This window comes from Pagrus major, chromosome 18 (assembly GCF_040436345.1).
Source record: "Pagrus major chromosome 18, Pma_NU_1.0".
Taxonomy (NCBI): Eukaryota; Metazoa; Chordata; class Actinopteri; order Spariformes; family Sparidae; genus Pagrus; species Pagrus major.
Genome location: NC_133232.1, coordinates 20357275 through 20429363, shown reverse-complemented (window position 1 = coordinate 20429363; position 72089 = coordinate 20357275). Strand labels below are relative to the sequence as shown.

At 39.1% G+C, this 72089-nt stretch overlaps 1 protein-coding gene across 3 annotated transcripts; it reads right to left on the bottom strand.

Annotated features, from left to right (window-relative positions):
• Positions 1 to 49958: 49958 nt before the first annotated feature.
• On the bottom strand, positions 49959 to 70642 carry sh3tc2 (SH3 domain and tetratricopeptide repeats 2). Of its 3 annotated transcripts, none has more exons than XM_073486711.1 (22): positions 70570 to 70642; positions 64559 to 64657; positions 62762 to 62893; positions 61945 to 62072; positions 61671 to 61776; positions 61094 to 61237; positions 59914 to 60115; positions 59667 to 59740; positions 58365 to 58560; positions 58018 to 58154; positions 57747 to 57797; positions 57352 to 57656; positions 56006 to 56200; positions 54991 to 55851; positions 54669 to 54889; positions 54396 to 54562; positions 53591 to 53768; positions 53324 to 53474; positions 53005 to 53127; positions 52703 to 52853; positions 52364 to 52560; positions 49959 to 51046 (listed from the first exon to the last, which is right to left on the bottom strand). In XM_073486711.1, exons 1-22 carry the CDS (start codon positions 70589 to 70591, stop codon positions 50234 to 50236), a joined length of 4653 nt encoding a protein of 1550 aa, XP_073342812.1. In that variant the 5' UTR covers positions 70592 to 70642; the 3' UTR covers positions 49959 to 50233. The 3 variants fall into 3 exon arrangements, with proteins under 3 accessions (XP_073342812.1, XP_073342811.1, XP_073342810.1); XM_073486710.1 differs by lacking the exon at positions 70570 to 70642 and adding an exon at positions 70015 to 70251; XM_073486709.1 differs by lacking the exon at positions 70570 to 70642 and adding an exon at positions 66159 to 66506.
• Between the last annotated feature and the right edge of the window lie 1447 nt (positions 70643 to 72089).

Below are 72089 nucleotides of genomic sequence, written 5' to 3'. Positions count from 1 at the left end.
CACCAAAAATAGAAATTCCACTAAAATCCAATAAAAACTGCTGTGTCTCATTCTACCAGTATAACAAGACATGTCGGCATTGATTTTGAGTGGATGGCTCAAATGACCTGGGAGCTATTGAAAAAAATTGGGCGGTGTATTTGCCAAAAATGGGGATTTTTCATTCAAATATTCATGAAAAATAGAAATTCCACTAAAATCCGATAAAAACTGCTGTGTCTCATTCTACCAGTATAACAAGACATGTCGGCATTGATTTCGAGTGGATGGCTCAAATGACCTGGGAGCTATTGAAAAAATCGGGCGGTGTATTCGCCAAAAATGGTGATTTTTCATTCAAATATTCATGAAAAATAGAAATTCCACTAAAATCCAATAAAAACTGCTGTGTCTCATTCTACCAGTATAACAAGACATGTCGGCATTGATTTTGAGTGGATGGCTCAAATGACCTGGGAGCTATTGAAAAAATCGGGCGGTGTATTCACCAAAAATGGTGATTTTTCATTAAAATATTCACCAAAAATAGAAATTCCACTAAAATCCAATAAAAACTGCTGTGTCTCATTCTACCAGTATAACAAGACATGTCGGCATTGATTTCGAGTGGACGGCTGAAATGACCTGGGAGCTATTGAAAAAATCGGGCGGTGTATTCGCCAAAAATGGTGATTTTTCATTCAAATATTCACCAAAAATAGAAATTCCACTAAAATCCAATAAAAACTGCTGTGTCTCATTCTACCAGTATAACAAGACATGTCGGCATTGATTTCGAGTGGATGGCTCAAATGACCTGGGAGCTATTGAAAAAATCGGGCGGTGTATTCGCCAAAAATGGTGATTTTTCATTCAAATATTCACCAAAAATAGAAATTCCACTAAAATCCAATAAAAACTGCTGTGTCTCATTCTACCAGTATAACAAGACATGTCGGCATTGATTTCGAGTGGATGGCTCAAATGACCTGGGAGCTATTGAAAAAATCGGGCGGTGTATTCGCCAAAAATGGTGATTTTTCATTCAAATATTCACCAAAAATAGAAATTCCACTAAAATCCAATAAAAACTGCTGTGTCTCATTCTACCAGTATAACAAGACATGTCGGCATTGATTTCGAGTGGATGGCTCAAATGACCTGGGAGCTATTGAAAAAATCGGGCGGTGTATTCACCAAAAATGGTGATTTTTCATTCAAATATTCACCAAAAATAGAAATTCCACTAAAATCCAATAAAAACTGCTGTGTCTCATTCTACCAGTATAACAAGACATGTCGGCATTGATTTTGAGTGGATGGCTCAAATGACCTGGGAGCTATTGAAAAAATCGGGCGGTGTATTCGCCAAAAATGGTGATTTTTCATTCAAATATTCACCAAAAATAGAAATTCCACTAAAATCCAATAAAAACTGCTGTGTCTCATTCTACCAGTATAACAAGACATGTCGGCATTGATTTCGAGTGGATGGCTCAAATGACCTGGGAGCTATTGAAAAAATCGGGCGGTGTATTCGCCAAAAATGGTGATTTTTCATTCAAATATTCACCAAAAATAGAAATTCCACTAAAATCCAATAAAAACTGCTGTGTCTCATTCTACCAGTATAACAAGACATGTCGGCATTGATTTCGAGTGGATGGCTCAAATGACCTGGGAGCTATTGAAAAAATCGGGCGGTGTATTCGCCAAAAATGGTGATTTTTCATGAAAATATTCATGAAAAATAGAAATTCCACTAAAATCCAATAAAAACTGCTGTGTCTCATTCTACCAGTATAACAAGACATGTCGGCATTGATTTCGAGTGGATGGCTCAAATGACCTGGGAGCTATTGAAAAAATCGGGCGGTGTATTCGCCAAAAATGGTGATTTTTCATGAAAATATTCACCAAAAATAGAAATTCCACTAAAATCCAATAAAAACTGCTGTGTCTCATTCTACCAGTATAACAAGACATGTCGGCATTGATTTCGAGTGGATGGCTCAAATGACCTGGGAGCTATTGAAAAAATCGGGCGGTGTATTCGCCAAAAATGGTGATTTTTCATTAAAATATTCACCAAAAATAGAAATTCCACTAAAATCCAATGAAAACTGCTGTGTCTCATTCTACCAGTATAACAAGACATGTCGGCATTGATTTCGAGTGGATGGCTCAAATGACCTGGGAGCTATTGAAAAAATCGGGCGGTGTATTCGCCAAAAATGGTGATTTTTCATTCAAATATTCACCAAAAATAGAAATTCCACTAAAATCCAATAAAAACTGCTGTGTCTCATTCTACCAGTATAACAAGACATGTCGGCATTGATTTCGAGTGGATGGCTCAAATGACCTGGGAGCTATTGAAAAAATCGGGCGGTGTATTCGCCAAAAATGGCGATTTTTCATTAAAATATTCATGAAAAATAGAAATTCCACTAAAATCCAATAAAAACTGCTGTGTCTCATTCTACCAGTATAACAAGACATGTCGGCATTGATTTCGAGTGGATGGCTCAAATGACCTGGGAGCTATTGAAAAAATCGGGCAGTGTATTCGCCAAAAATGGTGATTTTTCATTAAATTATTCACCAAAAATAGAAATTCCACTAAAATCCAATAAAAACTGCTGTGTCTCATTCTACCAGTATAACAAGACATGTCGGCATTGATTTCGAGTGGATGGCTCAAATGACCTGGGAGCTATTGAAAAAATCGGGCGGTGTATTCGCCAAAAATGGTGATTTTTCATTCAAATATTCACCAAAAATAGAAATTCCACTAAAATCCAATGAAAACTGCTGTGTCTCATTCTACCAGTATAACAAGACATGTCGGCATTGATTTTGAGTGGATGGCTCAAATGACCTGGGAGCTATTGAAAAAATCGGGCGGTGTATTCGCCAAAAATGGTGATTTTTCATTCAAATATTCACCAAAAATAGAAATTCCACTAAAATCCAATGAAAACTGCTGTGTCTCATTCTACCAGTATAACAAGACATGTCGGCATTGATTTCGAGTGGATGGCTCAAATGACCTGGGAGCTATTGAAAAAATCGGGCGGTGTATTTGCCAAAAATGGTGATTTTTCATTCAAATATTCACCAAAAATAGAAATTCCACTAAAATCCAATAAAAACTGCTGTGTCTCATTCTACCAGTATAACAAGACATGTCGGCATTGATTTCGAGTGGATGGCTCAAATGACCTGGGAGCTATTGAAAAAATCGGGCGGTGTATTTGCCAAAAATGGTGATTTTTCATTCAAATATTCACCAAAAATAGAAATTCCACTAAAATCCAATAAAAACTGCTGTGTCTCATTCTACCAGTATAACAAGACATGTCGGCATTGATTTCGAGTGGATGGCTCAAATGACCTAGAAGCTATTGAAAAAATCGGGCGGTGTATTCGCCAAAAATGGTGATTTTTCATGAAAATATTCACCAAAAATAGAAATTCCACTAAAATCCAATAAAAACTGCTGTGTCTCATTCTACCAGTATAACAAGACATGTCGGCATTGATTTCGAGTGGATGGCTCAAATGACCTGGGAGCTATTGAAAAAATCGGGCGGTGTATTCGCCAAAAATGGTGATTTTTCATTCAAATATTCACCAAAAATAGAAATTCCACTAAAATCCAATAAAAACTGCTGTGTCTCATTCTACAAGTATAACAAGACATGTCGGCATTGATTTTGAGTGGATGGCTCAAATGACCTGGGAGCTATTGAAAAAATCGGGCGGTGTATTTGCCAAAAATGGTGATTTTTCATTCAAATATTCACCAAAAATAGAAATTCCACTAAAATCCAATAAAAACTGCTGTGTCTCATTCTACCAGTATAACAAGACATGTCGGCATTGATTTCGAGTGGATGGCTCAAATGACCTGGGAGCTATTGAAAAAATCGGGCAGTGTATTCGCCAAAAATGGTGATTTTTCATTAAATTATTCACCAAAAATAGAAATTCCACTAAAATCCAATAAAAACTGCTGTGTCTCATTCTACCAGTATAACAAGACATGTCGGCATTGATTTCGAGTGGATGGCTCAAATGACCTGGGAGCTATTGAAAAAATCGGGCGGTGTATTCGCCAAAAATGGTGATTTTTCATTAAAATATTCATGAAAAATAGAAATTCCACTAAAATCCAATAAAAACTGCTGTGTCTCATTCTACCAGTATAACAAGACATGTCGGCATTGATTTCGAGTGGATGGCTCAAATGACCTGGGAGCTATTGAAAAAATCGGGCGGTGTATTCGCCAAAAATGGTGATTTTTCATTAAAATATTCATGAAAAATAGAAATTCCACTAAAATCCAATAAAAACTGCTGTGTCTCATTCTACCAGTATAACAAGACATGTCGGCATTGATTTTGAGTGGATGGCTCAAATGACCTGGGAGCTATTGAAAAAATCGGGCGGTGTATTCGCCAAAAATGGTGATTTTTCATTCAAATATTCACCAAAAATAGAAATTCCACTAAAATCCAATAAAAACTGCTGTGTCTCATTCTACCAGTATAACAAGACATGTCGGCATTGATTTCGAGTGGATGGCTCAAATGACCTGGGAGCTATTGAAAAAATCGGGCGGTGTATTCGCCAAAAATGGCGATTTTTCATTAAAATATTCATGAAAAATAGAAATTCCACTAAAATCCAATAAAAACTGCTGTGTCTCATTCTACCAGTATAACAAGACATGTCGGCATTGATTTCGAGTGGATGGCTCAAATGACCTGGGAGCTATTGAAAAAATCGGGCAGTGTATTCGCCAAAAATGGTGATTTTTCATTAAATTATTCACCAAAAATAGAAATTCCACTAAAATCCAATAAAAACTGCTGTGTCTCATTCTACCAGTATAACAAGACATGTCGGCATTGATTTCGAGTGGATGGCTCAAATGACCTGGGAGCTATTGAAAAAATCGGGCGGTGTATTCGCCAAAAATGGTGATTTTTCATTCAAATATTCACCAAAAATAGAAATTCCACTAAAATCCAATGAAAACTGCTGTGCCTCATTCTACCAGTATAACAAGACATGTCGGCATTGATTTCGAGTGGATGGCTCAAATGACCTGGGAGCTATTGAAAAAATCGGGCGGTGTATTTGCCAAAAATGGTGATTTTTCATTCAAATATTCACCAATGATAGAAATTCCACTAAAATCCAATAAAAACTGCTGTGTCTCATTCTACCAGTATAACAAGACATGTCGGCATTGATTTCGAGTGGATGGCTCAAATGACCTAGGAGCTATTGAAAAAATCGGGCGGTGTATTCGCCAAAAATGGTGATTTTTCATTCAAATATTCACGAAAAATAGAAATTCCACTAAAATCCAATAAAAACTGCTGTGTCTCATTCTACCAGTATAACAAGACATGTCGGCATTGATTTCGAGTGGATGGCTCAAATGACCTGGGAGCTATTGAAAAAATCGGGCGGTGTATTCGCCAAAAATGGTGATTTTTCATTCAAATATTCATGAAAAATAGAAATTCCACTAAAATTCAATAAAAACTGCTGTGTCTCATTCTACCAGTATAACAAGACATGTCGGCATTGATTTCGAGTGGATGGCTCAAATGACCTGGGAGCTATTGAAAAAATCGGGCGGTGTATTCGCCGAAAATGGCGATTTTTCATTAAAATATTCATGAAAAATAGAAATTCCACTAAAATCCAATAAAAACTGCTGTGTCTCATTCTACCAGTATAACAAGACATGTCGGCATTGATTTCGAGTGGATGGCTCAAATGACCTGGGAGCTATTGAAAAAATCGGGCGGTGTATTCGCCAAAAATGGTGATTTTTCATGAAAATATTCACCAAAAATAGAAATTCCACTAAAATCCAATAAAAACTGCTGTGTCTCATTCTACCAGTATAACAAGACATGTCGGCATTGATTTCGAGTGGATGGCTCAAATGACCTGGGAGCTATTGAAAAAATCGGGCGGTGTATTCGCCAAAAATGGTGATTTTTCATTCAAATATTCACCAAAAATAGAAATTCCACTAAAATCCAATAAAAACTGCTGTGTCTCATTCTACCAGTATAACAAGACATGTCGGCATTGATTTCGAGTGGATGGCTCAAATGACCTGGGAGCTATTGAAAAAATCGGGCGGTGTATTCGCCAAAAATGGCGATTTTTCATGAAAATATTCATGAAAAATAGAAATTCCACTAAAATCCAATAAAAACTGCTGTGTCTCATTCTACCAGTATAACAAGACATGTCGGCATTGATTTCGAGTGGATGGCTCAAATGACCTGGGAGCTATTGAAAAAATCGGGCGGTGTATTCGCCAAAAATGGTGATTTTTCATGAAAATATTCACCAAAAATAGAAATTCCACTAAAATCCAATAAAAACTGCTGTGTCTCATTCTACCAGTATAACAAGACATGTCGGCATTGATTTCGAGTGGATGGCTCAAATGACCTGGGAGCTATTGAAAAAATCGGGCGGTGTATTCGCCAAAAATGGCGATTTTTCATTAAAATATTCATGAAAAATAGAAATTCCACTAAAATCCAATAAAAACTGCTGTGTCTCATTCTACCAGTATAACAAGACATGTCGGCATTGATTTCGAGTGGATGGCTCAAATGACCTGGGAGCTATTGAAAAAATCGGGCGGTGTATTCGCCAAAAATGGTGATTTTTCATTCAAATATTCACCAAAAATAGAAATTCCACTAAAATCCAATGAAAACTGCTGTGTCTCATTCTACCAGTATAACAAGACATGTCGGCATTGATTTTGAGTGGATGGCTCAAATGACCTGGGAGCTATTGAAAAAATCGGGCGGTGTATTCGCCAAAAATGGTGATTTTTCATTCAAATATTCACCAAAAATAGAAATTCCACTAAAATCCAATAAAAACTGCTGTGTCTCATTCTACCAGTATAACAAGACATGTCGGCATTGATTTCGAGTGGATGGCTCAAATGACCTGGGAGCTATTGAAAAAATCGGGCGGTGTATTCGCCAAAAATGGTGATTTTTCATTAAAATATTCACCAAAAATAGAAATTCCACTAAAATCCAATGAAAACTGCTGTGTCTCATTCTACCAGTATAACAAGACATGTCGGCATTGATTTCGAGTGGATGGCTCAAATGACCTGGGAGCTATTGAAAAAATCGGGCGGTGTATTTGCCAAAAATGGTGATTTTTCATTCAAATATTCACCAATGATAGAAATTCCGCTAAAATCCAATAAAAACTGCTGTGTCTCATTCTACCAGTATAACAAGACATGTCGGCATTGATTTCGAGTGGATGGCTCAAATGACCTAGGAGCTATTGAAAAAATCGGGCGGTGTATTCGCCAAAAATGGTGATTTTTCATTCAAATATTCACGAAAAATAGAAATTCCACTAAAATCCAATAAAAACTGCTGTGTCTCATTCTACCAGTATAACAAGACATGTCGGCATTGATTTCGAGTGGATGGCTCAAATGACCTGGGAGCTATTGAAAAAATCGGGCGGTGTATTCGCCAAAAATGGTGATTTTTCATTCAAATATTCATGAAAAATAGAAATTCCACTAAAATTCAATAAAAACTGCTGTGTCTCATTCTACCAGTATAACAAGACATGTCGGCATTGATTTCGAGTGGATGGCTCAAATGACCTGGGAGCTATTGAAAAAATCGGGCGGTGTATTCGCCGAAAATGGCGATTTTTCATTAAAATATTCATGAAAAATAGAAATTCCACTAAAATCCAATAAAAACTGCTGTGTCTCATTCTACCAGTATAACAAGACATGTCGGCATTGATTTCGAGTGGATGGCTCAAATGACCTGGGAGCTATTGAAAAAATCGGGCGGTGTATTCGCCAAAAATGGTGATTTTTCATGAAAATATTCACCAAAAATAGAAATTCCACTAAAATCCAATAAAAACTGCTGTGTCTCATTCTACCAGTATAACAAGACATGTCGGCATTGATTTCGAGTGGATGGCTCAAATGACCTGGGAGCTATTGAAAAAATCGGGCGGTGTATTCGCCAAAAATGGTGATTTTTCATTCAAATATTCACCAAAAATAGAAATTCCACTAAAATCCAATAAAAACTGCTGTGTCTCATTCTACCAGTATAACAAGACATGTCGGCATTGATTTCGAGTGGATGGCTCAAATGACCTGGGAGCTATTGAAAAAATCGGGCGGTGTATTCGCCCAAAATGGTGATTTTTCATGAAAATATTCACCAAAAATAGAAATTCCACTAAAATCCAATAGAAACTGCTGTGTCTCATTCTACCAGTATAACAAGACATGTCGGCATTGATTTCGAGTGGATGGCTCAAATGACCTGGGAGCTATTGAAAAAATCGGGCGGTGTATTCGCCAAAAATGGTGATTTTTCATTCAAATATTCATGAAAAATAGAAATTCCACTAAAATCCAATAAAAACTGCTGTGTCTCATTCTACCAGTATAACAAGACATGTCGGCATTGATTTCGAGTGGATGGCTCAAATGACCTGGGAGCTATTGAAAAAATCGGGCGGTGTATTCGCCAAAAATGGTGATTTTTCATTCAAATATTCACCAAAAATAGAAATTCCACTAAAATCCAATAAAAACTGCTGTGTCTCATTCTACCAGTATAACAAGACATGTCGGCATTGATTTCGAGTGGATGGCTCAAATGACCTGGGAGCTATTGAAAAAATCGGGCGGTGTATTTGCCAAAAATGGTGATTTTTCATTCAAATATCCACCAAAAATAGAAATTCCACTAAAATCCAATAAAAACTGCTGTGTCTCATTCTACCAGTATAACAAGACATGTCGGCATTGATTTCGAGTGGATGGCTCAAATGACCTGGGAGCTATTGAAAAAATCGGGCGGTGTATTCGCCAAAAATGGTGATTTTTCATGAAAATATTCATGAAAAATAGAAATTCCACTAAAATCCAATAAAAACTGCTGTGTCTCATTCTACCAGTATAACAAGACATGTCGGCATTGATTTCGAGTGGATGGCTCAAATGACCTGGGAGCTATTGAAAAAATCGGGCGGTGTATTCGCCAAAAATGGTGATTTTTCATTCAAATATTCACCAAAAATAGAAATTCCACTAAAATCCAATAAAAACTGCTGTGTCTCATTCTACCAGTATAACAAGACATGTCGGCATTGATTTCGAGTGGATGGCTCAAATGACCTGGGAGCTATTGAAAAAATCGGGTGGTGTATTTGCCAAAAATGGTGATTTTTCATTCAAATATTCACCAAAAATAGAAATTCCACAAAAATCCAATAAAAACTGCTGTGTCTCATTCTACCAGTATAACAAGACATGTCGGCATTGATTTCGAGTGGATGGCTCAAATGACCTGGGAGCTATTGAAAAAATCGGGCGGTGTATTCGCCAAAAATGGTGATTTTTCATTAAAATATTCATGAAAAATAGAAATTCCACTAAAATCCAATAAAAACTGCTGTGTCTCATTCTACCAGTATAACAAGACATGTCGGCATTGATTTCGAGTGGATGGCTCAAATGACCTGGGAGCTATTGAAAAAATCGGGCGGTGTATTCGCCAAAAATGGTGATTTTTCATGAAAATATTCACCAAAAATAGAAATTCCACTAAAATCCAATAAAAACTGCTGTGTCTCATTCTACCAGTATAACAAGACATGTCGGCATTGATTTCGAGTGGATGGCTCAAATGACCTGGGAGCTATTGAAAAAATCGGGCGGTGTATTCGCCAAAAATGGTGATTTTTCATTCAAATATTCACCAAAAATAGAAATTCCACTAAAATCCAATAAAAACTGCTGTGTCTCATTCTACCAGTATAACAAGACATGTCGGCATTGATTTCGAGTGGATGGCTCAAATGACCTGGGAGCTATTGAAAAAATCGGGCGGTGTATTCGCCAAAAATGGCGATTTTTCATGAAAATATTCATGAAAAATAGAAATTCCACTAAAATCCAATAAAAACTGCTGTGTCTCATTCTACCAGTATAACAAGACATGTCGGCATTGATTTCGAGTGGATGGCTCAAATGACCTGGGAGCTATTGAAAAAATCGGGCGGTGTATTCGCCAAAAATGGTGATTTTTCATGAAAATATTCACCAAAAATAGAAATTCCACTAAAATCCAATAAAAACTGCTGTGTCTCATTCTACCAGTATAACAAGACATGTCGGCATTGATTTCGAGTGGATGGCTCAAATGACCTGGGAGCTATTGAAAAAATCGGGCGGTGTATTCGCCAAAAATGGCGATTTTTCATTAAAATATTCATGAAAAATAGAAATTCCACTAAAATCCAATAAAAACTGCTGTGTCTCATTCTACCAGTATAACAAGACATGTCGGCATTGATTTCGAGTGGATGGCTCAAATGACCTGGGAGCTATTGAAAAAATCGGGCGGTGTATTCGCCAAAAATGGTGATTTTTCATTCAAATATTCACCAAAAATAGAAATTCCACTAAAATCCAATGAAAACTGCTGTGTCTCATTCTACCAGTATAACAAGACATGTCGGCATTGATTTTGAGTGGATGGCTCAAATGACCTGGGAGCTATTGAAAAAATCGGGCGGTGTATTCGCCAAAAATGGTGATTTTTCATTCAAATATTCACCAAAAATAGAAATTCCACTAAAATCCAATAAAAACTGCTGTGTCTCATTCTACCAGTATAACAAGACATGTCGGCATTGATTTCGAGTGGATGGCTCAAATGACCTGGGAGCTATTGAAAAAATCGGGCGGTGTATTCGCCAAAAATGGTGATTTTTCATTAAAATATTCACCAAAAATAGAAATTCCACTAAAATCCAATGAAAACTGCTGTGTCTCATTCTACCAGTATAACAAGACATGTCGGCATTGATTTCGAGTGGATGGCTCAAATGACCTGGGAGCTATTGAAAAAATCGGGCGGTGTATTTGCCAAAAATGGTGATTTTTCATTCAAATATTCACCAATGATAGAAATTCCGCTAAAATCCAATAAAAACTGCTGTGTCTCATTCTACCAGTATAACAAGACATGTCGGCATTGATTTCGAGTGGATGGCTCAAATGACCTAGGAGCTATTGAAAAAATCGGGCGGTGTATTCGCCAAAAATGGTGATTTTTCATTCAAATATTCACGAAAAATAGAAATTCCACTAAAATCCAATAAAAACTGCTGTGTCTCATTCTACCAGTATAACAAGACATGTCGGCATTGATTTCGAGTGGATGGCTCAAATGACCTGGGAGCTATTGAAAAAATCGGGCGGTGTATTCGCCAAAAATGGTGATTTTTCATTCAAATATTCATGAAAAATAGAAATTCCACTAAAATTCAATAAAAACTGCTGTGTCTCATTCTACCAGTATAACAAGACATGTCGGCATTGATTTCGAGTGGATGGCTCAAATGACCTGGGAGCTATTGAAAAAATCGGGCGGTGTATTCGCCGAAAATGGCGATTTTTCATTAAAATATTCATGAAAAATAGAAATTCCACTAAAATCCAATAAAAACTGCTGTGTCTCATTCTACCAGTATAACAAGACATGTCGGCATTGATTTCGAGTGGATGGCTCAAATGACCTGGGAGCTATTGAAAAAATCGGGCGGTGTATTCGCCAAAAATGGTGATTTTTCATGAAAATATTCACCAAAAATAGAAATTCCACTAAAATCCAATAAAAACTGCTGTGTCTCATTCTACCAGTATAACAAGACATGTCGGCATTGATTTCGAGTGGATGGCTCAAATGACCTGGGAGCTATTGAAAAAATCGGGCGGTGTATTCGCCAAAAATGGTGATTTTTCATTCAAATATTCACCAAAAATAGAAATTCCACTAAAATCCAATAAAAACTGCTGTGTCTCATTCTACCAGTATAACAAGACATGTCGGCATTGATTTCGAGTGGATGGCTCAAATGACCTGGGAGCTATTGAAAAAATCGGGCGGTGTATTCGCCCAAAATGGTGATTTTTCATGAAAATATTCACCAAAAATAGAAATTCCACTAAAATCCAATAGAAACTGCTGTGTCTCATTCTACCAGTATAACAAGACATGTCGGCATTGATTTCGAGTGGATGGCTCAAATGACCTGGGAGCTATTGAAAAAATCGGGCGGTGTATTCGCCAAAAATGGTGATTTTTCATTCAAATATTCATGAAAAATAGAAATTCCACTAAAATCCAATAAAAACTGCTGTGTCTCATTCTACCAGTATAACAAGACATGTCGGCATTGATTTCGAGTGGATGGCTCAAATGACCTGGGAGCTATTGAAAAAATCGGGCGGTGTATTCGCCAAAAATGGTGATTTTTCATTCAAATATTCACCAAAAATAGAAATTCCACTAAAATCCAATAAAAACTGCTGTGTCTCATTCTACCAGTATAACAAGACATGTCGGCATTGATTTCGAGTGGATGGCTCAAATGACCTGGGAGCTATTGAAAAAATCGGGCGGTGTATTTGCCAAAAATGGTGATTTTTCATTCAAATATCCACCAAAAATAGAAATTCCACTAAAATCCAATAAAAACTGCTGTGTCTCATTCTACCAGTATAACAAGACATGTCGGCATTGATTTCGAGTGGATGGCTCAAATGACCTGGGAGCTATTGAAAAAATCGGGCGGTGTATTCGCCAAAAATGGTGATTTTTCATTCAAATATTCACCAAAAATAGAAATTCCACTAAAATCCAATAAAAACTGCTGTGTCTCATTCTACCAGTATAACAAGACATGTCGGCATTGATTTCGAGTGGATGGCTCAAATGACCTGGGAGCTATTGAAAAAATCGGGCGGTGTATTCGCCAAAAATGGCGATTTTTCATTAAAATATTCATGAAAAATAGAAATTCCACTAAAATCCAATAAAAACTGCTGTGTCTCATTCTACCAGTATAACAAGACATGTCGGCATTGATTTCGAGTGGATGGCTCAAATGACCTGGGAGCTATTGAAAAAATCGGGCGGTGTATTCGCCAAAAATGGTGATTTTTCATTCAAATATTCACCAAAAATAGAAATTCCACTAAAATCCAATAAAAACTGCTGTGTCTCATTCTACCAGTATAACAAGACATGTCGGCATTGATTTCGAGTGGATGGCTCAAATGACCTGGGAGCTATTGAAAAAATCGGGCGGTGTATTTGCCAAAAATGGTGATTTTTCATTCAAATATCCACCAAAAATAGAAATTCCACTAAAATCCAATAAAAACTGCTGTGTCTCATTCTACCAGTATAACAAGACATGTCGGCATTGATTTCGAGTGGATGGCTCAAATGACCTGGGAGCTATTGAAAAAATCGGGCGGTGTATTCGCCAAAAATGGTGATTTTTCATGAAAATATTCATGAAAAATAGAAATTCCACTAAAATCCAATAAAAACTGCTGTGTCTCATTCTACCAGTATAACAAGACATGTCGGCATTGATTTCGAGTGGATGGCTCAAATGACCTGGGAGCTATTGAAAAAATCGGGCGGTGTATTCGCCAAAAATGGTGATTTTTCATTCAAATATTCACCAAAAATAGAAATTCCACTAAAATCCAATAAAAACTGCTGTGTCTCATTCTACCAGTATAACAAGACATGTCGGCATTGATTTCGAGTGGATGGCTCAAATGACCTGGGAGCTATTGAAAAAATCGGGTGGTGTATTTGCCAAAAATGGTGATTTTTCATTCAAATATTCACCAAAAATAGAAATTCCACAAAAATCCAATAAAAACTGCTGTGTCTCATTCTACCAGTATAACAAGACATGTCGGCATTGATTTCGAGTGGATGGCTCAAATGACCTGGGAGCTATTGAAAAAATCGGGCGGTGTATTCGCCAAAAATGGTGATTTTTCATTAAAATATTCACCAAAAATAGAAATTCCACTAAAATCCAATAAAAACTGCTGTGTCTCATTCTACCAGTATAACAAGACATGTCGGCATTGATTTCGAGTGGATGGCTCAAATGACCTGGGAGCTATTGAAAAAATCGGGCGGTGTATTCGCCAAAAATGGTGATTTTTCATTCAAATATTCACCAAAAATAGAAATTCCACTAAAATCCAATAAAAACTGCTGTGTCTCATTCTACCAGTATAACAAGACATGTCGGCATTGATTTCGAGTGGATGGCTCAAATGACCTGGGAGCTATTGAAAAAATCGGGCGGTGTATTTGCCAAAAATGGTGATTTTTCATTCAAATATTCACCAAAAATAGAAATTCCACTAAAATCCAATAAAAACTGCTGTGTCTCATTCTACCAGTATAACAAGACATGTCGGCATTGATTTCGAGTGGATGGCTCAAATGACCTGGGAGCTATTGAAAAAATCGGGCGGTGTATTCGCCAAAAATGGTGATTTTTCATTCAAATATTCACCAAAAATAGAAATTCCACTAAAATCCAATAAAAACTGCTGTGTCTCATTCTACCAGTATAACAAGACATGTCGGCATTGATTTCGAGTGGATGGCTCAAATGACCTGGGAGCTATTGAAAAAATCGGGCGGTGTATTCGCCGAAAATGGCGATTTTTCATTAAAATATTCATGAAAAATAGAAATTCCACTAAAATCCAATAAAAACTGCTGTGTCTCATTCTACCAGTATAACAAGACATGTCGGCATTGATTTCGAGTGGATGGCTCAAATGACCTGGGAGCTATTGAAAAAATCGGGCGGTGTATTCGCCAAAAATGGTGATTTTTCATGAAAATATTCACCAAAAATAGAAATTCCACTAAAATCCAATAAAAACTGCTGTGTCTCATTCTACCAGTATAACAAGACATGTCGGCATTGATTTCGAGTGGATGGCTCAAATGACCTGGGAGCTATTGAAAAAATCGGGCGGTGTATTCGCCAAAAATGGTGATTTTTCATTCAAATATTCATGAAAAATAGAAATTCCACTAAAATCCAATAAAAACTGCTGTGTCTCATTCTACCAGTATAACAAGACATGTCGGCATTGATTTCGAGTGGATGGCTCAAATGACCTGGGAGCTATTGAAAAAATCGGGCGGTGTATTCGCCAAAAATGGTGATTTTTCATTCAAATATTCACCAAAAATAGAAATTCCACTAAAATCCAATAAAAACTGCTGTGTCTCATTCTACCAGTATAACAAGACATGTCGGCATTGATTTCGAGTGGATGGCTCAAATGACCTGGGAGCTATTGAAAAAATCGGGCGGTGTATTCGCCAAAAATGGTGATTTTTCATTCAAATATTCACCAAAAATAGAAATTCCACTAAAATCCAATAAAAACTGCTGTGTCTCATTCTACCAGTATAACAAGACATGTCGGCATTGATTTCGAGTGGATGGCTCAAATGACCTGGGAGCTATTGAAAAAATCGGGCGGTGTATTTGCCAAAAATGGTGATTTTTCATTCAAATATTCACCAAAAATAGAAATTCCACTAAAATCCAATAAAAACTGCTGTGTCTCATTCTACCAGTATAACAAGACATGTCGGCATTGATTTCGAGTGGATGGCTCAAATGACCTGGGAGCTATTGAAAAAATCGGGCGGTGTATTTGCCAAAAATGGTGATTTTTCATTCAAATATCCACCAAAAATAGAAATTCCACTAAAATCCAATAAAAACTGCTGTGTCTCATTCTACCAGTATAACAAGACATGTCGGCATTGATTTCGAGTGGATGGCTCAAATGACCTGGGAGCTATTGAAAAAATCGGGCGGTGTATTCGCCAAAAATGGTGATTTTTCATTCAAATATTCATGAAAAATAGAAATTCCACTAAAATCCAATAAAAACTGCTGTGTCTCATTCTACCAGTATAACAAGACATGTCGGCATTGATTTCGAGTGGATGGCTCAAATGACCTGGGAGCTATTGAAAAAATCGGGCGGTGTATTCGCCAAAAATGGTGATTTTTCATTCAAATATTCACCAAAAATAGAAATTCCACTAAAATCCAATAAAAACTGCTGTGTCTCATTCTACCAGTATAACAAGACATGTCGGCATTGATTTCGAGTGGATGGCTCAAATGACCTGGGAGCTATTGAAAAAATCGGGCGGTGTATTTGCCAAAAATGGTGATTTTTCATTCAAATATCCACCAAAAATAGAAATTCCACTAAAATCCAATAAAAACTGCTGTGTCTCATTCTACCAGTATAACAAGACATGTCGGCATTGATTTCGAGTGGATGGCTCAAATGACCTGGGAGCTATTGAAAAAATCGGGCGGTGTAGTTGCCAAAAATGGTGATTTTTCATTCAAATATTCACCAAAAATAGAAATTCCACTAAAATCCAATAAAAACTGCTGTGTCTCATTCTACCAGTATAACAAGACATGTCGGCATTGATTTCGAGTGGATGGCTCAAATGACCTCGGAGCTATTGAAAAAATCGGGCGGTGTATTTGCCAAAAATGGTGATTTTTCATGAAAATATTCACCAAAAATAGAAATTCCACTAAAATCCAATAAAAACTGCTGTGTCTCATTCTACCAGTATAACAAGACATGTCGGCATTGATTTCGAGTGGATGGCTCAAATGACCTGGGAGCTATTGAAAAAATCGGGCGGTGTATTCGCCAAAAATGGTGATTTTTCATTCAAATATTCACCAAAAATAGAAATTCCACTAAAATCCAATAAAAACTGCTGTGTCTCATTCTACCAGTATAACAAGACATGTCGGCATTGATTTCGAGTGGATGGCTCAAATGACCTGGGAGCTATTGAAAAAATCGGGCGGTGTATTCGCCAAAAATGGTGATTTTTCATTCAAATATTCATGAAAAATAGAAATTCCACTAAAATCCAATAAAAACTGCTGTGTCTCATTCTACCAGTATAACAAGACATGTCGGCATTGATTTCGAGTGGATGGCTCAAATGACCTGGGAGCTATTGAAAAAATCGGGCGGTGTATTCGCCAAAAATGGTGATTTTTCATTCAAATATTCACCAAAAATAGAAATTCCACTAAAATCCAATAAAAACTGCTGTGTCTCATTCTACCAGTATAACAAGACATGTCGGCATTGATTTCGAGTGGATGGCTCAAATGACCTGGGAGCTATTGAAAAAATCGGGCGGTGTAGTTGCCAAAAATGGTGATTTTTCATTCAAATATTCACCAAAAATAGAAATTCCACTAAAATCCAATAAAAACTGCTGTGTCTCATTCTACCAGTATAACAAGACATGTCGGCATTGATTTCGAGTGGATGGCTCAAATGACCTGGGAGCTATTGAAAAAATCGGGCGGTGTATTTGCCAAAAATGGTGATTTTTCATGAAAATATTCACCAAAAATAGAAATTCCACTAAAATCCAATAAAAACTGCTGTGTCTCATTCTACCAGTATAACAAGACATGTCGGCATTGATTTCGAGTGGATGGCTCAAATGACCTGGGAGCTATTGAAAAAATCGGGCGGTGTATTCGCCAAAAATGGTGATTTTTCATTAAAATATTCATGAAAAATAGAAATTCCACTAAAATCCAATAAAAACTGCTGTGTCTCATTCTACCAGTATAACAAGACATGTCGGCATTGATTTCGAGTGGATGGCTCAAATGACCTGGGAGCTATTGAAAAAATCGGGCGGTGTATTCGCCAAAAATGGTGATTTTTCATGAAAATATTCACCAAAAATAGAAATTCCACTAAAATCCAATAAAAACTGCTGTGTCTCATTCTACCAGTATAACAAGACATGTCGGCATTGATTTCGAGTGGATGGCTCAAATGACCTGGGAGCTATTGAAAAAATCGGGCGGTGTATTCGCCAAAAATGGTGATTTTTCATTCAAATATTCACCAAAAATAGAAATTCCACTAAAATCCAATAAAAACTGCTGTGTCTCATTCTACCAGTATAACAAGACATGTCGGCATTGATTTCGAGTGGATGGCTCAAATGACCTGGGAGCTATTGAAAAAATCGGGCGGTGTATTTGCCAAAAATGGTGATTTTTCATTCAAATATTCACCAAAAATAGAAATTCCACTAAAATCCAATAAAAACTGCTGTGTCTCATTCTACCAGTATAACAAGACATGTCGGCATTGATTTCGAGTGGATGGCTCAAATGACCTGGGAGCTATTGAAAAAATCGGGCGGTGTATTTGCCAAAAATGGTGATTTTTCATTCAAATATTCACCAAAAATAGAAATTCCACTAAAATCCAATAAAAACTGCTGTGTCTCATTCTACCAGTAGAACAAGACATGTCGGCATTGATTTCGAGTGGATGGCTCAAATGACCTGGGAGCTATTGAAAAAATCGGGCGGTGTATTTGCCAAAAATGGTGATTTTTCATGAAAATATTCACCAAAAATAGAAATTCCACTAAAATCCAATAAAAACTGCTGTGTCTCATTCTACCAGTATAACAAGACATGTCGGCATTGATTTCGAGTGGATGGCTCAAATGACCTGGGAGCTATTGAAAAAATCGGGCGGTGTATTCGCCAAAAATGGTGATTTTTCATTCAAATATTCACCAAAAATAGAAATTCCACTAAAATCCAATAAAAACTGCTGTGTCTCATTCTACCAGTATAACAAGACATGTTGGCATTGATTTCGAGTGGATGGCTCAAATGACCTGGGAGCTATTGAAAAAATCGGGCGGTGTATTTGCCAAAAATGGTGATTTTTCATGAAAATATTCACCAAAAATAGAAATTCCACTAAAATCCAATAAAAACTGCTGTGTCTCATTCTACCAGTATAACAAGACATGTCGGCATTGATTTCGAGTGGATGGCTCAAATGACCTGGGAGCTATTGAAAAAATCGGGCGGTGTATTCGCCAAAAATGGTGATTTTTCATTAAAATATTCATGAAAAATAGAAATTCCACTAAAATCCAATAAAAACTGCTGTGTCTCATTCTACCAGTATAACAAGACATGTCGGCATTGATTTCGAGTGGATGGCTCAAATGACCTGGGAGCTATTGAAAAAATCGGGCGGTGTATTCGCCAAAAATGGTGATTTTTCATTCAAATATTCACCAAAAATAGAAATTCCACTAAAATCCAATAAAAACTGCTGTGTCTCATTCTACCAGTATAACAAGACATGTCGGCATTGATTTCGAGTGGATGGCTCAAATGACCTGGGAGCTATTGAAAAAATCGGGCGGTGTATTTGCCAAAAATGGTGATTTTTCATGAAAATATTCACCAAAAATAGAAATTCCACTAAAATCCAATAAAAACTGCTGTGTCTCATTCTACCAGTATAACAAGACATGTCGGCATTGATTTCGAGTGGATGGCTCAAATGACCTGGGAGCTATTGAAAAAATCGGGCAGTGTATTCGCCAAAAATGGCGATTTTTCATTAAAATATTCATGAAAAATAGAAATTCCACTAAAATCCAATAAAAACTGCTGTGTCTCATTCTACCAGTATAACAAGACATGTCGGCATTGATTTCGAGTGGATGGCTCAAATGACCTGGGAGCTATTGAAAAAATCGGGCGGTGTATTCGCCAAAAATGGTGATTTTTCATTCAAATATTCACCAAAAATAGAAATTCCACTAAAATCCAATAAAAACTGCTGTGTCTCATTCTACCAGTATAACAAGACATGTCGGCATTGATTTCGAGTGGATGGCTCAAATGACCTGGGAGCTATTGAAAAAATCGGGCGGTGTATTTGCCAAAAATGGTGATTTTTCATGAAAATATTCACCAAAAATAGAAATTCCACTAAAATCCAATAAAAACTGCTGTGTCTCATTCTACCAGTATAACAAGACATGTCGGCATTGATTTCGAGTGGATGGCTCAAATGACCTGGGAGCTATTGAAAAAATCGGGCGGTGTATTCGCCAAAAATGGTGATTTTTCATTCAAATATTCATGAAAAATAGAAATTCCACTAAAATCCAATAAAAACTGCTGTGTCTCATTCTACCAGTATAACAAGACATGTCGGCATTGATTTCGAGTGGATGGCTCAAATGACCTGGGAGCTATTGAAAAAATCTGGCGGTGTATTCGCCAAAAATGGTGATTTTTCATTCAAATATTCACCAAAAATAGAAATTCCACTAAAATCCAATAAAAACTGCTGTGTCTCATTCTACCAGTATAACAAGACATGTCGGCGTTGATTTCGAGTGGATGGCTCAAATGACCTGGGAGCTATTGAAAAAATCGGGCGGTGTATTTGCCAAAAATGGTGATTTTTCATTCAAATATTCACCAAAAATAGAAATTCCACTAAAATCCAATAAAAACTGCTGTGTCTCATTCTACCAGTATAACAAGACATGTCGGCATTGATTTCGAGTGGATGGCTCAAATGACCTGGGAGCTATTGAAAAAATCGGGCGGTGTATTTGCCAAAAATGGTGATTTTTCATGAAAATATTCACCAAAAATAGAAATTCCACTAAAATCCAATAAAAACTGCTGTGTCTCATTCTACCAGTATAACAAGACATGTCGGCATTGATTTTGAGTGGATGGCTCAAATGACCTGGGAGCTATTGAAAAAATCGGGCGGTGTATTCGCCAAAAATGGTGATTTTTCATTCAAATATTCACCAAAAATAGAAATTCCACTAAAATCCAATAAAAACTGCTGTGTCTCATTCTACCAGTATAACAAGACATGTCGGCATTGATTTCGAGTGGATGGCTCAAATGACCTGGGAGCTATTGAAAAAATCGGGCGGTGTATTCGCCAAAAATGTTGATTTTTCATTAAAGTATTCACCAAAAATAGAAATTCCACTAAAATCCAATAAAAACTGCTGTGTCTCATTCTACCAGTATAACAAGACATGTCGGCATTGATTTTGAGTGGATGGCTCAAATGACCTGGGAGCTATTGAAAAAATCGGGCGGTGTATTCGCCAAAAATGGTGATTTTTCATTAAATTATTCACCAAAAATAGAAATTCCACTAAAATCCAATAAAAACTGCTGTGTCTCATTCTACCAGTATAACAAGACATGTCGGCATTGATTTCGAGTGGATGGCTCAAATGACCTGGGAGCTATTGAAAAAATCGGGCGGTGTATTCGCCAAAAATGGTGATTTTTCATTCAAATATTCACCAAAAATAGAAATTCCACTAAAATCCAATAAAAACTGCTGTGTCTCATTCTACCAGTATAACAAGACATGTCGGCATTGATTTCGAGTGGATGGCTCAAATGACCTGGGAGCTATTGAAAAAATCGGGCGGTGTATTTGCCAAAAATGGTGATTTTTCATTCAAATATCCACCAAAAATAGAAATTCCACTAAAATCCAATAAAAACTGCTGTGTCTCATTCTACCAGTATAACAAGACATGTCGGCATTGATTTCGAGTGGATGGCTCAAATGACCTGGGAGCTATTGAAAAAATCGGGTGGTGTATTTGCCAAAAATGGTGATTTTTCATTCAAATATTCACCAAAAATAGAAATTCCACTAAAATCCAATAAAAACTGCTGTGTCTCATTCTACCAGTATAACAAGACATGTCGGCATTGATTTCGAGTGGATGGCTCAAATGACCTGGGAGCTATTGAAAAAATCGGGCGGTGTATTCGCCAAAAATGGTGATTTTTCATTCAAATATTCACCAAAAATAGAAATTCCACTAAAATCCAATAAAAACTGCTGTGTCTCATTCTACCAGTATAACAAGACATGTCGGCATTGATTTCGAGTGGATGGCTCAAATGACCTGGGAGCTATTGAAAAAATCGGGCGGTGTATTCGCCAAAAATGGTGATTCTTCATTCAAATATTCATGAAAAATAGAAATTCCACTAAAATCCAATAAAAACTGCTGTGTCTCATTCTACCAGTATAACAAGACATGTCGGCATTGATTTCGAGTGGATGGCTCAAATGACCTGGGAGCTATTGAAAAAATCGGGCGGTGTATTCGCCAAAAATGGTGATTTTTCATTCAAATATTCACCAAAAATAGAAATTCCACTAAAATCCAATAAAAACTGCTGTGTCTCATTCTACCAGTATAACAAGACATGTCGGCATTGATTTCGAGTGGATGGCTCAAATGACCTGGGAGCTATTGAAAAAATCGGGCGGTGTATTCGCCAAAAATGGTGATTTTTCATTCAAATATTCATGAAAAATAGAAATTCCACTAAAATCCAATAAAAACTGCTGTGTCTCATTCTACCAGTATAACAAGACATGTCGGCATTGATTTCGAGTGGATGGCTCAAATGACCTGGGAGCTATTGAAAAAATCGGGCGGTGTATTTGCCAAAAATGGTGATTTTTCATTCAAATATCCACCAAAAATAGAAATTCCACTAAAATCCAATAAAAACTGCTGTGTCTCATTCTACCAGTATAACAAGACATGTCGGCATTGATTTCGAGTGGATGGCTCAAATGACCTGGGAGCTATTGAAAAAATCGGGCGGTGTATTTGCCAAAAATGGTGATTTTTCATGAAAATATTCACCAAAAATAGAAATTCCACTAAAATCCAATAAAAACTGCTGTGTCTCATTCTACCAGTATAACAAGACATGTCGGCATTGATTTCGAGTGGATGGCTCAAATGACCTGGGAGCTATTGAAAAAATCGGGCGGTGTATTCGCCAAAAATGGTGATTTTTCATTCAAATATTCACCAAAAATAGAAATTCCACTAAAATCCAATAAAAACTGCTGTGTCTCATTCTACCAGTATAACAAGACATGTCGGCATTGATTTCGAGTGGATGGCTCAAATGACCTGGGAGCTATTGAAAAAATCGGGCGGTGTATTCGCCAAAAATGGTGATTTTTCATTCAAATATTCATGAAAAATAGAAATTCCACTAAAATCCAATAAAAACTGCTGTGTCTCATTCTACCAGTATAACAAGACATGTCGGCATTGATTTCGAGTGGATGGCTCAAATGACCTGGGAGCTATTGAAAAAATCGGGCGGTGTATTTGCCAAAAATGGTGATTTTTCATTCAAATATCCACCAAAAATAGAAATTCCACTAAAATCCAATAAAAACTGCTGTGTCTCATTCTACCAGTATAACAAGACATGTCGGCATTGATTTCGAGTGGATGGCTCAAATGACCTGGGAGCTATTGAAAAAATCGGGCGGTGTATTTGCCAAAAATGGTGATTTTTCATGAAAATATTCACCAAAAATAGAAATTCCACTAAAATCCAATAAAAACTGCTGTGTCTCATTCTACCAGTATAACAAGACATGTCGGCATTGATTTCGAGTGGATGGCTCAAATGACCTGGGAGCTATTGAAAAAATCGGGCGGTGTATTCGCCAAAAATGGTGATTTTTCATTCAAATATTCACCAAAAATAGAAATTCCACTAAAATCCAATAAAAACTGCTGTGTCTCATTCTACCAGTATAACAAGACATGTCGGCATTGATTTCGAGTGGATGGCTCAAATGACCTGGGAGCTATTGAAAAAATCGGGCGGTGTATTTGCCAAAAATGGTGATTTTTCATTCAAATATTCACCAAAAATAGAAATTCCACTAAAATCCAATAAAAACTGCTGTGTCTCATTCTACCAGTATAACAAGACATGTCGGCATTGATTTCGAGTGGATGGCTCAAATGACCTGGGAGCTATTGAAAAAATCGGGCGGTGTATTTGCCAAAAATGGTGATTTTTCATGAAAATATTCACCAAAAATAGAAATTCCACTAAAATCCAATAAAAACTGCTGTGTCTCATTCTACCAGTATAACAAGACATGTCGGCATTGATTTCGAGTGGATGGCTCAAATGACCTGGGAGCTATTGAAAAAATCGGGCGGTGTATTCGCCAAAAATGGTGATTTTTCATTCAAATATTCACCAAAAATAGAAATTCCACTAAAATCCAATAAAAACTGCTGTGTCTCATTCTACCAGTATAACAAGACATGTCGGCATTGATTTCGAGTGGATGGCTCAAATGACCTGGGAGCTATTGAAAAAATCGGGCGGTGTATTCGCCAAAAATGGTGATTTTTCATTCAAATATTCACCAAAAATAGAAATTCCACTAAAATCCAATAAAAACTGCTGTGTCTCATTCTACCAGTATAACAAGACATGTCGGCATTGATTTCGAGTGGATGGCTCAAATGACCTGGGAGCTATTGAAAAAATCGGGCGGTGTATTCGCCAAAAATGGTGATTTTTCATTCAAATATTCACCAAAAATAGAAATTCCACTAAAATCCAATAAAAACTGCTGTGTCTCATTCTACCAGTATAACAAGACATGTCGGCATTGATTTCGAGTGGATGGCTCAAATGACCTGGGAGCTATTGAAAAAATTGGGCGGTGTATTCGCCAAAAATGGTGATTTTTCATTCAAATATTCACCAAAAATAGAAATTCCACTAAAATCCAATAAAAACTGCTGTGTCTCATTCTACCAGTATAACAAGACATGTCGGCATTGATTTCGAGTGGATGGCTCAAATGACCTGGGAGCTATTGAAAAAATCGGGCGGTGTATTCGCCAAAAATGGTGATTTTTCATGAAAATATTCACCAAAAATAGAAATTCCACTAAAATCCAATAAAAACTGCTGTGTCTCATTCTACCAGTATAACAAGACATGTCGGCATTGATTTCGAGTGGATGGCTCAAATGACCTGGGAGCTATTGAAAAAATCGGGCGGTGTATTTGCCAAAAATGGTGATTTTTCATTAAAATATTCACCAAAAATAGAAATTCCACTAAAATCCAATAAAAACTGCTGTGTCTCATTCTACCAGTATAACAAGACATGTCGGCATTGATTTCGAGTGGATGGCTCAAATGACCTGGGAGCTATTGAAAAAATCGGGCGGTGTATTTGCCAAAAATGGTGATTTTTCATTCAAATATTCACCAAAAATAGAAATTCCACTAAAATCCAATAAAAACTGCTGTGTCTCATTCTACCAGTATAACAAGACATGTCGGCATTGATTTCGAGTGGATGGCTCAAATGACCTGGGAGCTATTGAAAAAATCGGGCGGTGTATTCGCCAAAAATGGTGATTTTTCATTCAAATATTCACCAAAAATAGAAATTCCACTAAAATCCAATAAAAACTGCTGTGTCTCATTCTACCAGTATAACAAGACATGTCGGCATTGATTTCGAGTGGATGGCTCAAATGACCTGGGAGCTATTGAAAAAATCGGGCGGTGTATTCGCCAAAAATGGTGATTTTTCATTCAAATATTCACCAAAAATAGAAATTCCACTAAAATCCAATAAAAACTGCTGTGTCTCATTCTACCAGTATAACAAGACATGTCGGCATTGATTTCGAGTGGATGGCTCAAATGACCTGGGAGCTATTGAAAAAATCGGGCGGTGTATTCGCCAAAAATGGTGATTTTTCATTCAAATATTCACCAAAAATAGAAATTCCACTAAAATCCAATAAAAACTGCTGTGTCTCATTCTACCAGTATAACAAGACATGTCGGCATTGATTTCGAGTGGATGGCTCAAATGACCTGGGAGCTATTGAAAAAATTGGGCGGTGTATTCGCCAAAAATGGTGATTTTTCATTCAAATATTCACCAAAAATAGAAATTCCACTAAAATCCAATAAAAACTGCTGTGTCTCATTCTACCAGTATAACAAGACATGTCGGCATTGATTTCGAGTGGATGGCTCAAATGACCTGGGAGCTATTGAAAAAATCGGGCGGTGTATTCGCCAAAAATGGTGATTTTTCATGAAAATATTCACCAAAAATAGAAATTCCACTAAAATCCAATAAAAACTGCTGTGTCTCATTCTACCAGTATAACAAGACATGTCGGCATTGATTTCGAGTGGATGGCTCAAATGACCTGGGAGCTATTGAAAAAATCGGGCGGTGTATTCGCCAAAAATGGTGATTTTTCATTAAAATATTCACCAAAAATAGAAATTCCACTAAAATCCAATAAAAACTGCTGTGTCTCATTCTACCAGTATAACAAGACATGTCGGCATTGATTTCGAGTGGATGGCTCAAATGACCTGGGAGCTATTGAAAAAATCGGGCGGTGTATTTGCCAAAAATGGTGATTTTTCATGAAAATATTCACCAAAAATAGAAATTCCACTAAAATCCAATAAAAACTGCTGTGTCTCATTCTACCAGTATAACAAGACATGTCGGCATTGATTTCGAGTGGATGGCTCAAATGACCTGGGAGCTATTGAAAAAATCGGGCGGTGTATTCGCCAAAAATGGTGATTTTTCATTCAAATATTCACCAAAAATAGAAATTCCACTAAAATCCAATAAAAACTGCTGTGTCTCATTCTACCAGTATAACAAGACATGTCGGCATTGATTTCGAGTGGATGGCTCAAATGACCTGGGAGCTATTGAAAAAATCGGGCGGTGTATTTGCCAAAAATGGTGATTTTTCATTCAAATATTCACCAAAAATAGAAATTCCACTAAAATCCAATAAAAACTGCTGTGTCTCATTCTACCAGTATAACAAGACATGTCGGCATTGATTTCGAGTGGATGGCTCAAATGACCTGGGAGCTATTGAAAAAATCGGGCGGTGTATTTGCCAAAAATGGTGATTTTTCATGAAAATATTCACCAAAAATAGAAATTCCACTAAAATCCAATAAAAACTGCTGTGTCTCATTCTACCAGTATAACAAGACATGTCGGCATTGATTTCGAGTGGATGGCTCAAATGACCTGGGAGCTATTGAAAAAATCGGGCGGTGTATTCGCCAAAAATGGTGATTTTTCATTAAAATATTCACCAAAAATAGAAATTCCACTAAAATCCAATAAAAACTGCTGTGTCTCATTCTACCAGTATAACAAGACATGTCGGCATTGATTTCGAGTGGATGGCTCAAATGACCTGGGAGCTATTGAAAAAATCGGGCGGTGTATTCGCCAAAAATGGTGATTTTTCATTCAAATATTCACCAAAAATAGAAATTCCACTAAAATCCAATAAAAACTGCTGTGTCTCATTCTACCAGTATAACAAGACATGTCGGCATTGATTTCGAGTGGATGGCTCAAATGACCTGGGAGCTATTGAAAAAATCGGGCGGTGTATTCGCCAAAAATGGTGATTTTTCATTCAAATATTCACCAAAAATAGAAATTCCACTAAAATCCAATAAAAACTGCTGTGTCTCATTCTACCAGTATAACAAGACATGTCGGCATTGATTTCGAGTGGATGGCTCAAATGACCTGGGAGCTATTGAAAAAATCGGGCGGTGTATTCGCCGAAAATGGCGATTTTTCATTAAAATATTCATGAAAAATAGAAATTCCACTAAAATCCAATAAAAACTGCTGTGTCTCATTCTACCAGTATAACAAGACATGTCGGCATTGATTTCGAGTGGATGGCTCAAATGACCTGGGAGCTATTGAAAAAATCGGGCGGTGTATTCGCCAAAAATGGTGATTTTTCATTCAAATATTCACCAAAAATAGAAATTCCACTAAAATCCAATAAAAACTGCTGTGTCTCATTCTACCAGTATAACAAGACATGTCGGCATTGATTTCGAGTGGATGGCTCAAATGACCTGGGAGCTATTGAAAAAATCGGGCGGTGTATTTGCCAAAAATGGTGATTTTTCATTCAAATATTCACCAAAAATAGAAATTCCACTAAAATCCAATAAAAACTGCTGTGTCTCATTCTACCAGTATAACAAGACATGTCGGCATTGATTTCGAGTGGATGGCTCAAATGACCTGGGAGCTATTGAAAAAATCGGGCGGTGTATTTGCCAAAAATGGTGATTTTTCATTCAAATATTCACCAAAAATAGAAATTCCACTAAAATCCAATAAAAACTGCTGTGTCTCATTCTACCAGTATAACAAGACATGTCGGCATTGATTTCGAGTGGATGGCTCAAATGACCTGGGAGCTATTGAAAAAATCGGGCGGTGTATTCGCCAAAAATGGTGATTTTTCATTCAAATATTCACCAAAAATAGAAATTCCACTAAAATCCAATAAAAACTGCTGTGTCTCATTCTACCAGTATAACAAGACATGTCGGCATTGATTTCGAGTGGATGGCTCAAATGACCTGGGAGCTATTGAAAAAATCGGGCGGTGTATTCGCCGAAAATGGCGATTTTTCATTAAAATATTCATGAAAAATAGAAATTCCACTAAAATCCAATAAAAACTGCTGTGTCTCATTCTACCAGTATAACAAGACATGTCGGCATTGATTTCGAGTGGATGGCTCAAATGACCTGGGAGCTATTGAAAAAATCGGGCGGTGTATTCGCCAAAAATGGTGATTTTTCATGAAAATATTCACCAAAAATAGAAATTCCACTAAAATCCAATAAAAACTGCTGTGTCTCATTCTACCAGTATAACAAGACATGTCGGCATTGATTTCGAGTGGATGGCTCAAATGACCTGGGAGCTATTGAAAAAATCGGGCGGTGTATTCGCCAAAAATGGTGATTTTTCATTCAAATATTCACCAAAAATAGAAATTCCACTAAAATCCAATAAAAACTGCTGTGTCTCATTCTACCAGTATAACAAGACATGTCGGCATTGATTTCGAGTGGATGGCTCAAATGACCTGGGAGCTATTGAAAAAATCGGGCGGTGTATTCGCCAAAAATGGTGATTTTTCATTCAAATATTCACCAAAAATAGAAATTCCACTAAAATCCAATAAAAACTGCTGTGTCTCATTCTACCAGTATAACAAGACATGTCGGCATTGATTTCGAGTGGATGGCTCAAATGACCTGGGAGCTATTGAAAAAATCGGGCGGTGTATTTGCCAAAAATGGTGATTTTTCATTCAAATATTCACCAAAAATAGAAATTCCACTAAAATCCAATAAAAACTGCTGTGTCTCATTCTACCAGTATAACAAGACATGTCGGCATTGATTTCGAGTGGATGGCTCAAATGACCTGGGAGCTATTGAAAAAATCGGGCGGTGTATTTGCCAAAAATGGTGATTTTTCATTCAAATATTCACCAAAAATAGAAATTCCACTAAAATCCAATAAAAACTGCTGTGTCTCATTCTACCAGTATAACAAGACATGTCGGCATTGATTTCGAGTGGATGGCTCAAATGACCTGGGAGCTATTGAAAAAATCGGGCGGTGTATTCGCCAAAAATGGTGATTTTTCATTAAAATATTCATGAAAAATAGAAATTCCACTAAAATCCAATAAAAACTGCTGTGTCTCATTCTACCAGTATAACAAGACATGTCGGCATTGATTTCGAGTGGATGGCTCAAATGACCTGGGAGCTATTGAAAAAATCGGGCGGTGTATTCGCCAAAAATGGTGATTTTTCATTAAAATATTCATGAAAAATAGAAATTCCACTAAAATCCAATAAAAACTGCTGTGTCTCATTCTACCAGTATAACAACACATGTCGGCATTGATTTCGAGTGGATGGCTCAAATGACCTGGGAGCTATTGAAAAAATCGGGCGGTGTATTCGCCAAAAATGGTGATTTTTCATTCAAATATTCACCAAAAATAGAAATTCCACTAAAATCCAATAAAAACTGCTGTGTCTCATTCTACCAGTATAACAAGACATGTCGGCATTGATTTCGAGTGGATGGCTCAAATGACCTGGGAGCTATTGAAAAAATCGGGCGGTGTATTCGCCAAAAATGGTGATTTTTCATTCAAATATTCACCAAAAATAGAAATTCCACTAAAATCCAATAAAAACTGCTGTGTCTCATTCTACCAGTATAACAAGACATGTCGGCATTGATTTCGAGTGGATGGCTCAAATGACCTGGGAGCTATTGAAAAAATCGGGCGGTGTATTTGCCAAAAATGGTGATTTTTCATTCAAATATTCACCAAAAATAGAAATTCCACTAAAATCCAATAAAAACCGCTGTGTCTCATTCTACCAGTATAACAAGACATGTCGGCATTGATTTCGAGTGGATGGCTCAAATGACCTGGGAGCTATTGAAAAAAATCGGGCGGTGTATTTGCCAAAAATGGTGATTTTTCATTCAAATATTCACCAAAAATAGAAATTCCACTAAAATCCAATAAAAACTGCTGTGTCTCATTCTACCAGTATACCAAGACATGTCGGCATTGATTTCGAGTGGATGGCTCAAATGACCTGGGAGCTATTGAAAAAATCGGGCGGTGTATTCGCCAAAAATGGTGATTTTTCATTCAAATATTCACCAAAAATAGAAATTCCACTAAAATCCAATAAAAACTGCTGTGTCTCATTCTACCAGTATAACAAGACATGTCGGCATTGATTTCGAGTGGATGGCTCAAATGACCTGGGAGCTATTGAAAAAATCGGGCGGTGTATTCGCCAAAAATGGTGATTTTTCATGAAAATATTCACCAAAAATAGAAATTCCACTAAAATCCAATAAAAACTGCTGTGTCTCATTCTACCAGTATAACAAGACATGTCGGCATTAATTTCGAGTGGATGGCTCAAATGACCTGGGAGCTATTGAAAAAATCGGGCGGTGTATTCGCCAAAAATGGTGATTTTTCATTAAAATATTCACCAAAAATAGAAATTCCACTAAAATCCAATAAAAACTGCTGTGTCTCATTCTACCAGTATAACAAGACATGTCGGCATTGATTTCGAGTGGATGGCTCAAATGACCTGGGAGCTATTGAAAAAATCGGGCGGTGTATTCGCCAAAAATGGTGATTTTTCATTCAAATATTCACCAAAAATAGAAATTCCACTAAAATCCGATAAAAACAGCTGTGTCTCATTCTACCAGTATAACAAGACATGTCGGCATTGATTTCGAGTGGATGGCTCAAATGACCTGGGAGCTATTGAAAAAATTGGGCGGTGTATTCGCCAAAAATGGTGATTTTTCATTCAAATATTCACCAAAAATAGAAATTCCACTAAAATCCGATAAAAACAGCTGTGTCTCATTCTACCAGTATAACAAGACATGTCGGCATTGATTTCGAGTGGATGGCTCAAATGACCTGGGAGCTATTGAAAAAATCGGGCGGTGTATTCGCCAAAAATGGTGATTTTTCATTAAAATATTCATGAAAAATAGAAATTCCACTAAAATCCAATAAAAACTGCTGTGTCTCATTCTACCAGTATAACAAGACATGTCGGCATTGATTTCGAGTGGATGGCTCAAATGACCTGGGAGCTATTGAAAAAATCGGGCGGTGTATTCGCCAAAAATGGTGATTTTTCATGAAAATATTCACCAAAAATAGAAATTCCACTAAAATCCAATAAAAACTGCTGTGTCTCATTCTACCAGTATAACAAGACATGTCGGCATTGATTTCGAGTGGATGGCTCAAATGACCTGGGAGCTATTGAAAAAATCGGGCGGTGTATTCGCCAAAAATGGTGATTTTTCATTAAAATATTCACCAAAAATAGAAATTCCACTAAAATCCAATAAAAACTGCTGTGTCTCATTCTACCAGTATAACAAGACATGTCGGCATTGATTTCGAGTGGATGGCTCAAATGACCTGGGAGCTATTGAAAAAATCGGGCGGTGTATTCGCCAAAAATGGTGATTTTTCATTCAAATATTCACCAAAAATAGAAATTCCACTAAAATCCGATAAAAACAGCTGTGTCTCATTCTACCAGTATAACAAGACATGTCGGCATTGATTTCGAGTGGATGGCTCAAATGACCTGGGAGCTATTGAAAAAATCGGGCGGTGTATTCGCCAAAAATGGTGATTTTTCATTCAAATATTCACCAAAAATAGAAATTCCACTAAAATCCGATAAAAACAGCTGTGTCTCATTCTACCAGTATAACAAGACATGTCGGCATTGATTTCGAGTGGATGGCTCAAATGACCTGGGAGCTATTGAAAAAATCGGGCGGTGTATTCGCCAAAAATGGTGATTTTTCATTCAAATATTCACCAAAAATAGAAATTGCACTAAAATCCAATAAAAACTGCTGTGTCTCATTCTACCAGTATAACAAGACATGTCGGCATTGATTTCGAGTGGATGGCTCAAATGACCTGGGAGCTATTGAAAAAATCGGGCGGTGTATTTGCCAAAAATGGTGATTTTTCATTCAAATATTCACCAAAAATAGAAATTCCACTAAAATCCAATAAAAACTGCTGTGTCTCATTCTACCAGTATAACAAGACATGTCGGCATTGATTTCGAGTGGATGGCTCAAATGACCTGGGAGCTATTGAAAAAATCGGGCGGTGTATTCGCCAAAAATGGTGATATTTCATTCAAATATTCACCAAAAATAGAAATTCCACTAAAATCCAATAAAAACTGCTGTGTCTCATTCTACCAGTATAACAAGACATGTTGGCATTGATTTCGAGTGGATGGCTCAAATGACCTGGGAGCTATTGAAAAAATCGGGCGGTGTATTCGCCAAAAATGGTGATTTTTCATTCAAATATTCATGAAAAATAGAAATTCCACTAAAATCCAATAAAAACTGCTGTGTCTCATTCTACCAGTATAACAAGACATGTCGGCATTGATTTCGAGTGGATGGCTCAAATGACCTGGGAGCTATTGAAAAAATCGGGCGGTGTATTCGCCAAAAATGGTGATTTTTCATTAAAATATTCATGAAAAATAGAAATTCCACTAAAATCCAATAAAAACTGCTGTGTCTCATTCTACCAGTATAACAAGACATGTCGGCATTGATTTCGAGTGGATGGCTCAAATGACCTGGGAGCTATTGAAAAAATCGGGCGGTGTATTCGCCAAAAATGGTGATTTTTCATTCAAATATTCACCAAAAATAGAAATTCCACTAAAATCCAATAAAAACTGCTGTGTCTCATTCTACCAGTATAACAAGACATGTCGGCATTGATTTCGAGTGGATGGCTCAAATGACCTGGGAGCTATTGAAAAAATTGGGCGGTGTATTCGCCAAAAATGGTGATTTTTCATTCAAATATTCACCAAAAATAGAAATTCCACTAAAATCCAATAAAAACTGCTGTGTCTCATTCTACCAGTATAACAAGACATGTCGGCATTGATTTCGAGTGGATGGCTCAAATGACCTGGGAGCTATTGAAAAAATTGGGCGGTGTATTCGCCAAAAATGCTGATTTTTGATTCAAATATTCATGAAAAATAGAAATTCCACTAAAATCCAATAAAAACTGCTGTGTCTCATTCTACCAGTATAACAAGACATGTCGGCATTGATTTCGAGTGGATGGCTCAAATGACCTGGGAGCTATTGAAAAAATCGGGCGGTGTATTCGCCAAAAATGGTGATTTTTCATTCAAATATTCATGAAAAATAGAAATTCCACTAAAATCCAATAAAAACTGCTGTGTCTCATTCTACCAGTATAACAAGACATGTCGGCATTGATTTCGAGTGGATGGCTCAAATGACCTGGGAGCTATTGAAAAAATCGGGCGGTGTATTCGCCAAAAATGGTGATTTTTCATGAAAATATTCACCAAAAATAGAAATTCCACTAAGATCCAATAAAAACTGCTGTGTCTCATTCTACCAGTATAACAAGACATGTCGGCATTGATTTCGAGTGGATGGCTCAAATGACCTGGGAGCTATTGAAAAAATCGGGCGGTGTATTCGCCAAAAATGGTGATTTTTCATTCAAATATTCACCAAAAATAGAAATTCCACTAAAATCCGATAAAAACAGCTGTGTCTCATTCTACCAGTATAACAAGACATGTCGGCATTGATTTCGAGTGGATGGCTCAAATGACCTGGGAGCTATTGAAAAAATTGGGCGGTGTATTCGCCAAAAATGGTGATTTTTCATTCAAATATTCACCAAAAATAGAAATTCCACTAAAATCCGATAAAAACAGCTGTGTCTCATTCTACCAGTATAACAAGACATGTCGGCATTGATTTCGAGTGGATGGCTCAAATGACCTGGGAGCTATTGAAAATATTGGGCGGTGTATTCGCCAAAAATGGTGATTTTTCATTCAAATATTCACCAAAAATAGAAATTCCACTAAAATCCAATAAAAACTGCTGTGTCTCATTCTACCAGTATAACAAGACATGTCGGCATTGATTTCGAGTGGATGGCTCAAATGACCTGGGAGCTATTGAAAAAATCGGGCGGTGTATTCGCCAAAAATGGTGATTTTTCATTAAAATATTCATGAAAAATAGAAATTCCACTAAAATCCAATAAAAACTGCTGTGTCTCATTCTACCAGTATAACAAGACATGTCGGCATTGATTTCGAGTGGATGGCTCAAATGACCTGGGAGCTATTGAAAAAATCGGGCGGTGTATTCGCCAAAAATGGTGATTTTTCATTCAAATATTCACCAAAAATAGAAATTCCACTAAAATCCAATAAAAACTGCTGTGTCTCATTCTACCAGTATAACAAGACATGTCGGCATTGATTTCGAGTGGATGGCTCAAATGACCTGGGAGCTATTGAAAAAATCGGGTGGTGTATTCGCCAAAAATGGTGATTTTTCATTCAAATATTCACCAAAAATAGAAATTCCACTAAAATCCAATAAAAACTGCTGTGTCTCATTCTACCAGTATAACAAGACATGTCGGCATTGATTTCGAGTGGATGGCTCAAATGACCTGGGAGCTATTGAAAAAATTGGGCGGTGTATTCGCCAAAAATGGTGATTTTTCATTCAAATATTCACCAAAAATAGAAATTCCACTAAAATCCGATAAAAACAGCTGTGTCTCATTCTACCAGTATAACAAGACATGTCGGCATTGATTTCGAGTGGATGGCTCAAATGACCTGGGAGCTATTGAAAAAAATCGGGCGGTGTATTCGCCAAAGATGGCGATTTTTCATTAAAATATTCATGAAAAATAGAAATTCCACTAAAATCCAATAAAAACTGCTGTGTCTCATTCTACCAGTATAACAAGACATGTCGGCATTGATTTCGAGTGGATGGCTCAAATGACCTGGGAGCTATTGAAAAAATCGGGCGGTGTATTCGCCAAAAATGGTGATTTTTCATTCAAATATTCACCAAAAATAGAAATTCCACTAAAATCCAATAAAAACTGCTGTGTCTCATTCTACCAGTATAACAAGACATGTCGGCATTGATTTCGAGTGGATGGCTCAAATGACCTGGGAGCTATTGAAAAAATCGGGCGCTGTATTCGCCAAAAATGGTGATTTTTCATTCAAATATTCACCAAAAATAGAAATTCCACTAAAATCCAATAAAAACTGCTGTGTCTCATTCTACCAGTATAACAAGACATGTCGGCATTGATTTCGAGTGGATGGCTCAAATGACCTGGGAGCTATTGAAAAAATCGGGCGGTGTATTCGCCAAAAATGGCGATTTTTCATTAAAATATTCATGAAAAATAGAAATTCCACTAAAATCCAATAAAAACTGCTGTGTCTCATTCTACCAGTATAACAAGACATGTCGGCATTGATTTCGAGTGGATGGCTCAAATGACCTGGGAGCTATTGAAAAAATCGGGCGGTGTATTCGCCAAAAATGGTGATTTTTCATTCAAATATTCACCAAAAATAGAAATTCCACTAAAATCCAATAAAAACTGCTGTGTCTCATTCTACCAGTATAACAAGACATGTCGGCATTGATTTCGAGTGGATGGCTCAAATGACCTGGGAGCTATTGAAAAAATCGGGCGGTGTATTCGCCAAAAATGGTGATTTTTCATTCAAATATTCACCAAAAATAGAAATTCCACTAAAATCCAATAAAAACTGCTGTGTCTCATTCTACCAGTATAACAAGACATGTCGGCATTGATTTCGAGTGGATGGCTCAAATGACCTGGGAGCTATTGAAAAAATCGGGCGGTGTATTCGCCAAAAATGGTGATTTTTCATTCAAATATTCACCAAAAATAGAAATTCCACTAAAATCCAATAAAAACTGCTGTGTCTCATTCTACCAGTATAACAAGACATGTCGGCATTGATTTCGAGTGGATGGCTCAAATGACCTGGGAGCTATTGAAAAAATCGGGCGGTGTATTCGCCAAAAATGGTGATTTTTCATTAAAATATTCACCAAAAATAGAAATTCCACTAAAATCCAATAAAAACTGCTGTGTCTCATTCTACCAGTATAACAAGACATGTCGGCATTGATTTCGAGTGGATGGCTCAAATGACCTGGGAGCTATTGAAAAAATCGGGCGGTGTATTCGCCAAAAATGGTGATTTTTCATTCAAATATTCACCAAAAATAGAAATTCCACTAAAATCCAATAAAAACTGCTGTGTCTCATTCTACCAGTATAACAAGACATGTCGGCATTGATTTCGAGTGGATGGCTCAAATGACCTGGGAGCTATTGAAAAAATCGGGCGGTGTATTCGCCAAAAATGGTGATTTTTCATGAAAATATTCACCAAAAATAGAAATTCCACTAAAATCCAATAAAAACTGCTGTGTCTCATTCTACCAGTATAACAAGACATGTCGGCATTGATTTCGAGTGGATGGCTCAAATGACCTGGGAGCTATTGAAAAAATCGGGCGGTGTATTCGCCAAAAATGGTGATTTTTCATGAAAATATTCACCAAAAATAGAAATTCCACTAAAATCCAATAAAAACTGCTGTGTCTCATTCTACCAGTATAACAAGACATGTCGGCATTGATTTCGAGTGGATGGCTCAAATGACCTGGGAGCTATTGAAAAAATCGGGCGGTGTATTCGCCAAAAATGGTGATTTTTCATTAAAATATTCATGAAAAATAGAAATTCCACTAAAATCCAATAAAAACTGCTGTGTCTCATTCTACCAGTATAACAAGACATGTCGGCATTGATTTCGAGTGGATGGCTCAAATGACCTGGGAGCTATTGAAAAAATCGGGCGGTGTATTCGCCAAAAATGGTGATTTTTCATGAAAATATTCACCAAAAATAGAAATTCCACTAAAATCCAATAAAAACTGCTGTGTCTCATTCTACCAGTATAACAAGACATGTCGGCATTGATTTCGAGTGGATGGCTCAAATGACCTGGGAGCTATTGAAAAAATCGGGCGGTGTATTTGCCAAAAATGGTGATTTTTCATGAAAATATTCACCAAAAATAGAAATTCCACTAAAATCCAATAAAAACTGCTGTGTCTCATTCTACCAGTATAACAAGACATGTCGGCATTGATTTCGAGTGGATGGCTCAAATGACCTGGGAGCTATTGAAAAAATCGGGCGGTGTATTTGCCAAAAATGGTGATTTTTCATGAAAATATTCACCAAAAATAGAAATTCCACTAAAATCCAATAAAAACTGCTGTGTCTCATTCTACCAGTATAACAAGACATGTCGGCATTGATTTCGAGTGGATGGCTCAAATGACCTGGGAGCTATTGAAAAAATCGGGCGGTGTATTCGCCAAAAATGGTGATTTTTCATTAAAATATTCATGAAAAATAGAAATTCCACTAAAATCCAATAAAAACTGCTGTGTCTCATTCTACCAGTATAACAAGACATGTCGGCATTGATTTCGAGTGGATGGCTCAAATGACCTGGGAGCTATTGAAAAAATCGGGCGGTGTATTCGCCAAAAATGGTGATTTTTCATTCAAATATTCACCAAAAATAGAAATTCCACTAAAATCCAATAAAAACTGCTGTGTCTCATTCTACCAGTATAACAAGACATGTCGGCATTGATTTCGAGTGGATGGCTCAAATGACCTGGGAGCTATTGAAAAAATTGGGCGGTGTATTCGCCAAAAATGGTGATTTTTCATTAAAATATTCACCAAAAATAGAAATTCCACTAAAATCCAATAAAAACTGCTGTGTCTCATTCTACCAGTATAACAAGACATGTCGGCATTGATTTCGAGTGGATGGCTCAAATGACCTGGGAGCTATTGAAAAAATCGGGCGGTGTATTCGCCAAAAATGGTGATTTTTCATGAAAATATTCACCAAAAATAGAAATTCCACTAAAATCCAATAAAAACTGCTGTGTCTCATTCTACCAGTATAACAAGACATGTCGGCATTGATTTCGAGTGGATGGCTCAAATGACCTGGGAGCTATTGAAAAAATCGGGCGGTGTATTCGCCAAAAATGGTGATTTTTCATGAAAATATTCACCAAAAATAGAAATTCCACTAAAATCCAATAAAAACTGCTGTGTCTCATTCTACCAGTATAACAAGACATGTCGGCATTGATTTCGAGTGGATGGCTCAAATGACCTGGGAGCTATTGAAAAAATCGGGCGGTGTATTCGCCAAAAATGGTGATTTTTCATTCAAATATTCATGAAAAATAGAAATTCCACTAAAATCCAATAAAAACTGCTGTGTCTCATTCTACCAGTATAACAAGACATGTCGGCATTGATTTCGAGTGGATGGCTCAAATGACCTGGGAGCTATTGAAAAAATCGGGCGGTGTATTCGCCAAAAATGGTGATTTTTCATGAAAATATTCACCAAAAATAGAAATTCCACTAAAATCCAATAAAAACTGCTGTGTCTCATTCTACCAGTATAACAAGACATGTCGGCATTGATTTCGAGTGGATGGCTCAAATGACCTGGGAGCTATTGAAAAAATCGGGCGGTGTATTTGCCAAAAATGGTGATTTTTCATGAAAATATTCACCAAAAATAGAAATTCCACTAAAATCCAATAAAAACTGCTGTGTCTCATTCTACCAGTATAACAAGACATGTCGGCATTGATTTCGAGTGGATGGCTCAAATGACCTGGGAGCTATTGAAAAAATCGGGCGGTGTATTCGCCAAAAATGGTGATTTTTCATTAAAATATTCATGAAAAATAGAAATTCCACTAAAATCCAATAAAAACTGCTGTGTCTCATTCTACCAGTATAACAAGACATGTCGGCATTGATTTCGAGTGGATGGCTCAAATGACCTGGGAGCTATTGAAAAAATCGGGCGGTGTATTCGCCAAAAATGGTGATTTTTCATTCAAATATTCACCAAAAATAGAAATTCCACTAAAATCCAATAAAAACTGCTGTGTCTCATTCTACCAGTATAACAAGACATGTCGGCATTGATTTCGAGTGGATGGCTCAAATGACCTGGGAGCTATTGAAAAAATTGGGCGGTGTATTCGCCAAAAATGGTGATTTTTCATTAAAATATTCATGAAAAATAGAAATTCCACTAAAATCCAATAAAAACTGCTGTGTCTCATTCTACCAGTATAACAAGACATGTCGGCATTGATTTCGAGTGGATGGCTCAAATGACCTGGGAGCTATTGAAAAAATCGGGCGGTGTATTCGCCAAAAATGGCGATTTTTCATTAAAATATTCATGAAAAATAGAAATTCCACTAAAATCCAATAAAAACTGCTGTGTCTCATTCTACCAGTATAACAAGACATGTCGGCATTGATTTCGAGTGGATGGCTCAAATGACCTGGGAGCTATTGAAAAAATCGGGCGGTGTATTCGCCAAAAATGGTGATTTTTCATTCAAATATTCACCAAAAATAGAAATTCCACTAAAATCCAATAAAAACTGCTGTGTCTCATTCTACCAGTATAACAAGACATGTCGGCATTGATTTCGAGTGGATGGCTCAAATGACCTGGGAGCTATTGAAAAAATTGGGCGGTGTATTCGCCAAAAATGGTGATTTTTCATTAAAATATTCATGAAAAATAGAAATTCCACTAAAATCCAATAAAAACTGCTGTGTCTCATTCTACCAGTATAACAAGACATGTCGGCATTGATTTCGAGTGGATGGCTCAAATGACCTGGGAGCTATTGAAAAAATCGGGCGGTGTATTCGCCAAAAATGGCGATTTTTCATTAAAATATTCATGAAAAATAGAAATTCCACTAAAATCCAATAAAAACTGCTGTGTCTCATTCTACCAGTATAACAAGACATGTCGGCATTGATTTCGAGTGGATGGCTCAAATGACCTGGGAGCTATTGAAAAAATCGGGCGGTGTATTCGCCAAAAATGGTGATTTTTCATGAAAATATTCACCAAAAATAGAAATTCCACTAAAATCCAATAAAAACTGCTGTGTCTCATTCTACCAGTATAACAAGACATGTCGGCATTGATTTTGAGTGGATGGCTCAAATGACCTGGGAGCTATTGAAAAAATCGGGCGGTGTATTCGCCAAAAATGGTGATTTTTCATTCAAATATTCACCAAAAATAGAAATTCCACTAAGATCCAATAAAAACTGCTGTGTCTCATTCTACCAGTATAACAAGACATGTCGGCATTGATTTCGAGTGGATGGCTCAAATGACCTGGGAGCTATTGAAAAAAATCGGGCGGTGTATTCGCCAAAAATGGTGATTTTTCATTCAAATATTCACCAAAAATAGAAATTCCACTAAAATCCAATAAAAAGTGCTGTGTCTCATTCTACCAGTATAACAAGACATGTCGGCATTGATTTTGAGTGGATGGCTCAAATGACCTGGGAGCTATTGAAAAAATCGGGCGGTGTATTCGCCAAAAATGGTGATTTTTCATTCAAATATTCACCAAAAATAGAAATTCCACTAAAATCCAATAAAAACTGCTGTGTCTCATTCTACCAGTATAACAAGACATGTCGGCATTGATTTCGAGTGGATGGCTCAAATGACCTGGGAGCTATTGAAAAAATCGGGCGGTGTATTCGCCAAAAATGGTGATTTTTCATTCAAATATTCACCAAAAATAGAAATTCCACTAAAATCCAATAAAAACTGCTGTGTCTCATTCTACCAGTATAACAAGACATGTCGGCATTGATTTCGAGTGGATGGCTCAAATGACCTGGGAGCTATTGAAAAAATCGGGCGGTGTATTCGCCAAAAATGGTGATTTTTCATTCAAATATTCACCAAAAATAGAAATTCCACTAAAATCCAATAAAAAGTGCTGTGTCTCATTCTACCAGTATAACAAGACATGTCGGCATTGATTTCGAGTGGATGGCTCAAATGACCTGGGAGCTATTGAAAAAATCGGGCGGTGTATTCGCCAAAAATGGTGATTTTTCATTCAAATATTCACCAAAAATAGAAATTCCACTAAAATCCAATAAAAACTGCTGTGTGTCATTCTACCAGTATAACAAGACATGTCGGCATTGATTTCGAGTGGATGGCTCAAATGACCTGGGAGCTATTGAAAAAATCGGGCGGTGTATTCGCCAAAAATGGTGATTTTTCATTAAAATATTCATGAAAAATAGAAATTCCACTAAAATCCAATAAAAAGTGCTGTGTCTCATTCTACCAGTATAACAAGACATGTCGGCATTGATTTCGAGTGGATGGCTCAAATGACCTGGGAGCTATTGAAAAAATCGGGCGGTGTATTCGCCAAAAATGGTGATTTTTCATGAAAATATTCACCAAAAATAGAAATTCCACTAAGATCCAATAAAAACTGCTGTGTCTCATTCTACCAGTATAACAAGACATGTCGGCATTGATTTCGAGTGGATGGCTCAAATGACCTGGGAGCTATTGAAAAAAATCGGGCGGTGTATTCGCCAAAAATGGTGATTTTTCATTCAAATATTCACCAAAAATAGAAATTCCACTAAAATCCAATAAAAAGTGCTGTGTCTCATTCTACCAGTATAACAAGACATGTCGGCATTGATTTCGAGTGGATGGCTCAAATGACCTGGGAGCTATTGAAAAAATCGGGCGGTGTATTCGCCAAAAATGGTGATTTTTCATTCAAATATTCACCAAAAATAGAAATTCCACTAAAATCCAATTAAAACTGCTGTGTCTCATTCTACCAGTATAACAAGACATGTCGGCATTGATTTCGAGTGGATGGCTCAAATGACCTGGGAGCTATTGAAAAAATCGGGCGGTGTATTCGCCAAAAATGGTGATTTTTCATGAAAATATTCACCAAAAATAGAAATTCCACTAAAATCCAATAAAAAGTGCTGTGTCTCATTCTACCAGTATAACAAGACATGTCGGCATTGATTTCGAGTGGATGGCTCAAATGACCTGGGAGCTATTGAAAAAATCGGGCGGTGTATTCGCCAAAAAATGTGATTTTTCATTAAAATATTCACCAAAAATAGAAATTCCACTAAAATCCAATAAAAACTGCTGTGTCTCATTCTACCAGTATAACAAGACATGTCGGCATTGATTTCGAGTGGATGGCTCAAATGACCTGGGAGCTATTGAAAAAATCGGGTGGTGTATTCGCCAAAAATGGTGATTTTTCATTAAAATATTCACCAAAAATAGAAATTCCACTAAAATCAAATAAAAAGTGCTGTGTCTCATTCTACCAGTATAACAAGACATGTCGGCATTGATTTCGAGTGGATGGCTCAAATTACCTGGGAGCTATTGAAAAAATCGGGCGGTGTATTCGCCAAAAATGGTGATTTTTCATTCAAATATTCACCAAAAATAGAAATTCCACTAAAATCCAATAAAAACTGCTGTGTCTCATTCTACCAGTATAACAAGACATGTCGGCATTGATTTCGAGTGGATGGCTCAAATGACCTGGGAGCTATTGAAAAAATCGGGCGGTGTATTCGCCAAAAATGGTGATTTTTCATTCAAATATTCACCAAAAATAGAAATTCCACTAAAATCCAATAAAAACTGCTGTGTCTCATTCTACCAGTATAACAAGACATGTCGGCATTGATTTCGAGTGGATGGCTCAAATGACCTGGGAGCTATTGAAAAAATCGGGCGGTGTATTTGCCAAAAATGATGATTTTTCATTCAAAAATTCACCAAAAATAGAAATTCCACTAAAATCCAATAAAAACTGCTGTGTCTCATTCTACCAGTATAACAAGACATGTCGGCATTGATTTCGAGTGGATGGCTCAAATGACCTGGGAGCTATTGAAAAAATCGGGCGGTGTATTCGCCAAAAATGGTGATTTTTCATTCAAATATTCACCAAAAATAGAAATTCCACTAAAATCCAATAAAAACTGCTGTGTCTCATTCTACCAGTATAACAAGACATGTCGGCATTGATTTCGAGTGGATGGCTCAAATGACCTGGGAGCTATTGAAAAAATCGGGCGGTGTATTCGCCAAAAATGGTGATTTTTCATTAAAATATTCCCCAAAAATAGAAATTCCACTAAAATCCAATAAAAACTGCTGTGTCTCATTCTACCAGTATAACAAGACATGTCGGCATTGATTTCGAGTGGATGGCTCAAATGACCTGGGAGCTATTGAAAAAATCGGGCGGTGTATTCGCCAAAAATGGTGATTTTTCATTCAAATATTCACCAAAAATAGAAATTCCACTAAAATCCAATAAAAACTGCTGTGTCTCATTCTACCAGTATAACAAGACATGTCGGCATTGATTTCGAGTGGATGGCTCAAATGACCTGGGAGCTATTGAAAAATTTGGGCGGTGTATTCGCCAAAAATGGTGATTTTTCATTAAAATATTCATGAAATATAGAAATTCCACTAAAATCCAATAAAAACTGCTGTGTCTCATTCTACCAGTATAACAAGACATTTGGCCATTGAGTTTGAGTCGATGGCTCAAATGACCTGGGAGCTATTGAAAAAATCGGGCGGTGTATTCGCCAAAAATGGTGATTTTTCATTAAAATATTCATGAAAAACAGAATTTACAGCAGAATTGAAAAACAACAGGTGTGTCTCATTCAACCAGTATCAGACGACATTTTGACATTGATTTTGAGTCCATGGGTCAAATGACTTGGAAGCTATTGAAAATATTTGCCAAAATGAGTCCCTATGCCAAGTGAATGGGATGGATGGGAAGGTGAAATTTGACCGAGTGTCAATGTCAACAATCGTTCCTCCAGGGAGTGTTTAGGAGCATGTTTCAGTCATTTTTTTGTATCTAGGGTCAAGGTCAGGTTAGTGGCAGGCTTGCAACGTGAATGGGATGGATCAGAGGTGAAATTGGATTGAGGCCATTAAGAGTCGGTTGGTACCTTTTTTTATTGACATTGTTTTGGATCTTGGGTTAGGGTTACGAGACATCACACCCTCATAACTAAATGGCCGAAAAGGTCGATTGTCATAGTCTTTCAAAACAACACGATCGTTACACACTCAGAAAACAGGAAATCAGATGAAATGTGACGTGCATTGATAACCAAACTTTACATGAAAAGAAAAAAACTACCCGCCCTGGCAATATCCTGTTCAACCGGCTAGTGTCTGGCAAGTGATACAGAAGTATCCGCTGCCAAACCACCAGACTACAGAGCAGCTCTTTCCTCAAGCTGTGACACTCCTCAATTTATCCTGTGGACTTTTTCCATTGTACAACCCTACATTTTATAATGATGAATAAATGAAACTTGAACCTTGACAAACCTTGACAAACTTCCTCTTGTCCAAGGAAAACTATGTTCAAACAAGTTCAAAAGCAAGGAACTTGAAAGACCTGTTGTCAGAACAATAAAAAATCCCTGACATTTACAACTTCATACTTAGGTCAGGACTGTGAAGCCTCAGTTCCTGCCAAAATGATCCTTCTGTAATGAAAATCTGTACAGATTGAAACCAGAGTTAATCCTATTGGCCAGACCTCCATCACAAGTTGCTATAGTTATTCACCTTGACCTTATTGTGGTTAGATGATAGCACTGTGTCATTTTCATTTTGCCGTGAGATCGTCTTAACTGGAGCAGTCAACCCAAGACAGTCACTTTTCCTTAATAATAGACAGCACACACTCTACAATCACTCAGGAAATGATGTAGTGTGTGTGTGTTGGTCAAGGTAGATATGATTAACTCATCTGCCTGTTATAACAGTGAAGGATAATGAAGCCACGGAAGAGAGTTATGGTCGCGGTGAATGAGAGGTGTGATGGAGAAGGACGGGGCAGAGTTGAAAAGTGAGGCAGAGTGTGTCTGTGTGCCTGAAGTGTACATTAAAGTAGTGTTGTCATGATACTGGAATCCCTAACTTTGAAACAATACCTTTAAAAATAGCAATATTCAATACTGTCTTGTTAAATGCTTCAGTGATGTTGAATTGGGAGCTGTCACCAAACTCTTTATAGATGTTGATGTGTCGTCCTTCAGGTGCTTTGCTAAATTTGCTGTGTTAGCACCACTCCTCAGCACTGCTCCTTAGCATCGTTTGCATACGGGCTTGCTTGTATTATTTGCCTGCCTTTGTTAATTTGTCTCAAATGCAAAGAATTTCCAAACAGCACTCCAGTGTTTTCTTCGTCAACCAAAATCTTTCATGGAGGCTCTGCACGTACCATCTTTAATGAGCTAAAACTGTGAGCTAACTGTGAGCGAATGAGATGAGTAATGAGAAGGTGAAAGCACTATGGGTGAGTGAGGAGGCGGGACTATGTGGGCACTGCAGCGGTGTGTGTGAACTTGCTGTCGGGTTTCTGTATCAGTGGTGCAGAAAATGATTATTGAAACATTTTCAAATATTCAGGATCATTATGAAGTATGCAAGTTTGTCAAATCACGCTGCTGAAATTACACCGTGACAAATCCGCTCGCTATGTTCCCAAAGATATTTAACACTCCATTTCTTATGTTAAGATCATTAAATGAGCATTGGTATTTCATTTGTAAAAGCCTGTTTACACTGTGTGAACAAGACAAATAGCTCTTCTTCTGTGAGTGGATCAAAGTCAGGAAAAAAAAGTCTGAGTTGTGACTGTGTGCAGTGGTGTGACCATGACTCTGACAGAGGGCCAGAGTTCCCTAAAAGGGCAACGTCTTGGTCGTCCTGAAGACTTAGTTTGGCTCCAGTGCTCTCTCTCCGACATCTTTCCTGGTTATTTTTGCAAACTGATAATGCAGACAATAATTCTTCAAGGGTTCCTTCTCCAAAAATGATTAATAGGTCCAAGAAACATGACCCTTCCCTGAGAACCACAATTTGAAAATGTACTTTTCTTGCTATTTGTGGTTCTCTTGTTGTTGTTGTTGTTGTTGTAGTATTGCATGCATTTAAATCAGTTATCCACCGAAACTAACATGTACACATGTTGTATATGTACATGCAAATATACGTCTATATTATGACGTAAATATGTGTACTTGTATGTATGTATTTACACTGTTTTCACGTACATACAGTCAGTAAGCTACATAGCTTAACTAACTAGCCACTGTAATTAGCCATTATATCCTGTTCTAGCAGCGTTTCTGCAGCGCCTACTGAAACGGGGCATTGTAAGAAACAATTGATAATGTGTGTGACGCAGACTCACAGCAGAGAGAGAAAGAGAGAGAGAGAGAGAGAGAGAGAGAGAGAGAAAAAAAACTCATGTGGATGAGGGAGAAAGATGTTTTTTACAGAAAGAAAGAAACAACTTAATGTATTACATTCAATGCCAAATTTACAAGGTCAAAATAATTAAGAATTTGTCAGAGACAGCGTTTCACAAAGTCTATTAACATCCTCGAAACAAACCAATTCACAAAATTGAGCGATTTTATAAGGGAGCCTAGTGATGTTGGTGTTCAAGTTTGCTGTCTTCTATTGTGCAAAGCATTCTCAAATTATTGTAAATTGCTGTTAATAGCTATTAGATATGTCATCCTTGCTATGATGTGATTACATCGACTAGCTCTCAGCACCCCCAACTGTGACTCACTTCCAGCATCCCTGCTCTACACTTATATTGTTTCAAGGCTTTAATAGTTATTTTCCAATTCACTAGGACATTTGTTTGTTCAATGTTTGTTCAGAAGGGATGTGAAAAGAAAGCTTTTTTTATCATTATGTTCTATTTTCTAGAAATATTTTGGTCACTCATGCTCCAAGTTGACTAATATGTGTGTCACAGTCACCACAGCACACATGCTGTGTATTGAATTACTTTGGCATATTCCTGCAGTAAAGGTTGTTGAGCCCTCCTGTAGTTTATCGCTCCCTGGGTTTCCAAGTGGTGCTGTTTTATCTCACAATCTGAGATATTCATCTGTGACAAAGGAGCGTTGACAATCTTGTTTTAGAGTATTCATAAGGTGACCTGCTGTTGATGTTATGAGCTGTAATCATCTTTTATTTAAACTACATGTTTGATGGCTTGAAGGACCTGTTAATAAACAGTTATTTTATTTTATTTTTTAACCTTCACTCCCTCATACGCCAAATGAATAAGACAATGAGAATAATACATTTATGCCCTCAGGGTTTCACTTATTGTTTGTTGGAAAGTTTTTGGGTCACATGAGATCACTGAACCTTGTGTTTTTCTGCTGTTAATATTAATGAGCGCCTGTAGTTGCACATAAGCATTCAACGGAGTGAGGAGCATGAACTCGTTAGGGAAAAGTCCCCGAAGATCATTTGAGAGTAACCCTGGGAATACTTTAAAAGGGAGAACAATTCAGTGCTTGTTTTGGCACATTTGGATGTGTTTTGAACTTGTGCTAATCCCAAGCCTGTGGGGGGAAGGAAGAAGCCCTGCGACATTATTCGGCATGCAAACCATGTATGCAAACATTCCTTCCTCTGGCTTGTTGCCTTACAACAAGCTAATCCTGTGCAGTTCTTCTTTGTTTGGCCTTGCCTGAACTTCCATTCTGCCATTTTCCATTTTGCTGGGCCCATAAAACGTGCGCTAGTTAATATCTTATTACTGTAATTCAAGACCATGCTATTAGGCACACTCTCCCTCCAAAAGTGTGGCTAAATTCAAGTACTGCCCACATCACTAGATATTATTTCAAACTGTGTCAGGAAATGTATTTTAATATTAAATCCACACCTGATTTTTTTTCTCACAGTGTCATACAAGCACCTTCCTGGACAAATGGATCATTATTGGATTTTATGTAAACCTGAGCCAAAAGTGTGACTTGAGGACACTTTCCATTATGGTCAGCTTGGATTGCTGCCACTACCAGGCAGATAATGTAAATCTTCTTCTCTTATCCTCCCGTCTCTCTCACCTGTTGGAAGTGGCTGCAGCAGCTAATGCAACACAGGCTGCAGCTATTGTCTTTGACTGCCCACATGTGGCTAAACTGAGGAACAACAGCAGCATTATGGCTCTCACAGCAAAGCACAAAATCAACATGATGGCTCTCTCTCGCCGCGCTTTCAAGACATGGCATTAATGCCCACACATATTCACTGCTGCTTCTTTTCTGTTTGGTGGCTCTGAGGTGCAACAACATCTGACAAAACACATTAATAAATAAGAAAGTACACAAAAGTTCACTGAACATTGGACGTAAAATCAGAGCTCTGAGGGCACATGGCTGAAGTCCCTTCGATTTTGTGTGTTTTATGTAAAACAAATTTGAAGGTGACTCGGAGTCGGTGAGCCCCTCGTGGATTGTTGCTCAGCCTGATCTGCTCGCTGTCAGAGATGCCGTGATGCTCTCCTTGCTCACTAAAACACCAAATCTGATGAATATACTGCTTAAAATGACAGTGACCAGCTGTACTGAATTTTGTTTTAATTTACAATTTATTAGTGGCTTGTTTTTCAAAAGACTGATAGCCACAGATGGTTTGGTTAATTAAAAAGAAAGGTAGACTAACTGAAACGTTGGTTATGGTCTTTTCATTAATCTGATTGACAGTAAGTAAAAATATTTTCATGCGTTTCTTGAAAATCCCATTGTTTAAAAACAGAGGTCTTCTCTTTTAGAATGTACTTTTTTTGTGTTTGTTTACTTCTTTCTGTGCATGTCTGTCACAATTCATTTACAGTATACACTGTGTGCACAATTATTAGGCGAGTTGTATTTTTGAGGATTAATTTTATTATTGAACAACTACAGCGCTCTTGGCCACTCCAAAATGTTAATAAACCTCAAACCTGAATATTTAAGAAAGTAAAAGTGAGGTTTTGGCTTTCTTAGGAGAATATCTATGTGTGCACAATTATTATGCAACTAAATGAAAAACGAAAAGTTTCCCATTTTTCAAATCCTTACCTTGGCCATGTCTCTGAGCACTGAACACCTTGTACTTCTGGGCACTCTAGGTAGGTTGCAGTTCTGGAATGAGACAGCACTGAAGGATTATGGGTTCCTGGTAGCTTCACATTTGATTCTTCTCAAATCTTTGGCAGTTAATTAGCATCTTTTTTTCTCAACACGTTTCTTGCGACCCTGTTGACTATTTGCAACAAAACGTTTGATGGTTCTGTGATCACGCCCCAATATCTTAGCAATTTCAAGAGTGCTTACAATTTTTGACTTTTCAGAGTCAGTTAAATCTCTTTTTTGGCCCATTTTGCCTGAGGAAAAGAAGCTGCCTAATAATTATGCACAGCTTGATATAGGGTGTTGATCTCCTTAGGCCACACCCTCCCTCATTACACAAATACACACCACCTGATATGCTTAAATCCAATAAGTATTCCAGTTTATACAGCTTGGAGTTGGAATATTTGCATAATAATGATGAAATGGTCAATACTGACTTGCCTAATAATGTTGCACAGTGTATTTCAGGGTTTTCCCCTGGGAACGGTGGAAACTAAATATGGATGAACGAAAGGATGTTGAAATTCTAAAGACATTTCTGAAGACATTCATGCATGAGCTGCGTCTGTGCAATCACTTCACTGTACGATTACATTTGATGAAAGGAAATACAGTAAAAGTTAAATAAAAATGAGAATCCCATTGTGTTTTTTCACACATTTTCTTTTTCTGATACTCTGTTCTACGGACGAGGATAAGGTCACTGTAAAATGAAATATTCATTTTTCCCCGGTATTCTAATTCGGATTTTAATCTGGGAATTCTGAGAGAAAAGTCCCAATTCATTTTTTTGTACAGTGGCATTAATCCTGTTCTGAGAGTTCTGATTAGTTTTGTCCAATGTCCTTGTGTTTTGCACCCCAAGGTATTTCACCCATATTTGAATGGACAAAAGCACAAATAAACACTCAGCGAACAAAATAACATTCTTTATGTTTGAGTCATATCTTCCAGAGATACAAAAAATACATTTAGAAAAACATATATTACAAGCACAGTGCACTGTAATAGTCACATAATATATTATACAAAATGAAAGGCACATGCTTTAAAGTCACTACATCTCTGAAATCATCTTTCCTACAATAAGTGCCATGTGGCTGGAACGTCAGAGTCAGTTTGCTGGTCAGGAAACATGTGACCAGGCGAAGGAAATGTTGGTGTAGAGTATAAAGTGCCACTGGGAGACTATGTGTAGACGTCATCCAAGTCCATGTGTTCAGCTTTATCAGTGTTCATGCTAACAGTGTCTGATTGGTCAGCATCAGACTGATCTGCAAGAGCGTCTGTTTCCTTAAAGAGGCTGTTTCCTTCATCCTGAATTTCAGAATCTGTGTTTCGAGCGCCTGTGTGTCTTGTGATCTCACTTGTGTGATTAATGCGAGTGGGCATGCTGCGGGCAGTATCACAGCCTTCCCCTTCTGTTTGATTGTGGTGAGTCTGTAAAGTGTCCGTGGAGCTGCTGGAGTCTGAGATCTGCTCCTTCGCTGTGTCAAAGGACTCAGTAAAGATACTCTCACTGTACGACTGACTGGTGATGATCTCTGTCTCAGCGTCCACAAAAGGGCCGTCCATGTCAGGAAGATTAATGCTGTGATCTTCTTTCCCATTCGTATCTCCAGTAATAGTGTCTCTGCATGCATCCTCTGTGTCTCCATGCATTACAAAAGTTCTTGGAAATGAGTTCTTATTGTCAGGTGTGGAAGTGAGAATACCATTTCTCTTAACCGCACTTTCTGTACGTTCCACATCGGAGTCCTTTTCCATCTTGTGGCCAGGCCCTGTGTCTCCATCGTCCACGTTTCCTTCCTCTCCAGCCAGAACTCTCTTCAGAGTCTGGGCTCTGTCTCTGTAAACTTGGCACAGCTGAGCATCGGGCATGTGGTTGCCGTGGATCTCGGCCAGCTTCATGTACACCACGTACAAAGCCTCGGGGTTAGCTCGGTCCTCCAGGGCTGCTGCCAGAGCCAAGTGGAAGTAGCCCACTGCATCAAAAGCATCCTGGAGAGGGTGAACAGAACAGAGGTCAGCACAGGTCTCGTCTGAATTAAACACAGTATCTTCACATTTGAACGCTGGATTTTGATCTTTATCATTTGCTGGACATGAGAAGAAGGCAAAGATAATGTTTCAGTTGCTCTGCCATAATCTGAAGACCTTTTTTTAAGGGACAGATTTTCAAAAATATGAAATATGCCAATATTTTTACTTGCAGCCAGAGGAAATCTACATTGGCCACATTTTGAGGGATTACATTTTTCTAAAATGTATGAATTCATCAGCAATCTACCAGAGAATCTACTATTTATAAGTTTGTTTTTTTATTTTGTGTTAGGGTGATCTGCAGTTGATTTGATAATTGCGCAACCAATCAACTGATGGCTGCAGCTCTTCTGTAATGAGAGCTTTGGAAAACATGGTCCGTAATGAATGCCAAGACTATTATGATGATTTGAAGTAAGTGCTTGATAACATGACCCGTACAGTGACAAGTACCCGACTACTGTGATAATATGAAGTGTAATGGACTCCGTGACAAAAGGCCAAGATAACAGATGTGTAGGTAGGATCATAATGCCTTTCAGTACCAAGATGGAGGCTTTTTTTAGTTTTGCACTGTTCCAAAAAGCTAAAATTAAAACGTAACTGAAAGAAAAAGAATTTTAGAAATTGAAAGTAAATTATTTATTTTAGTGTTATCTTGTTTTGTTGTATTGGGCTTTTTTTTGATTGTTGTTATTCTTTTATTACAGCGTCTACATTAAAGGGACAACAGAAAATGTGTGACGAGAGAGCTGGGGGATGACATGGCGTTCATGGTTCCTGCTTCATCGCTGAAACCAGGAAGGCAGTGGCTCACGGTCAGTGCCTTAAACCGACGATGCCACCATAAATAACATTTGTGGATTTCTCCGGTTAGCCATGTATCAAAATACCTATAGTCAATTAATTTGCACGTGCTTGCAGGTTGAAAGGCAGAATGAGTAGTAAATTCCTTAAAAACAAAGTAAAGAAAACAAAAGTGATCCCTCTCAATCAGTGTCTCTCTACAGAGGATCTGCCCCTTTGACTTTATTTTCTTTATTTGCTGTGTTCCAGATGTTTCTGGGCTTCAACATTTAGGCAACAGTGTGCAGGGTGTGAGTGCTGGACATAAAAACATAGCAACAAGGTGTCAGATCATAAGTACACATCCAAGTGGAGCTGAGACATTATGCCTTTACATCTGTTAACATATGGTGTGTAGACTGATAGAAACACACCGTATATATTCTGTTTGCTAATGCCATGCTAGCACAAATACATTCTCTCATGTACCTTCAGTTTGTGTAGCGTGAGATTGCCCAGTCTGCAGTACAGCTTGGTGTAGTATCGAACCTCCATGGGGTGCTGCATGACAGGCGGACAGAGCGACAGGGACTTGAGGTAGTAGTTTTCTGCCATCTCATACTGCTGCAGGCTGTAGTAGACTGTAGCCAGCCGGTGGTAGGCTGCCCTCTCATTCACAGGCACACCTGAGGAAAAACAACAATGGTCTTTGCTGACACAGTAGTTTAAAGTCAGCTACGCTATGGTCATTAGAGCTGGCTTTACATCTTCATTAAACATTAACGAACAGCCATAAAGCACTCACTCTACTATAGGTGATGCTTGTACCTGTTTTGCTGGCGATCTGAACAGCCAGTGTTGCGTACTGCAGAGCCTCCTCCTGCTCGCCCTGGTTCATTAGCAGCTCCGTCAGTTTACTCAACAAACGGAACTCTGAATGGATGTCCCTGATGCTCCGTGCAAAAGGCAGACTGCCGTCCTGAAAAACCAGATATTCATCATTTCATTGAAAAAAATAATTTAACGGAATCAAAATAAAACTTACTACAGTTCAACATAGAAAATACAACATTGTGACAACAATTTGAGGCTAATGCATTTAAATGTATTTTTATTTCACGTCCTCTCACCCTGTAGAAAGGCAGGGAAGCCATCCGGTTCCTGTGGCCCTTGAAGTAGACGTCTCCTGCCTCCTCGTAGATGCTCATGGCAAAGTGAGCATCATTCATTCTCAGGGCTGTCTTCACTGCTGCCTATCAGTCATAATAAATTGTCAATCAATACTGATGACATATCTAACAGGATACTGAAACACTGGCAGCCCGGTGAGGACATGATCTTTGCTGATTAGGAATAAGGTGTGCGTACAATAATACTAGTTTTGTGGAGGAGCAAAGGGAAGAACAATGAGAACAAAGAAACTTAAAATGTAACCACTGTCATCCTCACCTGCAGGTACATGTCAGCCAGCTCGTCCTCCTGGATGAGGTAATAGATGCGTCCCACCTGTAGCCAGGTCTCCGACTCCTCCTCCCTCTTGCCCAGATCGATAGAAATCCTCAGGCTCTGCTTCGTGTAGTCCAGAGATTTACGAGATGATCTGCAACACACAATCCATAATTGAGACTGTTTTGGTTCTTAATCAAAAAAAAGAAAGATTTATGGAAAATATTGATGGAGAATAAGGGTGAGGGGGAGGGAGATGCAGAAACTGACTTTTCAGTGTTGAGTGAGAGGTAGAGGCTGCTGAGGATTTCCAGATACTCTCCCTCCAGCCTCTTGTCCTTCAGCTCTCTGGATACGGACACACAGTGCTCATTGTAGACGATGCTCTGACCATACAGCAGCATGTCAGCATACAGCCGACTCAGCACTTTGGCCACCACCATCTGACCTATGAGAAAATACAGCAAAGAGAGAGACTTAAAATGTATTTTTTATGATATTGATGCAAAACTATATAAAATAGAGCCTGAACTTTACTGTACACAGGAATGGTTGATATTATTAGCCAGCTTATCACAGATATATTGGTATCGGTTTGAAAGTAAGAAATTACAGGACGTATTTGAGACACTGTTGCCATTACATGATTTGTCCACCAGGGGTGCTGAACATTTGCGAAAATCTGTAAAAATCATCTGTAGAATGGCCAGATTTGCACATATCATATCTCTTATGTGTTTATGACAAACTCTTGAGGTTAAGCAGATATATTCTTTGTCACAAATATCAATATCAACCTCAGTAACTGAGTATTGCTTTTACTCTTATTTAGTCGGGTTTAGGAGTGAAAATGTAAATAGAGACAGAAGATTGTGTTGCTTTTCATAACTGATTTTACGTTACGTCACACATTTAAAGGTATAGTTCAACATTTTTGGAAATGCACTTATCCACTTTTGTGCCAAGAGATAGATGAAAAGATTGATGCCGCTTTCGCGTTTATCAGCAGCAACCAGCTTAGCTTCAAAAAGTGACCACAAAACAGTTACATGATGTTGTGTTAACTTGTACTCACTGTGTAGGTTTCTGGCATGTAGCGCAATAAGTAGCCCCATTTCGAAACACGCCCTGCTGTCCTGCCTCCTCCCCCTGTCTTTGTAGCTCCGCCCCAGCCAGAGGTAGGTCTGAACATGCTCCTCGTCCGTGGGGCTTTCCCACAGCTCCAGAAAAAGACGCAGGGATCTGGTGACGCAATTAGCACCAGAATAAACAACTCTTTGTAAACTCTACATTTATTTAGTTCAAACTTCCCTGGGGAAATGTTTTCACAATAAGACGGCTATCTAACCTGACCAGGAAGCGTTCTGCCGTCAGAGACGCCCCCACATCCAGCGCCAGGCAGCCCAGGTTGGCCAGTGCCAGGGCCTGGTTCCTCTGGTTTCCACTTTCCCTGGAGATTACCAGGGCGGAATGAAGATGCCAGCCTGCCTCTGGGATGCGATTCTGCCGCCTCAGACACAAAGCCAAGAGGTTGTGGATCACTCCTCGCTGCGTGGGACTGTCTGTGCCCTGAGAAAGGTGTACACACATGATATTCATATAGAGAAACAGCTAAGACTTTACACAAGTTGAAGAGCATTTATCCAGGGGATTTGAAGTGTCTGCTGTACCTGGAGTGATGTGAGCAGTGGCTGTAGGACGCTCTGGGCCCTCTCAGCCTGGCCTGTCAACACCAGCAACCACCCGTGCAGCACTGAGGCCTCAAAGCCCTCCTCCTCGTTGATGTGGCCCCCTGTCTCCACAGCCTGTTGTGCACAGTGCACTGCCTTGTCCAGAGCATTATACTGCTGGTAGACAGAGGCCAAGCCCTGGCACAGGTCCCTCTGGGTCTTCATGTCCTCCCCTTGCTCAGCAATAGCCAGGGCCTGCTGAAGGTAAACCACAATCTGTGCAGGGAGCAGGGAGGTTCCTTCCTTCCAGCACGGGTTGAGGCGAACAGAGTTCTTGATAAACAACTCGATCCTCTGGAAAGCATCGTTAAGGGAGTGGTCTTGTCTCGAGTCCAGGCTCAGAGAGGCCAGCGCCAAATACGGCATGTATTTACGATGATAGAGCCAGCTAAGGAGCCAGTTGAGGTCCACAGGAGCTATAGGACGCCCATCAGTGGCAGAGAGAGTAACTGAGAGGAACTGGAGTCGCTCAACAAAGGGAAGAGCATCATCGGTCTTCCTGAGATGCAGGAAGAGGCTGGAGATGAGGTAGCAGACGCGAGCCTCCAGGTGTTTGTCCCCCATCACCACTGATCTCCTCAGTAGCAGCTTCAGCAGTTCGACCTCGTCCGTGGAGGTGAAGGTGTGGCAGGGGAGGCAGAGGAGCAGCGCACTGGCCTTCTCCAGAGTCTGGGGCAGTTTGTCGGTCATACGCTGCTTCAAGTAGACAGCGGTGAGGTTGGTGAAGAGAGCGACGAGGAGCGGCATGTCAGAGAAACTGTCCACGTGAACACTCAGAGCCTCCTCATAGTACACTCGAGCCTGAGGAGAGAAGGAAACAGGAAGTAGAATGAGAAGAACTAAGAATGTATATTGTGGAGTATGGTGACATGCATTAAACAGCCTCTTTCAGGACGAATAAAGCAGATCAACATAAACACAATACACATATTAATGCAAGTAATGAAGCACAAACCTGGGAGAACTTTAGCTTCCGGGCGCAGAGTCTTCCCAGGAGGAAACAAGCCCGTCGATGAGCCCAGTGCATGCCCATCCTCTTGGCACACTCCCTGACGCTCTCCAGGTGCCCTGGTAGCTCGTCCTCAGTCTTACCACTGAAGGTCACCCAAAGGAAGGAATACTGCAGGTCGTACAGAGGCAGGAAGTCCTCCTAGAAGAATAACAAACAAAAGAATCAATAAGAAGAGTTTACAAGACATATGGAAACTAAATATCCCTAATATTTTTACATTTTTTAAAAATTATTCAAGTTTCAAACCTGAAAAGAGTGGTGAAAGCTGGAAAATATGTAAGCATCTTTTAACCAGCAGGTCTGAACCATTGACGCATATAAAGGTGGACAACATGAGTGCTCCATGAGAGAAAACAAAACTTCCTGATTGCCCCCTGGTGGCTATTTACAGTATAGGTCAAAATCCAGCCCCCTCCATGTTAGCAGATGGGACATGGGCCAAACTAAAAACTTAAAACATTTTCCAAATTTTTTTTTTTTTTTTTTTGTCATTTTAGGTTGTTCATATCAGACTGATGTTGGTGTTCAAACGTAAATTTTTTATTTGACCCTATAAAATTGGGTGAAACATCATGATTGACAGCTGAACCCTGCTTGCAATTGAGACAAGAGGGTGTCTGGGCAGGAACTCGATACCGCAGCACCACAATCTGATCAATATTGTGCATAATGTGAAGAAATTAGAGTTTTGACATTATTTCAAAGACTATGTATTGTGTTGCAGAGATATCTACTGAACCTCTGAGCTCCCAGTCCAGACCGCTACCTGCACAACTAACTGAGCTAACTAGCTAACAGCAGCCACAGTTAGTAGTTACTTTGGTGATATGCTGCCGCCATAAACATGATCTAATTTAAGAAAACTGCATATGGAGCCAGAGTGTGTGACACTTTTTTTAACTTTTGAGAAACATACATAAACATACAAAGAAAAAGACTAAATAGTTACAAGCCAATAGGTGTGTCAAACCTGAAGGTGGTTCTGGGAGAACTGGTGTAAATGTGAATATAAGTACATTAACAATTTATTTAATACTGTCTAATCAATATGCAGTCGACTGGTAAAGAAATGCAGAGAAACTGTTCATTTCCTGTTTTTGCATCTTTGCCATGGAGTTCAGATTATTTTAAAGACCTCAAAACAATATAAAAACGAAAAAGTAGGCCATATGCATAGAATAAAAAGCAAGACAGAAACAACATAACATAAAAGCTGACAATCTGTTGCTTTGCTTCTGTGCTTGGCCTTGTAATAAATAAATCAGAGACTGAAGTGTGACTCTGCTGACCTGGAAGTGTTGGTGGTTGAGCAGGGTCAGTGTGGGGTCACTGTGCTCCGAGTCCTCCCCCTCCCAGCTGTTCTCCTCCAAGAAGAGAGGAGGGTCTTCCTGGAACTCGTCCAGCTCTCTGAATGTGTCATCCAGGGTGAAGGACAGGCGCTCTCCCTCCTGAGGCAGAGGATTGTGGGAGTGGTAGAGGGACAGACGAGGATGGGAGTGGGAGAGAGAGGAGCGAGGAGAGGAGTGGTACGGGGGCGTCCCTCCACTTCTCTCTGACATGACGCTCTGACGGGTGCTCGCGGGGACATTATGATCTTGGAAGAAGATAGAACACAGTCGATGAACACATTTGACTTTTAAAGAAGTTTTTAAACAGCTGTTTTCCTCAAGTTATAAATCATTACCGTGTTTTGGCCGACTCCTAATGTACATGAAGTCACTCTCATCCAGTCTATCTGGAAACACACAAGGTAAATCAATTTAAGCATCAATTTTCCAGCTGTGGATAAAGATGGAAAAAAAAAATCCCCAGATTGAATCACTAACAGTACCACTATTTAGGAAACAAACACATCAAAACATGACCTAAATTTCTATCATGGCTAAGTGGCACAACAACCCTCCCTGACCGACATAAGTTGCAACGTCTCCTGTTCAGCCCAGTCGTTCCCTTACCTAGCCTGTACACGGAGCTGATGTCAGACGAGAATAGTCTCTCCAGTAGGCCACTGTCACTTGGCTCAGAGCTGCCCAGATTAACCTGAGCCAGGCTGGCCCTCTCCTCCTCGGTCAGAAAGACCAATTGTCTGTCTCTGTGCGTGGGAAACAAAGGCAGCATTATCCCGTCTGTTGACTCCTCAGCCCATCCACCCTGTCCAGACTGCAGATACACTAAACAGGATTTCATAAAAGTAGCACAGCACTATAAAAAAAGAGTTAACCCATGTTAATCTGATCAAGACAAACAACATCATCAGACCACGCCAGGCATCACACAACTAAAAGAAAGAGTAACTTCTTACAGAGGTTCAGTGTCCAGAGGTTTGACATGGGCCTTGTGTACAAAACCAGTGTGCCCTGTGGAAGTGTGTTTTCCTATGAACACGCCCAGGCCTCGGACCAGTACACCCTGGATCTCCACAATGTCGCCTTGACTCAGCTGAAGCTCATCTGGGCCCACTGGACTGTAGTCAGCCACTGCCAGACAGGAACCTGTCACTGAGGGGTTTGATGAGGAGGAGGACAGACAAAAGACATGAGAGTATTGAGATCAATATGCAAGAACATTGTCATGAATATGACGATAGTACAATATCTTCAAATTGTATCTATTTTTGTTTTATATCCTGCCAGGGATATCTAATCCAATATCAAACTCTAAATTTTAAACCGGCCATAACTGCTTAACCATAATGCTTAATCATAATTCATACACCAAACAAACAGGGGGCAGCATATCAACAGAGTAACTGCTAACTACTGGTTGATCCAATGTGGCTGTGCATGTCAGTGTGTTCCAGTAAGTAGGAAGTGGATCAGTTAGATATCTTTGACTGACTTCACATAAACATGGGATATTCAGACTGGTCACAATGTATTTCCTGACTTTTGTGAGGAGCTTCTTCTTGATCTCACACAACAGAAATCCAGGCATCATGCAGAGTAATAAAAGCCTCCCTGAGTTTGTCTGACTGAAGTAGTAAGAAACTATCACTGCAACCACCCACTCCTTATGTTTTCACACATCTAGTATCGAGCGACATTAGCATTCATCTGACGTTGCGTTTGTGTCCACTTTATGAAATGAAGTCTAATATTCACTCTCATTTCTGCTATGATTTTGTCTCCAAAGTCGTTAACTGTGTCTGCTGTTTGGTGCTGAGCAAACAGTGTAAAGTGGGTCTGACTGAAAACAGCTGCCTGCTGTGTCTGAAAATGACACTATTAGCGGTGAGAGTGAACCAATAGTAAAGTAAAGCTGGGCCGCACAGCTGAACAACCTGAAACTCTCTATAAATCTCTGTAAAGCCTAAGAAAGCAGCAGGAAAAATTGGTAAAAATTCTCTGTAGGATCATCATTATGAGCAACTTCTTCCTCTTCAATGTATAATAATGAATAATATTATAATAATACCCTGATTATACACATTTTGAGGAGATTATAGAATATTCTGATTCTGACAGGATAACTATTCAGCCAGTTCATCTCAGCTTCACAGTCAGATCAGTGGAAAGTATCTGTGCCTGACTTCATTAGTCTATATGTGAGTGTACGACACTACAGGATGTTGTATGTGTGAATGTTATAGGCGGAATGGCTTTACCGATCGAGTGTTCGAATGCTTCCTTTTCTGGTGGCGAGCATCCAGCGTTGCCCGGGTACTTCCTCAGGAACCACCTGACCAAACAGGAAGTAAAGTTTAACCAGCTGATGTGCACAAATGTCCACCACCACTCTGTTCATTCAGCAAATGTTTTGACAAGCGAGTGTGTTATTCATACTTTTGCTTACAACGTAAACTAAGCATTTTGTAACATTTTGTCTCATTTGAGGAGAACACAGTGACTCACTGATAGAAGGGGTAAGGCAGCGGTTGCATGGCGTTGACCGGCACCTGGCCGTGGTTTCCTGTGGACAGCATGGTGCCCTCCCACGTGTCGTCCTGCCCCGTGTCCCTCACCATCAGCAGGTCATTCTTCTTGAACGACAGCTGTTCTTCGTCGTCCTCGTCCTCCTCACCTCTTGTGAACAGCGCCTTAGCAAAGAAGGACCCTGCAGAGAGACCGGCTCATTAGCGAACAGAAAAAAAGGTGTGGAAAAAAGCATGTGTGAATCCAGACACGCAAAGTGTTTCCAGTCAGCACTTTTGTTGATAAAAGTCGCCACACTTAAGTTAAAGATCAGCAAAAGTGATTCAGCAAGTGCGCCCTCATTCAGTCATGCCAAATGATGGATGTTTTATATCCAGCCCTATTAAGTTAATGTAATTCTCATTTGCCAGCACTGCAGTCCTACTATATGTTTCCGTGAAGCCTTTTGCCTCAGGAGAAAGTCTGTGTGTACCAGCCAGAGGAAATCAATACACATTCTGGATAGAGGGAGTGTAATACTTTTGCTTTTGCAGAACAATAACTGTGTAAGAATTCAAGTAAATTGCTAAAATGTCCAGTTTTAACTTGATTCACTTGAACAACACAAAAAGGGGCAGTGTATGTGGCCATAAATAGAAATTAGATCATCCATCTGACTTAAAATCAGAAGTCCATTATGCTTCAGACATTGGCTGTGCACAGTGACGCACATAAACTCTTCTAATGATAATAAAGCATCCATTGTTATATTAAATATTTGACCAAAGTCATGTGTGGAAGTGTATTACTTAAGCTTTCACAGTGTTAATTGGGGTCAGTGAAAATGGATTAAAATGGCAGCTGCTGTCAGTTACTTTATAATTGCAGTGACATGATTCAAGACCCTTCAGACAATAAATACCTTACAGGGAAGAATACCTCACATTTAACTCTAACAAAGTAAGAATTTAGTAGTCAGTATAGTGGTATAGTATAGTATATGGGTAGTAATTTGAAAGAAGACCTTTTTTCACTTTCTCAACCTCAGTGTTAATAATCAAACTGTTTATAAAAGGTTAACTTCCACTTCCAAGCTTCCATAAAATCAGACTCAGAAACACCTTTTTGACTCCTATTGGGGGGAAGTTGTGTAATAACAGTAGATAACAGGTTAACTGACCCTCCTGTAGTACAAGTCCCAGGTAGAGGGTGGCCAGATGTTCCTCGTCCACGGTCACATTGATCTGCAGGTCACTGAGCAGTTCTGGGTCCAGCCAGAAGGACTGATCACACAGGAAGTTCTCCAAGCAGCGAGCCACGTAACCTGGGACAGAACACATGCAACTCACATGCAATGTATGAATACTACTTATCACTGCATCCTTAACAAGAAGGCAAAGGGGTTACTGAAGAGGGGTTTCAGGCGCAGTGTTTTCTTTGTGAGAGAGGAGCTTCTGTTGGTACTGACTTTGACTTTTTTTTACTTACAAGGTCTTTTACATGCACAAGAACCTGAAACACTGAAGGAAATGAAAAAACTTAAAAAACACAATAGGTCTCCTTTTAGACTTACTAGTCAGCTTCCTTGTTTGGCATGTTTGGCATGTGTGGGTCAGATTCTGATTGAAATATTGCTAAATCCGGATTGGCGCTAAATGTTCAGCACCCATTTCCAACTCACTTTAGACCAGTCAGAAGAAATGCAGAAATGGTTGTTTTCGGGGCCTTTAAGATACAAAACGGTCATAGTTTGTTACCTAATGCTAGATAAGTTGAAAACTTCCAGATTTCCTCCACAGTCTTGAATGTGAGCACAAAGCTATCCTTCTCAGCGTGGACAGACACCAGACGTGCAGACAAGTCCTGCAGAAACAAAGTCTCATGTTTCAGTCACAGAACATTCATAATTTTCCAAAAAGTGCCCAATATACACATCATAATATATCATGGTGCAGTCTTCATTATGTTATCAGAGGGGTTGATCAGTGCAGTAGCGCCTGTGTAATATCTGCACTATCAGGTCTGACTCACTTTAAAGAGCTGGATGACGTCCTGACTGTTGCTCTCCACCACCCTGAGCCGGGTGCGCAGCGCCTCCTGCAGGGCCCGGTCAGGATCCACATTGGAGCGCCTCCGCCCAGTGAACAACAGCACAATTTCTAGGCAGAGAAAAAAAACAAGAAGAATGCTGTGATTATTCACTCTTGGATTCGATTGTCTCTTCTAGTGGAACAATATGGACTCCAAACAAATCCAATGCAAATGAGCTTAGAAGAAAAATTAGTTTAGAGAACGAGAGGGAGGATTTATCATCCATTGTCTGCCAGAATTAACCAGTAAAGGAACACACAGATGATGTATTTATAATCCTTTTGCTAATTCATCACACTTGCACTAATTAGTTGTTCTATATTTCTGGCTGTAGTCCGTGAGTAAAAGGGAATACACATTGAAACAGAGGCAGAAATGAAATGTCTGGTCTCTACAAGCAAGACAGACAAAACTTTCAAGAGTTCATTAAAGATTTTCTACGGGAGCTCATATTTCAGTGAGAGCACAATGTTTGTCCCCGGAGGAATAACAAAGCTATTAGGGCCTCTTATTGGACTCTCAGTGTGGCCATTTAAATCCATTTGAGAGGAAGAACCTGGGGGAATGTGATGGATGGAGCTAAACTGCTGACTGAGTAAAACATTAGTAGACAGGGAAATGTGCCTCATCAGTATGCATAAATATAATGCATGGGAAATGCTTCTGCATGTAAAAGATAACAAGTTTAGACTGGCTAATGTGAAAGCTTTTTCAGTAGAAACATACTCTGGATTATGGTGATGCATCTTTAATGTACCTGAGGAGAACTTGTCTCCTAGTGACACAGTACTTCCTCTGAGGAAGGCCTCCTTCTTCTTCCAGTAGTTGTCAGGCTCCACCCCTCCCTCACCTGACTCCACCACCGGACCGCCCTCCTCCTCACCTGCACCTGAAAGAAGGAACAAAGTCGGGAAATAAAAAAGAGCTGCTGGATCAAGTTTAGATTCTCACCTCTTCTGATTAGATGGCGAAAGGAGAGCATACGTGACTTTTACAGTAGAAATCTCAATCCAGTGTTGCTTACGCCAGTGTTTCCTAAACAGCAACAGTGTGATAAAGACAGGTGTGTGTGGAGACAGCTTAATCAGAAAGGGTCATCAAAAGGACTCTTCTGATAAGCAGCATTTACAGACTGAGGTGGAGATTTTAACTGGGAGTGTTACCAGCTGACACAAGATGACAATCACAGATATGCCCTTAAAGAAAACACATCTGTGGTCAGTATGAAGTCATGTGGTTCAAGGTTGAACATGTGAATTCGAGCAGTGGTTCGCAACCTTTTTCTGTCTGAAGTTCCCAAACAGCATTTTCATATGAACTCAAATATTCCTCTATCAGTATCTGTACGTGACATTAATTCCAAATGAGTACATTTAATTTAATTTGAAAATGGATTGGACACTATTAACGATACAATAGTTATTTTACAGGCAAAGCAAGTCAAGTTTTTTTTAATTGTAGGCCTACAGCCAATTTCATACACAAAGGCAATCAAACTACTTTTCCATAATTCATTTAAAACATTTAAAAAAGAAAAGAACAAAAGAGTAATAATATGTGAATGTGAAGGAAAAGCGTGAAAGCAACTTTAATGGAAATCAAACAGTTAGAACAGAGACTTAAATACAGGACAGGAGAGCAAGATGGTTCATGATGAGTATTTAACCTGGATTTAAAGGTGGCCAATGTTTTCACAAGTCTAATATCCTTGGGGAGTTGTACCAGTTTTGTGGTGAGCGGTAACTAAATGCTGCTTCAACATGTTTAATTTGGACTCTGGGGACAGTTCACACCCACCTGATGGCCTGAGAGGCTGAAAATGGTTCAGTGGTAAAAGACTTTCAGGGATATAGTATGAGACATTTCAAAATGCTAACACGCAGATAGCAGAAAGAGGAGAAAGAGTCGGCAAATGGAAGGCTCAATACCAACAGTCTACATCCGGTGAGTCAAACTAGCAAAACAATAACCTTTTTATCCTTTTGTCCATTAGCTTTTCACCAATTATCTAAACCTTTTGGCTAACAATTTCGCCTATTTATCTATTACTTTTTTAGCTGTTTCAACCAATTGTCCACTACTTGTAGCTCTCTTTTCTAACCACTAATCCATTAAATTTCAGCTAACTTTTGCACTATAGCATGCTTGCTAGCTAGATTTCACATAGTCTCAGTCACAACATGTATTTTGTTTTTAGATGTCACAGCTTAGTCAATACTCCACAATCTTTCCACGGATCCCCTGGCAACTGAAAAAAATAGCCCCTGGTTGGAAATCACTGGCTTAGAGTAGTTAGTACTCTAACTAACTTTATGTCAGCACATGAACAGGATCCTAATAAACCTATAAATATCAGCCAGATGGATGCGTAATAGCTGGCTATTGCAGTTGTGGTGACGGGCTTCCCCTGTTTTGTTCCATTGTGCAGAGAGGATGTCCCAAACACTTCCTCAGTTTTGTGACCACACTGACAGCAGCACAGCTCAAACTTACAGAGGACTTTAAAATAACATGACTTCAGATACATAACGGTGTTGAGCGCACAATAGTCTACCTTGAGTCATGATGTCATGTCCAGAGAAGTGTTCACTTGCTCCGCCAAGAGTATATGGTGGTTCCCTCCAAAGAGCATCCAACTCAGCAGGAGAGATGTCTGTAAATAAGGAAACAAATCAGTTCATGGACCTGAATGTCAAGAAAATAAATAATTCAGTCCCCCTTTATGCTCTGCTTGAATCAGTTACAGTAATCATCAACTTTTCCAAAGGTTTTTATACAGTTCAAACTGCATACCAGGAATAATTTGTCATTTTGAGCAACACGCAAATTTCGCATTCTTGCCTTAGATGAGTAGATTGATACCTTGCTACAAATTGTCTGGTGAATATGTAGCTAGAGCCAGCAGCCAGTTAGCTTCGTTTAGCATAGAGGCTTCAATCAGTGGGAAATGGCTAGGTTCAGTGGCAGACTCCGGGTGTGTGAGGGGCAGGGGCAAAAATGAATTTTTATATTGTTCATTTTTTTGAACATGGGGATCAGGAGAGAGCAAATTCCCCGACTGCCATTCCACCAGTGGGTAGCCTGGCTCTGTCCGAAAAGAAAAAAATAAGACTACCAGCACGGCTACAGCTCACAGATGAGTGTGTTTTACTATGAAAACTGAAGTGTAACAGCATTTTGCCATTTTACAGGATTATATAGACCTACAAGACTATTTCTTGGCTGGGAGCAGTTTCCAGGCAATCAGCGGAGAATCCATGAAGTTTCTGCTCCTGACTAAGAAAAAGTTCAGCCAATAAGCTTCTGTTTAAAGACAAATGTAATTCTTGTACTTTGTGTGGATTAAGAACTAAAGGTATAACATGTCAATTATTGAGCTTTAGACGTGCTTTTAGCTTTTAGCTGTGGCCAGTGGTTTCAATCTTCTCATCTCGGCTCGAAAGCAAAATGAGCATGTCTGCCAAAATGTTGACAATAGGCTTCTAGGTCGGGGAGTGGGAAGGTAACGTCACTGGGGGAGACGGGTGAAGCAGTTCAAATGTCAAGTTCAAGCCATTGGTTAGTGTGAGGAGTTATCAGGGTTGGGGAGGATATAGTGATCACACACAGGCAGGGACACTCAGCTGCTCTGACATCACGTTAAACCTCCAGGCTCACACAGCTGTCCTGCCCCTGACTCCTCCACTTATATGTCAGCGCGGTCACATGTTTACAGACAAACACTCAGACATCATTTAAAATGAAAAAGGATGATAGTGTTGTAACAAAAAAAGTAATAATTCTCACAAAAGTGTCACTTTTCTTCCATGCTTTGTCAGTGCAAAAACACAACAGAACAGTATTATCTTGATGCATTCCCAACAACACAATAGGGCGGACAACTTGGCAACACAATGCAACATGACATTAGGGCCAAAGAGGACAGAAGCCTATTCTTCTCCATCCTACAGCACAGAGCACAGTTAGCACCAACAGGACTGCTCGAGACAAGCACAGTCATGCTGCTACAGAAGCACACCATGCCCTGGTTACCTTCTTGGCTAAGTGTGTTACCCATGTTGTGTCTACACCTATAAGCTCCTGTCTATCTGAACGTAGCGGTCCGTCTCATGACGGCACAGTGGAAGCGTAGCAGAGTGCGGGCTGGGACAGACCTGTGAAGGAGGAGAGGCACACTTTGATGAACGGTCCACAGCAGGAGGAGTTGAGCAGCGGTCTGCAGCAACAAGACGCCATCTGGCCCAAGAGCCGGCAGCTCCCACAGATCAATGCCATCCCATCAGTTTCCCCCTCAGCCTTTTGAACAACAACTCACTCTCTTCCTCTCTGTTGGACAAGCCCCGTTTCCCTTCCTATTTCTGTATTCCCTTTCCTGCCCCCTTCACTCTGTCTTTCCAGCAGTCAGTGTTCACTGGATGTGTCCCCTCCTCTGTCCCTCTGCAAGCCTTATCTCTTCTTCTTCTTCTGTATCTGTCTGGCTTCTCTTTGTAATCCCTCTGTCTCTTGCTGTCTCCATCTCCCTCCTCCCACCAGCCTCTCTCTCTCTCTCTCTCTCTCCCTCTCTCTCCCTCTCTCTCTCTCCACTAGCTGGCCAGTCAGTCAGTGAATGCACAAAGCACTCTCTGCGATTGGTATGAGTGTGTGGGGGGTGAGAGTTTCCCTGTGCCTTCCCTATGGTATGTGTGTGTGTGTGTGTGTGTGTGTGTGTGTGTGTGTGTGTGTGTGTGTGTGTGTGTGTGTGTGTGTGTGTGTGTGTGTGTGTGTGTGAGTGAGTCCAAGTCGGTGAAAATATGCACAGAATGTGTGTCACAAAGACAATATGTGTGTCTTTTGTGTGTGTTGCTGGGAGAGGGTATTGCTGAGGCGCTGTAAGGCAATGCCACACAGGGACGGGCTGCAAGGTCAGAGCGAGGGGGGCGAGAGTGGCCCAGTGGCAGAGATCACAGATCACTCTATCCACATCACATAGTTCAACACAGCTCTGCCAGGATGGGTAACGGACAGATGATATGACAACATCACCCTATACTGTCAGGTCACCATGAGGAAGAGAAAGGAGATCGAAGTAGGAGATTGGATGGCGAGAGAGTCCATGAAAGTTTTTTGACTGTGCAAGGCTTCATCATGATGTAGACATTATAGAGGGATGTGTTTACTACAAACTGTGCTGTCATGGGAAGGTCAGAATCATTGACCTCATGTGACCTTTTACCTCCAGAAAGAAGTAGAAGCAGCAACGGCTCTCTACCTACTTCTTCTTTTGAGTTCACACACGGTGTAGACAGGGCCCTATAGTTTGTTGGAGAGTTGGAATAATTGGTCAGTAATGCCTCAGCACAATGTGTTCATTCAAGCGGGGACAAAGTGCCTCAATGATGCCTGATTTTAAAGCTATGTTGGGTGTGGTGCTTCTGATCTGGTTGTGCCATAATTATAGATTACTGACAATGCTCACTTATCTAATAAAACCTGTAGAATGAACACAAGATGATGATTTCTACATCATTTAAAACATTCTTACAGTGTTGTGCTGAGAATACCGTGAACTCACTGATGAGTAGCTACAACTATGTTACTATATAAAAGGGTAAAGAAGAAGATTAAAGTGGAAACAGACAACCCCCCTAGAGTTTCCAAGTGGTATTATTGTTGGTGCTGCTGTTGCAAAGACCACTGGATAGCTTCCCATTTTCCTCAGAGTAACAACAACCAACAATACCAGACAAAAGTTTGAGTTTATCCAGTTAGTTAGTCCTTAATGGAAACATGAAAGCAGATAGAAATGGTGCCAGGCTGCCAGCCTGGCTGAGTCACCAGTCAGCTTCATTTTAGCTGGAGATTTTATGCCCAGTGGCCGACAAAATAGCATCCTGAAAGTTAAAGGTAACCAATCTAAAGCTGATGGTGTCATGATTGTATCGGCATTAAATTGTGCAATCAACATTAACTTCAGAATGATAAATTAAACCCAAATAATCGGTCTATTTAAAATGGATTAAATCATAAGATATCAATACAAAAGGTTACTAAATAATTTAGACTGTACTGTAACCAGAGTTGGGCAGTAATGTATTACTCAGTAACTTGTTACTGTAATATTATTACTTTTCCCCGTAACGAGTCATGTAAGGGATTATAATTTCCAAATCAGTAACTATATAGAGTTACTGTACTAATGCCGCATTACTGTGTCGCCAGAATGTGATGTTTTTTGTCCTAGGTAGGCTTTCTTCCAATGACGTGTGCACGTGACAGGTCAGGGCAGGTCACGTCGTCTGATGGCTAAAAAGTTGAACGGCATATGAACCACAGATTTCAGGATGAGGGAGAGAGGTACACTTTCAACAGCCGGAGGTATTGTCATTATTTTGAGTTTGTCTCAGTCAAAGATGCAAAGAACATTGTTGTTAGTTGCAAAATTTTGAGCGAGCAGCAAAACACTCTCAAAACTGGATTTCAGAAAAGGGACAGGGTTGAGGAGATGTTGAGTGAACAAGATCTGAAGAAGCTCATCGCTGGGTATATCGTGGAAGAGATGTTACCTATTTAAAAGTAATATAGTCATATAATGTGTAACATAAATAATTACTTTTGATACCAAGTAGTAGAGGGCAAATCAGCTGATCTGATGAAGAAAACAATTAAGTGCTGCATTACAGATGGAGAGATGCTCCCAGTATGATGCACTATGTGACTTTTGTTAGCTGCCTCTGCATGTGATCACTTATCACAGAAAAAAAACTCTCAAAGTTTCTTCCCCCTTTGTGCCCCGGTCGCTCCCCTGCCTGAACATGCCGGAGACAAAGAGGCTGATATCCGTGTCTGAGACGGGTCTCTGCATCTTGTTTATGTGGCGGCCGAGCGGTCATGATTGAATCTGAGCGTGTGTATCTCGTGAAGCAGAGGGCCGTAAACAGGCTGAATGAAGGCGTGTCTGGGCATATCCTGACACTCTTTAGCCTCCCCTGCTTGTTTTCCCCATAGTGCAACAGATTCTGCCTAATCTAATAAACACAGGCTGTTCAAGGCTGATATGTGCGGTCACATGCTCGGCCTTTGTTTGCACTGAAAGCTGCACAAGGGGCAGCGGTTGTCTCCATTGACATCCACTTTAAAACACACAGATTGTCAATAAAATCAGTGTAATGTGGTTTGCTGTGTTCAATAAATCAGAGCACCTGTGAGTGTCACACCCCTTCTTCCTCTGAATGACTCCACACTCTGGACAACATTACTCAAGTCTCACATAAACAACACATCTGATTAAAGACAAGTTAAGCCACAAACACAGCACGCATCGCCTGTAATGACAGAGTCCAATGACCGCATACCATAAACGACCTCCGCACAGCCTGAAACCTCAGCAAAAGCCTTGACTGCGATTGTGACACTCGGCAGTCCATGACAATAGCATTCAACCTAATAAGAAACATATGGTGTCAGCAGTGTTCGAAGGCATGACAAGCGGGGGTTGTTTGTGACTGTGAATGTGTGTGTGTGTGTGTGCTGTCTGGGTTTGTAGATTTTTGGAAAATGTGGTACAGGAGTTAGCGGATAGTAACGTGAGACAGGGGTTCTGGTCTCTAAGTTTAGACTAACCCCCTGTTAGCTCACTCACATGCCTGTGTGTCTAGGGCAGAGTACCCTGCAGGGACATTCCCACTCTGTGGCACTGAAACATTTAGAAAGTATGAATGACAGAATTTGTGGATATATCAGTCTTAATTAAGACTAAAGATTGTCATGTATAAGTCAGTTTTTCTGCTTTTCATGAGACTTTGGAGGCATTCTCAAGTTAATAGTGAATAGAATAAGGGAACTGCAATCACTACATGACAGTTAGAGTCCATTTAAAGCCTTGCTCTCCTTCCTACACACTGTGGAGTAACAGCAACTTTATGGTTATGTGCTCAAGTACAAAGTACGGCACTGTTAAACCTGCCAAACACGAGAAATCTACAGTAACGGAGCAGTTAGCGGCATTGAAAGCAGAAAGAAAACAGCTCTTACCTCTGTGTTGCTGCCAGCTCTCCCCTCTCAATTCATTCCTCATGTGCGTGGCAGAGTGTGTGTGTATCTATGTACCTATGTGTGTGTGTGTGTGTGCGCGCGCATGTGGTTTCACCATTTAGCTGGTGAGCTGCATCCCATGACAGCTGCCGACATTCTCCGCCGTCAGCCCACAAAAGCACAGGAGAGGAAAAAGAGTAAAAGAAAGTATGAATGTGCAAAGTCAGTGAGAGTGTGTGTGTGTGAGGCTATCCCAGACGGCATGTCACTGACTGACTGAGGAAGTTTCTTTTGCTGTTAACTCCTCCTTCTCCTCCACACTTCTCTCTCTCTCTCTCTCTCTCTCTCTCTCTCTCTCTCTCTTCCTCACACACACACACACACTCGTCCTCTCTCTGTCAAAACTTAGAAACACATGAGCCATTTAGTACAATAAGCGTGGCCTATTTCCTCATTCTGCAACACCAGTCGCACCAGTTTGGTTTGACGTACCTGCAAGGTGACAGAGGATTAAGAGCATAAACAATCAGCTGGCTTGTATTGTTGGGTCCATACCTGATATATCACTCATGTTCATTCCACAGGTGCAGAGCCGTCACAGTCCTGCCAAACAGTTCACACAGCATTCCTCCGAGTGTACTGTAACGCCTGGAAATGTGAAGCACCCTCACAATGCAAAGTGACCTCTCCTGATCATTCACACTTTTACACTTTCTGGGTCACATCCATCTCTATCTGTGTGAGGGGGGAGATAATGATCCCCTGTGTTACTGGCGTTGCTTTGGTTTCTTTGGGAGTTTTTTTTTTTTTTTTTGCCTGCTTAGTTAAATATAAACTCTGGAACTGATTGTGTATCCCCAACCCCCAGTGCTCCATGACAAAGTCACCCTGAACGCAGAATATCAGCCCTGCCCCGCACATGTGATCATGCAATTGGCTATGCAAGGCTGCAGGACACAGACCATTTATTCTGCTCTGTTTGCAAAAGTGTGTGTGTGTGAGAGGCAGAGAAATAGAGGGAATGTGGGTCTAAACTGAATAGAAATAGGCAGGAATGGGTGGAGATAGCAGCGTAGCGTTACAGGGTGGATGGTGTGTGTACTTTCCCCTGGCCGTGTGGTTGGACAAAGGGCAAGGATTGTGAGGGTTAGTGAAGAATGCAGCATATTGCTGATCAGTGAGACTGATAGTGGGCACATGGCCTGAGTGTGACTGACAAACAAAAAGACACATCACGTCCAACAGAAAAACATTGAGTGGATGATTAGGCCAAAAACTGTGGCGATAGATTAGGACAACATATTGTGTCTGTCATGTGCTCAGCAGCTCATAAACAGCAGAATTTAAAGAAAACGGTTCCGTCAACAGTAACAACACATATGAGGGGATGTTTGCCCGTATTGTCGATCAGAGGGCACTGGCGCCTTTGCAGACAGTGACAACAGTGTGTTGACCTGACGGCCTGCTGCCCCGCTGCCTTCAGTGCACAGGAAGGCCAGCTTCCTGTTTTTCTGCCCCATCGGTTTAGAGGACAAAAAACACAACGCAGGATTGACACAGGAGCACAATCAGCAGCCGGCGCACGTCAGGCCCACAGGGCACCCACCTGCATAGTGTGGCACCCATACACACCATGATGAGGGTGATTCATTTAAAGGGTAACTCAAATATTTTACACATTACAGTGTGTTTACGGGTCTTTGGGAGTACTACTGCATATGTGAAAAAAGTAGCATACAGCCTCCAGAGGAAGCTGCATGTAATCTGATTAATCGCCTCCATTGATGTCACTCAGTGGCTCAGTTGCATTGTGGGTAATGTAGGAGCTAGGTTTTGAAAAGAAAGAAGAATGTGTGGAAGGTGATAACTCTGGCTCTGCTGTATCTGTTTTGATAATTTGTTTTTAAACTGTCCATAATTAGTCCAACAGTTTTACAGGAGTGGACTGTTTTTCGAAACCTGGTGCCTACACTACCCACAATGCACTCTAGCCACTGGATGAAATGTTTCAGATCACATGCAGCTTTCTCTGCAGCCACAAATGGCTTTATACTACTTGTTTCATATATGCAGTA

Bases quoted from the DNA above. Each gene is read 5' to 3' on its own strand.
- sh3tc2 (XM_073486709.1), bottom strand. From the start codon at position 66,279: ATGGCATTGATCTGTGGGAGCTGCCGGCTCTTGGGCCAGATGGCGTCT. The intron at 62,894-64,558 runs GTAGACTATTGT...TCCTTCTTTCAG, and splicing joins ACATGACATCATGACTCAAG to GTGCAGGTGAGGAGGAGGGC. The intron at 57,798-58,017 runs GTAAGGGAACGA...GTGTGTTTCCAG, and splicing joins CAGCTCCGTGTACAGGCTAG to ATAGACTGGATGAGAGTGAC.